Below are 61034 nucleotides of genomic sequence, written 5' to 3' on the forward strand. Positions count from 1 at the left end.
TCTGCAGCATGTTCGTGCAGTCTTGCTTGCTGCTATCTATCCCTGCTTCTTTTTTTTTTAAACTCCAAAGAGGGATCAATTTACCGTCTTAAAAGATGGCCTATTTTGGGTTCTGTTAATCCTTCCCTTTATATTTCCTTTCTGACAGGGTTGCGAATTGAACATAAGGCCTTGTGCACACTAGGCAAGCACTCTCTCGCTGAGCTTCAGCCCCGGTTCCCACCTTGTTTGTTTCTATTCTTGTCTTATAGTTTCCTTCCTCTACTTTCTTGGGGTTATTCCCAAGCAGACGACTTCGGAGTTTAGTTTGAAGCCTCTCTCTCACTTTGATCTAACCACTGAAGTTCATCAGTTTCCCCCACGGCCCTGTCTGCGCGGCGTTCCAGCAGCTTTGATGGCCTTTTCTTTCGTCACGCGTTAGTTCTAATATTTTGTGATCGTCATCATAGTTACTCATGCACTTAAGGCTTCTTTTTATCATTACCTTGGCTTGTTTTTCAATATTGGGTTTCTCTGGCTAGCCTAGACCTAACTCTGTGGACCAGGCTGGCCTAGGAACTCTCAGAGATTTACCTGTCTCTGTGTCCTGAGTGCTGGGATTAAAGGTGCCGGCCACCACTGCCTGGTTTAAGGCTTCAAGTCTGAAGGTATTTTCTTTTTACCTATTAATTAGATCTTACTCATTGTAATAACTGATGGAATTCGGGGTTTGTGTCTCAATTGGTGCTTTTTTTTATCTGTTTGTTTTCAATAGAGGTCTCACTATGAAAGCCTTAGATGGCACAGAACTCGCCATGTAGACCAGGCTGGCCTTGAACTCATAGAGTTCAAACTCACCCTCACTTTGCTGGGATTAGACGTGTGTAGTACCACACCCTAGCCTTCAATGTAGGCTTTTTACTCTCATTCTGGTTTCCCTCAGGTAGTTTGAAATTTATAAATTGTGTTTCTGTTTCTCAGAAACTACACCAGACATGCTCCTGTGTGCTTGAACTATGATATTTTAAGTTTGGCCGTGGGTACAGCGCATTTGGTAGAGTGTTTACCTAGTATGCAGGAGGCCCTGGGTGTGATCCCCAGCAATGCAGAAACAGGCAAGGTGCTGCAAGCCTTTAATCCCAGCATTTAGGAGCTGAAGGCAAGATGACAGAAATTCAGGGTCATCCTCTGCTGTATAGCACATGGGAAAGTGACCTTGGGCTACCTAAGACCCTGTCTCCAAAAGTTAGAATAAGGTCAGGTGTCACAGCACCTGCCTTTATTCCCAGAACTGGGGAGACAAAGTCAGACAGATCTTTGTGAGTTCGAGGCCAGCATGATTCACATAGTAAGACCCTGTTTCAAAGAATTAAAATAAAGTCAATACAAGGATTGAGGGACAATTCAGCTTTCCTCTTACCTTGTTATTTTCTACATTTAAATGCTGTGTACCTTTTCCTCACTCCTGTAAATCAGACATTACCAAACCTAATTGTATGTATTCAGTGTCATTTAGAGCTGGTGGCTATGTGGGCCTTTACGGCGTAGCTTTCCTCTAAGAAGCAGCAAAAGCCTTCTCCAGAGACTCCTGCCCTGTGCCTTGACTGACCTGGGTTTCCCTCAGAGCCGTCTGCTCACTCTCTCGGAGGACTAGCTGGACAGACTTTGACCACGTCCTCTGTCCTGGCTTCACTGTTGCCCAGGGGATCACTGTGTCCATCCCTCTGTGGGCTAATCCACTTTGTGCCCTTCTTCTTGGTAGCCCTGTGTTTATCAGTTTTCATAGGTTTTTTCTTTTACATTTTTATTTATTTTGTGTGCATGTGCCACGGTGAACAGGACATCCTGTAGAAAATAAGTTCTATCCGTCCACCATGTGGGTCCCAGGCATGCAAAACAGGTACCTTTACTTACAGCCATCTCTCTGGCCCTAGTTTGCCTTTATTTTTGCTTCTTATTCATCATATAGCGTATTTTTCTATTTTGAGACAAGGTCTCACTTTGTAGAGCAGGCTGGCTTTGAACAGAGATCTGCCTGCTTCTGCCTCCTGGGACTGGGACTGAAGGTGTGCTCCGCCACCTGGAATACATATTCCCACCACCACAAAGTGCCTGTTTCTGCTCCTTCACTTTCATGGTAAGATATACATATGTAAAGTTTGCAGGCCAGGCACTGTGGCACACACCATTAGTCCTAGCACTCTAGAGACAGAGGCAGGTCGATCTCTATGAGTTCTAGGCCAGCCTAGTCTACATCATGAGTTCCAGGACAATCAGGGCTCCATTGTGAGACCCTGTCTCGAAAAGACTAAAAATATAAAGAATGAAAATAATAAAGATTGCCATTCTTCCCATTTGTAGGCATCTGATCCAGTGTCATGAAACACAGTGGCAATGCTGTGTCATGGGCACAGCCCCTAGTACCTGCTGCTGCTCTCTCTGTTGCCATGGACTTGGCTATCCAAGGGCCTTGCGCAAGTGAAGCCGGGTGGCATTTGCCCTGAAAGTCTTGACTACAGATTGGTCCCAAGACTCCCTGCAGATGCCATAAATCGGCAGCCACTCAAGTCCCTTGCGCAAAAGGTAACCTGCCACTTCATCTCCTCCTTGGATGACTTACAGAACATACACATGATGCTGTGTCGTTAAGAAATCATGGTAGGACAAAGAGCTTTACAAGTTTAATATGGATTACTTCCCTCATAGGCCCACAGAGGATATGGGGACAGCTCCCACAGCCCTCCTCAAAGGGCTTGATGTAGGGCAAATTTAAGTTCTGGTTTCTGCAGCTTTCTGAAATGTTTAAAGAATGCTTTCAGTGTTCTTTGGGTTGAATCTACAGATGCAGGGCCTGTGGACATGGAGAGGTGATGATGTTGCCCAGCGTGTCTCCACGGTTCGTCCACATCCTGGCACGTGTCGAGTCTCCTTCCTTTTTAAGACTGAGTAATACTCCCTGTGTATTCAGACCATTTTCTGTTTATTGCTGTTGGTGGACACTTGTGTTGGTTCCCTCTTGTGGCGATTGTGGGTACTGCCGCTGTGAACATAAATTGTGGGCTGGTCTGCTTCTTTTCTGGGGCACACTGGGATCCTGCAATAGCTAGGTTCGATAGCAATTACATGTTCACCTTCTTGAGAAACGGCCACACTTCCCCCGGGGAACTCACCACCTGCTCCCTGTTTCTTAAACACTAGTCTTTGTTTATTTTGAGACAGGTTCTTGCTTTGTAACCCAGACTGCTCTCCAGCTTATATCAATCTTCCTGCCTCAGCTTCCCAGTGCTGGCAATACAGGCGTGTGCCACCACAGGCAGATGATTTACATTTCTCTAATGATAAATAATATTGAGTGTCTTTTTTTTTTCAAGACAGGGTTTCTCTGTGCTATGCTGGAACTCGATTTGTAGACCAGGTTGGCCTCAAACTCAGAGATCTGGCTGCCTCCTTCTCCCGACTGGTGGGATTAAAGGTGTGAGCCACCATCTCCCGGCATTTTTTTTCCATTTGTATATCTTCCTTGGACAAATATACTCTCAAGTCCTTTGTCTTTTTTAAACTGGGCAGGGCTGGAGAGATGGCTCAGAGGTTAAGAGCACTGCCTGCTCTTCCAAGGGTCCTGAGTTCAATTCCCAGCAACCACATGACGGCTCACAACCATCTGTAATAGGGTCTGGTGCCCTCTTCTGGCCTGCAGGCATAGACACAGACAGAATTTGTATACATAATAAATAAATAAATATAAAAAAAATAATCTGGGCAGTTTGCTCTTTCATTCTTGAATTGTTGAGGATGTTAATCCTGGACCAGATGTACGATGCAAATGTCTTCTATACTATGTGGTACATAGCTCTGTGGGGAGGGGATTGGGGGGGTTGAAATGACACAGGGTCTCTCATATAGCTGAGTTACTTGCTATGTAACTGAGAATGATCTTGAATTTCTAATCCTCCTGATCTAATTTGCTAGAATTACAGGGGTGGGCCAGCTGCAATATTGGGGTTCTGACCCATGACTGTCTACATGCTGGGCCATGTCTCCAGGCCCCTCTTCATTCCCTGGAAGGTGGCTTTTGATGCACAGGAGCTTCTGATTTTGATGGACTGTGGTTGGTCTGTCTTTCACTCGGTGTCATAGCCATGAATGTGCTGTCAAGTGCCGCGCACCAAGGGCCCCTGTGTTCCCTTCTAAGCATTTTGTAATTTCCACTCTGCGTCCTTGAGTTGGTCTCATATTCACTAAAGATCACCAAAGACTTTTAAAAAACGCTCTAAACACGGATATCCCATGTCCACCCTCCTCGTGGGTCGCACATGGCGCCTCATTGACACATACTGTGTCTGCTGTGGCCCCTCGTCTGGCTTCTGCAGCCCTCTTACATGGAACTTGTGGGTTTTGATAGCATCTTCGTTTCCGGGTGCAGTGAGATGTTCCTGCCTCATTCATTTTCTGCATTTCGACTCCAAAACCCGGAAGCAGCCATTCCTTCCCAAAGCCCTGCTTCATCTCAGACACTCCTTCCTGGCAGGTAGAGGTTCAGTCAGCTGCAGGAACATGTGTGGTGTTCCCAGGCCTCAGCAGTGGGCAGAGACCTCTTTGTTTAGAATGCAGTCCAGGGCTGGGGAGACTGCTCAGTTTGGTAGAGCACTTACTTGCCTTGCGTGGTGTGAAACCCTGGGTTTGATCCCTAGAGCCACACAAACCAAATATGGTGGTGCTCACTAGGAATCCCAGCACTAGAAAGAAAAGGGTCAGAAACCCAAGGTTATCTTCTGCTAGATAGCAAGTTGAGGCCAGCCGAGGCTACATGCTACCTGTCTTCAAAAACTTTTTTTTTTTGGTTTTTCGAGACAGGGTTTCTCTTTGGCTTTGGTGCCTGTCCCGGAACTAGCTTTTTTTTTTTTTTTTTTTTTTTGGTTTTTTCGAGACAGGGTTTCTCTGTGGTTTTGGAGCCTGTCCTGGAACTAGCTCTTGTAGACCAGGCTGGCCTTGAACTCCCAGAGATCCGCCTGCCTCTGCCTCCCGGGTGCTGGGATTAAAGGTGTGCGCTACCACCGCCCGGCTGTCTTCAAAAACTTAAAGTCAGACGTGGTGGCACAATATTTTAATCCCAAAACCCAGGAGACAAAGGCAAGTAGATCTCTGAATTCAAGGCCAGACTGATTTACATAGTGAATTATAGGCCAGAAGGAAAGACCCTGCCTCAAAAAACCAAAACTACCTAAATAAATAAAGATAGTGTACATCAATGCAATTTTCTATTAAGATTTGAAGCCAGGTGGTGTGGTGATAGCTCACGCTTTTAATCCCAGCACTTGGGAGGCAGAGGCAGGTGGATCTCTGTGAGTTGGAGGCCAGCCTGGTCTACAGAGTGAGTTCCAGGACAGTCAGGACTACTACACAGAGAAACCCTGTCTTGAAAAAACAAAAAAAATTTGAGCGTTTTTATGTAAAATTCTTAATTTTAATTCATATGCTCTTCCTCTTAGCTACAAACCCCACAAACCAGCCATACTCGGGCTGGAGAGATGGTTCAGCAGTTAAGAGCATCTGCTGCTCTTCTAGAGGACCTGGGTGTGACACTCAGCACCCACATGACAGCTCACAACCATCTGTAACTCCAGTTCCGGGGGATCCGACACGCGCCTCAGGTAGGAATGAGGTGCACATGCTGGCAAAGCATCTACATGCATGAAAAGGAAATAAATTTGAATCCTTAGTATCAAGGGGGAAAAAAGGAATCAAGCAAGATAACCCAATGGGTAAAGATGCTCACAGGCAAGCTTGACAGCCTTGATCCCCAGACCCACATGGTGGAAGATGCTAACTTCTCAAGTTACCCTTTGACCCCACACACACTTGTTCTTGGTATGTGTGCATGAATTTACACACACACACACACACACACACACACAAATTAAATGGTTTTATTTGTTTGTTTTGTCTTTTGGTTTTGTCTTTTTGGTTTTTTTTTTTTTTTTTTTTTTTTTGAGACAGGGTTTCTCTGTGTAACCGTCCTGGCTGTCCTAGAACTCGCTTTGTAGACCAGGCTGGCCTTAAACTCACTGAGATCTGCTTGTCTCTGCTTGCCAAGTACTGGGATTAAAGGTGTGTGCCACCACCGCCCAACTAATGTAATTCTTTTTAAAAAATTCAGAATTATGGGGGGTGGTGCATGCCTTTAACCCCAGCACTCGGGAGGCAGAGACAAGCAGAGGGATCTCTATGAGTAGTTCTACAGCCTGATCTACAGAACAAGTTCCAGGACAGCCAAGGCTACACAGGAAAACCCTGACTCAAAACAAACAAAACAAAATTTTCAGAATGGCAGCATCAGCACTGATCCAACACTGTGATATTTATGGGTTTGGGTTTTCTTTTAACTTTTTGTGGTGTGTGTGGTGTGAAGGGGTGTACTGTGCCACAGTCAGGCGTATGAAGGTCGGAGAATAATCCTGAATGTTGATCCTCACCACCACCTTGAGACAGGGTCTCTTTGTTGTTCACTGTTGAGTATGCTAGATTCGCTGGCTGGTGAGCATTTGGGAATTCTGTCTCCACTGGTCATCTAGGCACAGGAACACTGGGAAGCACAGCCTGGCTTTATCTGAGCTGTAGGGATTCAAACTCGGGTTCTCTCAAGTCCTTTATCCACTGAGCCATCGCTTCAGTACTTGTGGATATTGTTTTATCGTGTGTGTGTGTGTGTGTGTGTGTGTGTGTGTGTGTGTGCAGCGCGCCCGCGCACATGCATGCATGCACACACAGTGCATGTATGTAAAGTCCTGTGCCGCAGTGAGACATCAAAGGACAACTTTGTGGAGTTGGTTCTCTCCTTCCACCCGGGTATCAGAGAAGAAATTCAATTAGCCATACTTGGACAGCCAATGCCTTTGCCCTCTGAGCCATGTCACCCAAAGGTATTTTAAATATTTTTATCTGTAGCTTCCTTCCCTCAGTGAAGAATTTATTGTTTCTAACCTCTCAGAGTACTCTCCATTTCTCTCGCTGTTTTCTTCGGGATTTTAGAGGGTGCTTTTAAAGTTTAATTATCTTTGTACCTAAATAAAATGTTTACATTGTGCTTAAGTGTATCTGTAAAACATGGTGGGCTGTAGGCCCAGGACGCAGGGTCTGATGGCAGCAAGGCTTGACACCGGGTGACATGGGAGACAGCCGTGAGTGGGTGGGAAGGGGCAGTGGAGCCTCCTCACCCTGCTGGTCACAGTGGCTTCACAGATGGCCTGACGGGAGGGAAGGTTCATTAAGGTTCATTCTGACATCAGGGATGCCACACGGTCAGCAGAGAGCTGGGCCCTATTCCTGTCTAAGTCCATCTACCAGGGGACCTCAGCCCAGCCAGCATGCTCCTATCCCCAGTCCTTAGTCACTCTTCTTGTGGGACTGTTGTGAGTGAGGGATTGCCCATCCCTGGCAGACTTAGAGGGAGCCAGGGAAGATTCTGGGATACGTGTACCCCAGAACTCACTGGTCCTGTATTTGCATGTCTGCACCCCAGTTGGGGCTGGTCGCTGCCTCTGTAAACTGCACCCTCAAGGCCCAACAGCAAGCCAAAGACGTGCTCAGGCACTTCAACGCACAAGCCATTTGTGCAGGTGGCGTCAGCTGCAGCCAGGTGGGTCCCCCTAGGTGGGAAGCACCCTGGCAGGTCAGGAAGAACTATTGTGTCCCTGGAGGGTGATGGACATTAAGTGCTTTTGAGTTTCTGTCCACAGGAGCAGTGGCCACAGGTCATCTTCCATCCCTATCTGGACACCTCCACAAGACAGGGTAGTCACTGCAGCCTGGGCCAGTTTTTGTACGGGATCCCAACTAGGCCAACGTGACCAAGGTAGTGGCCCCAGTGACCACTGGTCTGGGGGATTTACTATGGCCCTTTAAGGGCTTCTGGGATGAACCAAGAAAATGTGGAGAAGCCGGCTTGCAGGGTCAGAGTCTTTTCAGGGCCTGGAGGACCTCAGGACACCCCACTGTGTGAAGTTTGCATCCTGGAGCATTCTTCCCACCTGTGAAGGAGAACCACGGGGAACATCTTCTGGATCCCTGCTGGTCTGGAATTAGGTTCTTGAATGTGAATGCTCCCTTGGGAGCAGTGAGGAGTTTGGAAGCCTTCCATGGGCACAGCGCGCTCTCTGTCCCTCTGGTGACCACTACCAGAGTCCTTACCCAGCTCCCTGGCTGGGCAGGGTGCAGCTCAGCCCCACCTCCCCAGACTTGGGCAGACCAGCTCACCTGGCTGGGGAGGGACCAGCCAGAACTGGTTCCTCTCCTCCTGGAGCCTGGTTTGTGTGTTTCTGCACTTGGCAGCCCTCCTCCTACAATGTTGAAAGGGTTGGGAAAGAGAAGCACTCTTCGGGCTGGCTCCTGGGCCTCCTGCCTCTGAAACACAGGGTTGCAGTCTGACTTGCAAGCTTCACTACCCCACAGGGACAGCGGCTTCCTCCATGGCACTCTGGTGCGGTGAGGAAGTGTGCCCCCGGCCTTTTCCTTCAGTGTGGAGCTCCAGGGGCGACAGGAACCACGTCTGTCCGCTGCCTCTCTTTGTCTGAGCTCTGCCGGGCAAGTGTTTTAAAGACCCCAGGATGTCCGGGACGCCTGGGGAGGCATTTTAATGAGCTTTTCAGAACCTCGGCTGCTGCTTTTTCTTGAGAAAACAGGAAGTTGGGTAGCTGGGAGGAAACCCCTACTCGATCCTGAGCCGCGTGCAGGCAACAGCTTGGTGTCTAGATCTGCCCAGAGATCTTCAGACTTGAAGAAGGTGCCTCTGCATACAGGCACGGACATTGTGTAGAGGCCCAGAATACGAGCAGAGAAGGAAATTTAAACTTGAGGACAGGTTCTGGGGGCAATGCTCCAACCAGAACAGGGACTAGCAAATATGTCGGCCAGAAGGGGCAGTTCCTGGCCGTTCCAGATGGAGACTAGGCATGGAGCAGAAAGCAGGGTTGAAAGCAGTCTGTGGGCTTTGGTTTCAGATGCTGCAGACATGAACGTTGGTGAGGAGCTCTCAGGGGTCTTGGAGGGGCCATTCTTCCAAGAGAGGCAGAGCAAGGAGAAGAGGCTCCCAGGCTGTCTTAGTCCTTGTCCGAATGCCCAGCTGGGGCTCTCACCCGCCACATCCCTGATACCATCCCCAGCTTCATGCATGCATCCCATAGGAGCTCATACAGCTGCTGCCCCCGGTCAGGGAGCAGAGTCCACAACGGGGCCATGCTAGAAGAGGGATAATAGGCTCAAGCGACTGTGTCTGAGGGCAGGACCCTTGCTAGTGGAAGACAGCCTTTGAAAGCATTCACCAGTGTACCCAGGGACTCAGGGGCCAACGTGAGGGGTCCAGCGAGTAAGAAAAAATGACTGAGCAGCAGCCATGGAGATACTGGGCAGAGAGGACAGGCAGCCCTTGCTTGGCCCAAGTGCATCTGCTACAGATGGTTTCATGTACCGGCTACCGTCAGAGGTCCCGTATGCAGGCCAATGTCTGGGTCTAGAATCCCCAGAGGTTCTGAGGGCATGGAGGAGCAGGGCTCTAGGCCACAAGGCTATGTTGAGTGTGTATCCCAGGGCATTCTTCCCAGCCCTGCACAGACCTTGGGCCACATTCACATCCTCTCTAGGAACCCCTCAGCTCCCAACCAACCTAGGAGCTTGACCCAGAGCAGGCAACTTGGAATGCCATGGACACCATACACTCGCATGCACCAGCTACCCCAGTACCCTGCCCAGCGGCCAAGGGAGACTTTGTCCTTAAGGCCAGTGAAGACCCTGGGAAAGCATCTCAAGGTGAATGAAGCAAGAGATCTGGATAGGGATTGTCCTTTTCCAAACGGGTGCAGACCCCTGCTTTGACCCCCCCCCCCAAGGTCTCAGCCATGGAGAACAGTACACACAAGTCTTGCCTAAGGTGATCCCCTAGAACACTCAGCCTGGCTCCTGGAGGTAAATGCCTTCCATCTTGGTCCCTTCCGACATGACCTGGACTCACAGCCTTAAGAGTCCTTGGATTGGTGAGAGCTGGCCACCTCCCTGGAGAGCTTCCACCAACTAAATCTTCTCTTTTTCTTTCTTCTGCTATTTTGGTGCTGTTCCCAGAGGGAAAACCCACTTGACAAGCAATATTCCCAGAGCAAAGTCGAGGCTGGGACAGGAGGCTGGAGGAGGACGTGAGGAGTGATGGCAGAGCTGGGGTCTGCAGGCACTGCTGTCATCAGGGCCTGCCTTCTGGGAGTGTCTGTATGTGACAGTCCTGTAGGACAGGAGGATCCACCACAAAGTGAGGACTGCCAGCCTGGAGTCCCGGGGAGCTGGGGGGAGAGGGGGCAGAGAGTCTCCCAGGGAAGTTATGGCCTTGGAAGCTGGACTCTGGGGAGAGCGGGCGTAGAGGCTGAGATTGTCCATTGGGAATGTCTATCCAAGGGACATTCCCAGTACTGTCCACCATGAGAAAATATTTTATCAAAGAAATTTGGGTTAAAAAAAAATAAAAAAACAAAAAAAAACCCTAAACATGAAACACTGAGATAGCTGGGTTCAATGTCTATTTTTACTGTCCCTTTGGTCCCGACCCATGGTTAGGGAATGGACTGTGGCCCCTGCGAGGGTATATTTTGAAAGAGTGACGTCAAGCCATCGGAAACGTGTGTCCCAAGAGGCCAGTGAACCCCCACCTCTGGGAGCTTTCAGGCAGAGCCAGCGGAGGGCTTTCCCCACCGCGGAAAGGAGCCACAGTCAGGGAAACAGGCTCCAAAGGTCTAAGTCCAGGCACTTTGAACAAGAGGGCATCCTCGTGCTGGAGAGATGGCTCAGAGGTTAAGAGCACTGGCTGCTCTTCCAGAGAGGTCCTGAGTTCAATTCCCACCAACCACATGGTGGCTCACAACCATCTGTAATGAGATCAGGCGCCCTCTTCTGGCCTGCAGGCATACATGCAAATACATGCAGGCAGAATACTGTACACATAATAAATAAGTAATCTTAAAAAAAAAGGGGGGGGGCATCCTCAATAGAGGGTACCAGAGGGAATATGCCCCAGCCTCCGTTCCCAGGCTCAGACTCCTGCCAGCTCTACCCTGTGGAGAACCTTAGGTCCCCTCTTGACTGCTCCTGTCCTAACAGATCTCCAGGAATGCACAGGAAGCAGAGTCAAGATAAAAGCTTCGCCAACCCCTAAGCCAAGGCAGTCCCTGAGGTGGCTGTGGGGCAGGAAACAGCCTCAGGGAGGCTAAGGTGCAGGATCCTACGGAGGATAAGACAGGGCTTCACCAGTGTTAATTCCTGGCCTGGCCCCCCAGGCTCTGAGTCCAAATGGAGCAAAGGCTTCAGCACTTCTGGAAAAGCCCTGAATCAGGCTGGGAGGCGGTGGTGATGCGCATCTTTGATCCTAGCACTCAGGAAGCAGAGAAAGGCAGATCTCTGAGTTTAAGGCCAGCCTGGTCTACAGAGTGAGTTCCAGGACAGAGAAGCCCTGTCTTGAAAGAAAGAAAGAGAGAGAGAGAGAGAGAGAGAGAGAGAGAGAGAGAGAGAGAGAGAGAGGAGGGAGGGCGGGTGGGCAGAGAGAAAGAGAAAGAAGGAAAGAAAGAGAGAGAAGAGAAGAGAAGAGAAGGAAATTCTGGACCTGGGGAGATAACTCAGCAGTTAAGAGCACTGACTGCTCTTCCAGAGGACATGGGTTCAATTAACAGCACTCACATGGTAGCTCACAACTGTCTGTAATTCCAGTTCCAAGGGACTGACACCCATGGCAAAACACCAATGCACATTTTTTTTAAAAAATCCTCAAGAAAATAGCCAAAATTCTCACCAGGTAGCCCCCCAAAAGACTGGACCTGAACTCTACCGTGCAAAGGCCTGGCTTCTGGTAGCTCAGAGCAGACCCCAGCCATTTCAGGAAGGCTCTTGGTACTGTTGGGCCCACTGTCCCTCTCCCTTTACATCGAAGCAAGTGTTCCTGCCCTCCACCACCCCAAACCTCAGCCTTCACAATGTGGGGCCGATCTTCCTGCATCTTAGCCCCGTCCCTGCAACGCCATGAGCAGTTCCCAGGCAGAAAAATATCAGAAGTAGAAGGCTTCTTTCTGAGTAAACACTGGCTCAGACCAGAGTGACTTCTCCCCCGACTAGCCCATGGCCAAGTAGAACTATTACACATAGCTGAAAACCATTCTCAGGCTGAGTTAAGATTCCGTTGATGCTGTGGAATTATCTTTTAGTACACTGTGTCAATGTGTTGCTCAGAATGGTTTAATAAGAAGCTAAATAGCCAATAGCGAAGCAGGATTTTGGGGGCACAAAGGACACTGGGAAGAAGTAGGGAGAAGACTCCAGGGGAAAGCCAAGAGAGGGAGAACAAGCAACATATGCAGAAGGAGAAGTGACAGTCACAAGTCACACGGTAGCACATAGATTAATAGAAATTGGTTAAGTTATAAGAGCTAGTTAGAACAAGTCTAAGCTACGGACTGAGCTTTCATAATTAGTCATAAGTCTCCGTGTCATGATTTGGTAGCTGGTTGGTGGGACAGAAAAAGACTCCCTGTAAGTGGGCAGTTGGGAGACAGAAGTAGGCAGATCTCTGTGAGTTCGAGGCCAGCCTGATCTACATAGTAAGTTCCAGGACAGCCAGGACAACGTAGAGAGACTCTGTCTCAAAACAAGTCGAGAGTAGTGGCGCACACCTTTAATCCCAGCACTCAGGAGGCAGAGGCAGGCGGATCTCTGAGTTCAAGACCAGCCTGGTGAAGAGAGCAAGTTCCAGGACAGTCAGAGCTATACAGAGAGATCCTGTGTTTTACACACACACACACACACACACACACACACACACACACACACACAAAGAAAGGTTCAGTGGCAGGGCAGGAGAGATGGCTCAGAGGTTAAGAGCACTGCTGTTCTTCCAGAGGACCCAGGTTCCATTCCTAGCACCCACATGGTGGCTCAACACCATCTGTAACTCCAATCCAAGGAACCTGATGCCTTCTTCTGGCCTCTATGGGCACCAGGCACATATATATACACTGCAGACAAAACACACATACACATAAAATTAAAAATAAAAAAAAATGAAAAATTTGGTAGGCAGCAAGCAGAAGACCTTATCAGTGCCCAAATAGCTACCATTGACCAGACAAGTCAAAAACCAGGTTTTAAAGGCCGCGCTCAGGCAGGGATCCGGACACTGGGCAAGAAGGAGCCTGGGGCCTCTCAGAACCCTTGACCAAGAGAACCTTTCCTCCTCATGGGTGACATGAGCCTTTCCCTCATGCCCACTGTGGCCAAACTGCTGAGATCCCCAAATCCAAGGCTCAGAGAACTTGTCCACCGCATAAGGCTCATTGCCCTTCACAGGGCGGCTGAGTTCTGCGCTCCCTGCTTGTGCCACTTTGACGACACGACAGTGGACCTGGTCTTCCATTTTTGCTGATAAATAAAGGAAGAACCCCTTGAGGTTGCAAAGAAAGGGGTGAGGTAGGTAGAGATAGGAAGAAAAGCCACAGGCGGTTCAGAAATGGGTTTGGGGAGAGCTGGGGCACATTCTGACAGGACCCAGAATCAACCCTGAGGAAGCACAGCTTACTGGCAGGTATATCTGGGGTCTCACCAACCTTCCCACGCCAGTTCTGTCCAGGAAAAGTCAAGGACCACTTTAGGGAGACCAGGGGAGCCCCTCTAGAACCTCAGGATACAGGTCGGTCAGATGTCCCCCTCTCTGAAGATCTCCACACCTGCTCAGCTAGGGCAGTGGGGGTTCCTGGAGTGGTCCAACTGGTTGCAGTCCTTCTGCCCCCCTGTGAATCAGTGCCCTCGCTGCTTGTGCCACTTTGACACCACGAGCCCCTTCACAATCCTCGCCCATTCGTGTGGGATGGGTAGATCTCTGCCTAAGTCCTGACTCCCAAGTCCTGAGACCCCCCCCCCCAGCCCACATTATTACCGGGCAAGGCTTGGATTATGGTCTACCACCTGCTGTGGGTGGTGCCCTGGTGTGGGGTCACCCCCTGACCCATAGTGGGCAATGCCCAAGCCCGTGGAAGGCACTGCAGCCCGCAGTAGGTACCCCTGTGCAACTGGGGCGGGAAGGCGGTGGCGGCCGTTTGCTTTTGAATCCCCGCCGGCGCCCTGAGTGGCCCTTTCAAAGGCGGTGACGGGGGCGGGGGCCGTTCCCAGGCGCGCCCCGCCCGCCCTGCGCCCCTCCTCCCGCTTTCCCACGCCGGCCGGTCCGGCGCGTTCTCACGGCCGCTGCCCATCCCCCGTCTGGGAACCTCCTGCTCCGTGCGGTGACTGGGGGGCGGGGGGGGGAGGTGCCCGGGAACACCGGGGAGAAATGAGTCGGGACCTGTGGGGAGAAGGGCACCCCGGGGCCTGGGGAGAGCAGCCCTTGTACCAGCGAGAAGGGCACCCTGGGATCTTGGGAGATAGGAGAGGAGGATCTGTGGGAGGCCAGAGCCCAGAGAGAATGGCGCTCCAGGGACTGGGGCGGGGCCTCAAGGGGGGGTGGTATTTCGTTTGTGAGCTGGGTGGAGAGGGGGGGAGCCCTTGCCAGCCCTCGGGGGAGACGTCCTGTGTGGCCCAGACCCTGTTTTATTTCTCTGACAAGAGTGGCCCCGGTCAGGAGAGCCACAGTCCTCAAAGGCCCAGTCCCCACCTTTGAGATGACCACTGACTGGGATGGGGCTCTTGAAGCCCGGCCAGTTTTAGCAAATGCAGATTTCTTCTAGATAAGAATTCCTGAAAACAAAGTTTCCCCCAGGGCTGGAGATGGTAGCTTAGTTGGCGGGAGTATTTTCCTAACGTGCTGGAAGGCCTCCCTGGGTTCAATCCCCAGCACTGTACAACCCCCCAGTGGCGCATTCCTGTAATCCCAACATTCTAGCTGAGACAGAAAGATCAAAACTTCAAGGTTATCCTCAACTAAATACCAAGGCTGGCCAATCAGGGCTACCTAAGACCCTGTTTTTTTGTTTTTGTTTTGTTTGTTTTTTAAGTATTCCACACTTTACTAGAATTCATGTTTAAGGGACAATGGCCTGCTCTTGGAGGGAGCTGAGGACCACTGTGGGATATGACCCATTGTCCAGACCAGGGGTCTCATCTAGCCACCCTATAACTTGATCCACGGAGGGGTCGAAGGCCCTATGAAGTGTACTGAATGTAGGTTCACACACTAACCAATATTAAATGATAGGCTACCAGATTTGGAACCTGTCGGCCAAATGGCACAGCTTGTTGGACAGCAGTGACTCCATGGGAACCTGACTCCCAGGGCTTAGGCCTAAGAACCCAGAGAAGACTGAGGAAAGGGTCCCGCCTGGCTGTGGCCCCAGGTGGTGGCTTGCCGGTGAGGTTAGGAGGACCTGGGCCCAGGGGGACCCCTGCTAGTAGCCAACTTTAATTCTGTCAGCAGGTGCAGGGTCAAGGCAGGAGGTCCAGCTACGACGCTGGCCTCTCCGGGTATAGGATGCTGGACAACAGACACCTGCAGTCACGCACGCTTCCACATGTGGCCCCGTCAGGCACTCACATGCAGACACGCTCAAACTGAGTGTGTTGTTGGAAGTCAAGTGCTTGCCTAGCACATGCTGGAGGCCCTGGTTTCCATCTGAGCGTCAAGAGAAAGGGGAAGAGCGACCTTGGACCACTGGGTGCTTTTGAGATTCTGAAGCATCCTTACCCCTTCACCCCATCCACCCCGCCTTCCTGAGAGATACTCCCGCCACTCCCTTCCTGACAGCCCTACAGCCCCGTCCGAGAGCACCAGAGTACAGATTGAACCCAGCTGTCCCTGATCCCTGAGGGGACCCTCACCGGGAAGACAGTCCCCAGGCGCATCCCCAAGGCCCATCCCCCACTTGTCTGTGGAGACATTGTCCCGGGTGCACAAAAGAACTGGGCAGCGAGTAGGTGGGGGAGGGGCCATACCCGTGGGAACTGCCCTTCCTTAGCAAAGGGGAGGGGCAGGGGCCAGAGGGCAAAGCCCCTGCCAAGGCCTGCCATCCTCACCCGCTCCAAACATATTCATGCGCTAACAGTGCAAGCCCCCACCCCCAGCAGAGGGCATAGCTCACCACATAAGGACAGTAAGACCTTATGACTTGACTTTAAATGAAACTTTCACAAATATAAGTAAACCTCCTCTCCATGTCCCCAGGGTCCTGGACCCAGACCCTTCTGCCTAAACACTTAGCTTGACACCAGTAGAAGATCAGAGCCACAACAGGGTAGTGGTGGCACACACCTTTAATCCCAGCACTCAGGAGGCAGAGGCAGGAAGATCTCTGTGAGTTCGAGGCCAGCCTGTTCTACAGCGTGAGTTCCAGGACAGCCAGGGAAACCCTGTCTTAAAAAACCAAAATAGAAAAAAAAGTCAGAGTGGTGCTACCAAAGTACCAGGCTAAAGAGACCTTTATTGTGCCCTCGTGTGTTTATCAAATGTGGCTCCACCAAGCAATTCATTTCTCTTTAAAAGAGCAGGGGACCTCCCCCCTAAGGACACATTTGGGGCAGTTAGTTCAGGGCCCCCAAAAGATGTTCCCAGGACATCCTGAGAAAGTGAGGTGTGAGGCAGAGCCAGGCCGTGACAGGCTAGCACCTCACTGCTTTTTCCTGGTCCCTGTCCCGCCCTGTCTAGCAAGGTGTTGGGCCATTTGTCCAAAAAGTCCCTCAAAACATGTCAGAAGGACAAGCAAAGCTACAATAAAAGCCCCTGGAGCTGAAGGGACCTGAGGGGCAGCAAGTGCTTGAGGACAGCAAGGCAGAGGTGCCCCTCACCCAGGAGCAGGATCTCTTGCCAGGGTGGGTGTGTCCAGGTATTGCATGTGTGATTGACTTCCTGCCAGACAGCAGGGTGTGATGTGTTCACTTCCTCTCTGCTCTTTTATGCGTTGCTTTTTTCAGTTTGTGGGAAATGAGCAGAAATGGCCTGTTACTTTGGAGTATGTTCCCAGAGTCTGAGTTCCAAGTATCTCTTGGCTGGGGGTTGGGAGAGAGAGCACCGCTAGGCCAAGGCTCTGTCTGGGCCTGCCTGTGGAACGGGGATGCCCAGGCCAGGGTATCCCTCAGAATGACCTCCCCCAGCCCCTTTGTGAAGCCAGATGGACAAAGGGCATAGAAGGCAGGCCTTAGTTAGAGCCCCAGAAATTTTAGCGGTTGACTGGGGAGGTTAGCAACAGATCTGGCCGAGTTTGCACACACCTGTCCCCTTGTTGAGAGACAGGAGATCCCAAGAAGTTCCCCCATTTCTGGGTCCCTTGCCCTATCTCCTTGATGGGTCAATACATAAACATGAAGAAAAAGCCCTTACAGGCCATCAGGTCATCCCTCTTGTCCCCAGCTAGGAGGTGGGGCATGGACCTCTTAGCTGTGCCAGGGACCTGCTGGGCAGGGAGAACAGGCTGTGGGAATCGCCGGGGCGGCCTGCCTGTGGGAGGCAAGCTCTGGTCACCTCTGCCTACCCCCACAGATGCCTGGATCCGTTCCCATTAGCAAAGGCTCCCAGCCTGGCAGGCCACCACTTGCTACCCTGCACCTTAGGGCACATGGCTTCTACAGGATCCCATCCTGGAAGGACGCAGGGTTTATGTCCCACTCTTTCCTGAGTCTCTGACTTGATGACAGGGAGGCGTGGACCCTCGGGAATGCCTGGGGCTGGAGGATGTTGGAGAGGCCAACGGCCTCTGCACCTCTGAACTCTGCTGCCTTTGGCCTAGGGAAGGCCTGGTAGACTCTGGGGAAAAGAGCAGGGCCAGACTGAAGCCGCCTTTCCAGCTCTGTTCCTGTACCCATTGCCCTGGCTAAGGCCTTTCCCTGAGTGCACTTCCTACGCTTGCCATACCTATGTGCCATCTGTCCACTTTTGGGGGATACAGGGCAAGCACACCTGTAGGCATACAAACCCCGCCTAACTTATGGCCCATTGTGGAGACCCAAAAATGTGAGCCAATTTCCACCTCGTCCGATTGTCAGAGAGTTTGGAGGTTGCTCAGAATTGTTGACAACGAGTGTAGCCACACATCCTGACTCAAGACGTGGTTGCTTGGTTTTTTGACATTATGATGGCTCAGACAAGGAGATCCATTCCATCCTGACAGATGGTTAGGATATGCAAACATACTTCTGCTCCTACTTTTTTTTTTCTTTCGAGACAGGGTTTCTCTGTGGCTTTGGAGCCTGTCCTGGAACTAGCTCTTGTAGACCAGGCTAGTCTCGAACTCACAGAGATCCACCTGCCTCTGCCTCCCAAGTGCTGGGATTAAAGGCGTGCGCCACCATCGCCCGGCATTGCTCCTACTTTTGTAATATGAGGTTACCTAGGGAATGGCTGCCTTCAGGATACTTGGTCTAGAGTAGCTTCACTACCTAACCAACAGATTGCCAATAACTTGATGTCTCAAATTATTAAAGCGATTAACTGTTCGAGCTGTCCTTTGTATCATGTTAAAGCAGTCTTTTGCCTTCTTCCCCTTTTGTATTGGGGTATAAAAGCATATGGAAAGTTAAACACAGGCAATTTCAGTATTCACTGGAAACTCCCTCCCAGTACTATTCTATATTCTTGTTTTATTATTATTATTTCTTTTTTGGGGGGTTTTTTCGAGACAGGGTTTCTCTGTGGTTTTGGAACCTGTCCTGGAACTAGCTCTTGTAGACCAGGCTGGTCTCGAACTCACAGAGATCCGCCTGCCTCTGCCTCCTGAGTGCTGGGATCAAAGGCGTGCGCCACCACCGCCCGGCTTGTTTTATTATTTTTAAACGCATCTTCGTATTCTTTGCTTACATTTCTGATCTCCATACCCCCCCTACCCTGGCAATAGGTGTTTTTGTCAAGGCTGGTCCCGTACAGCCTATATACCAAGTAGGCACAAGGACAAGTGGACACCCAGCCATTTGTGTTCTGGGGGCCATGCAAGACATCGTCTGCTGTGACCCTGACAGCTGATCAGCGCTGGTTCCTTCAGCCATGGTCACCCTTATGATAGTGGCTAACAGCGGGCCCACTTACACTGTGACCCTAGTCCCCTGGGAACAGGCCCTCACCCAACAACTCTCTGCTTTAGCTGGAGGAGCAGGCAGATGGTGGCCCAGACGGAGCTACAGGGTAGCCCTGTGTGCTTTGGCCTCTCTTTGCGGACCCTGGAGGCCGGAGGAGGGTCGGTGTGCACCTCTCTGGTTGCCATCTTGGACACACCTAAATTAGCTCTTTCCCTTATTCCTGCCTAGGTTTATCGAGACCGGAGTCAAATGAATGTTTGGCTGCAGACCCACCAGCTCCAGCTAGTGGCTAGTTCAACACGGCAGCACTGCCCATGGGGCTCACAGCTTGCCAGCAGCACTCCTGGGCAGAAGTACCCTGAGTCAGGGCTCAATGCACTGCTGGTACCTCACAGCTACCACGAGAATCAGGCACACAGGGACCCCTGGGACTGAGCAGGGACTTCCCAGCTCCTCTTGTCCCCACCTCCCACACCCTCTAGGTGCTCTTCCCTGCAGTCAGACTGGCCTGCTGACCAGGCACACAGCTGGGCTGATCTAGGTTTGAACCTTGGCCTTTCTTCAGCGCACCCCCAACCCCCAGATCCAGGGACACCCCAAAACTGGAGTCACCCAGCCTCCCACTAATGGAGAGGCGATATAAAGATCCTGTCCAAGGCCTTGAACAGTTTGAGAGAGTCAGCTGCTACAAGTCTCCTCTCTGCACAAAGGGAGAAGTCGAGCCCCTGGGTGCCAGGATCACTCAGCATTAGGCTAAATACTTCAGATATGGTCACTCTCCTAATGTCCTAGTGAGCACTTGGCCACGATGGCCCCAGTGGCTGGCCCTCAGATGGACGACGACTACAAGCCTGGAGGTGGAGGGCGGGTGCTGTGAACGGTGTAGAACTGGCTTTTCCAGCCCAGGCGGGTGCAGGGTTCCCTGGGCCCCACAAGGGTGACAGCAAGGCCCAAGAGCGGGCAACGGACCGTGGGAAAACCAGCACCCATGGTTCCCGAAGGTGGGGCCAGGTCCTTGTGGACAGTACCAGGCGTTTGCATGGTGGTGACTCAGCATGAGCAGCGGCCTCACCCAGACTGCACACCGGGCCAGATCCTAGGAGGGCTCGAAACCCTACCTGAGGACATGCAGCCCTTAGCCCTGCTGAGCTGTTCTGTTGCCCCACCTACAAAAGGAGGGGGGGCGAGGGGGGGAGCAGGACCCGGACCACTATGGCGGTAGCCTTGGGCACTTGGTAGAGACTCAAGTGCCTCCACCCTTCCCCAGCTAGACCAGGCAGTGGCCTCAGGCAAATGCATGGTTCTCTGCTTGCACACCTGCCCCAAGGAAGTCCTTGCACTCAGAGCCATCCCCAAAATCAGGCTGGGTGATGGGACTGGAAACACAGGGAGTATCCCTCTATGAGGAAGGGGACTTCACAGTGGGAAAGAGGGGAGCTGGAGCAAAGGAAGGGCAGGTCCTAGCTCCTTTCCAGCCCCAGCCCAGGCCCCTGGCCAGCGGGGGCTGCAGAGCTGAAGTGGCAGCAAAGCCACAGGTAATGCAACCTTGTGGTGTCGAAAGGCCCGTGGGAAAAGGATGTGTGGGTGAGGCAGGTGCCGCCCAACGTGGCACACCCTGAGGCTCCAACTGTGTTATTCCAGGGCACCTGCCTGGCTCACCCAAAGCCCCCAAGTGGGGAGGGGGCCCAGCACGATCACCGGAGAGCAAGTTCTCAGTCACCTTCTCCCTCCTGACCTTCTTGGTGGCTCGGAGACCCTACCTCCTTTCAGTGGCTCGGACACCCAGAGGTGCAGACTTCCATGTGCACATCCATGTCTGCCCAGGACTCCCACCCCAGCTTATCCTGACATCCAAACTCCTTTATTTGTGCAGGTAGCCACCAGCTGGAAGTCATGACCAGGTTACTTGAGATTAAGTCCTAACTTCTTCGTCCTGGTCAATGGCGGCACGCAGGTTAACAGGACCTACCTGGACCCTCACGCTCACAGACCACTCAGATGCCCTACAAGTCCATTGCATGTCCAGGAACAAGGACTCCAGAAAGTCCAAAGTGGAGTTTGTTCCTGACCTACTATGGACTTCGAGGCCACACCAGACGCTGTGGCTTTGGCAACTATCCCAGATGTTGTTATAAAATGGAGACCCAGATAGGCTAGAGGATCCAAGGAAGCCTACAGCTGGTCACAGTGACCCTTCATCTCACACCTGAGCCTGGCTCCTCCCTAAAGGGTCTGGGTCTAGAGGGGAGCCAAGCAGAGTTTACAAGGCCTTGGGAAATGAACAAGGCAACTCATGGCCCAGGAGAGGCCAGAAGTCAAGGAGGGTTCCTGAGGGCCGGACAGTACATAGAATAGAGAAAACCCACGACTCCATGGGCTTGGGCTGGGGTATACCAAGGAAGTCCTGACTCAATACCCCTTTTGGTACCCCAGGCCTGTATGTGACCTTAAGATCTCTGAAGAGCTGGGGAAGCAACAGATACGGCCCAGCGGTCAGCAGGAGAACCTCAGCAGAATAGATGAGGGGATCTCCGAAGCAGATGGGGGGCAGGTCTGGGGTGAATCTCAAGGGGATTGGGGAAGTGTCTAGGGCCCCCTCTAACCCTGAGCTTCCTGGGTGATGGCACATAGAAGGTGCATAAGGAAAGGGTTGAGGCCTAGTAGCCTGTTCCCCATGCAGTTGAACCTGCAGACCAGGAAGCAGAGACACTCAGCACCCCTCTGGGGTCACACCAACCATTCCCTCCATCTCTGTGGGCCGGCAGTCTGCTGGTTGCTTGGCACACAGACCAGTCACTTTCCCTGTAAGTTTAGGGCACAGAGTCTGTCCCACCTACAGTGGACAGGTTGAGTTTGTCTAGGTTAGCTCTCCGTTCTCCACAAGTCAGCCTTAATGCCCCCGGAGGTAGGTGGAGTGAAGTTTTCCCCTCTTAGGGTTCAATGGCTGCAGTCCTCCTGAGCTGCCCCTGGGTAGATGGCCTCACCCGGAAACCTCATCCATTTCCTTATGAGACTCCAACTACACAGATTAGCTGGTGCCCCAGAGGGCTGGAGTAAAAGTGAGGCTCAACAGGCTGGATGGAGGCAGAAAGACCAGAGAGAGGTCATGACCTCCTAGACTTCTAGGAAGAAGTCCCTCCTCCACCCATCCATGTCCTACCTATGGTCAATCTGGACCGTCTGTAAATAAATGTTTGACAAAGAAATTAAGGGGTCCAACGGAGGGAGGCTGCCCTTCCCATCGGCTCCCAGACTCCCTTTAGCTGCTCCCAGTCCCGCAGGAGTTTCCTCGGCTGGTCATTGGCCCCCGTGCCTTCTGTTCACAGTGGGCCAGCAGAAACCATCCCCAACGTTTTCTGAGGCCCCGGGGGCCCCGCCCTGGTACTGGCTGATTTCGAAATGGGCTCTTTGGCAGTGGGCTTATCTCTTCATCACTACAAAAGGTCCGCCCCACCCCCACCCACTGGTTCTCAGGCCCCTGGATACCTAATCACCAGATCTCATGCCCAGGACTTGTTTCCCAGGGACCTTTGAGCCCTAAGAACGTCCCTAAGTTTGAGTTCCCGAGGGAGGAACCCAGAAGCACCAAGACTTCTCAGCTTCTGCTCTTTGACCTCTCCATTGTGCCGGGGTGGGGGTGGGAGACAAGCCAGGCACTGGAACAGAGCTGCAGCTCACAGTGGCCTTGTGGGCACAAGTGGCTCTGTGACACTTAGGACAGTTCCATCATGCCCTATCATCTCTTATTAACAGGTCGTCACAAAGCTATCAGGAGCAAAGACTCAAGGGAACCAAGTGAGTTCCACGACTGCCCACCAAGGACACAGCCAGCTCTCCATAGGGCCCTAGTGTAGTGATCAGCCCCAAGACAGGAGTGTCTTGGTCCTGGAAGAGGACGGCCTAGAAGCTCTAAGAAAGTGGTCAAAGGGCACTGAGAACGCAGAGCCAAGGGTCCCTATTTAAGAGGAAGCATGGGACTAGAGTGGGCAGAAACAGGGGCTGCTGGAGCCAGACCTTGGGCACAGCTAGTGGATGTCCTGAGTCGCTGAGCAATACACTGGGCTGCAGCTGTGGGGGTCCTGTGTGGCATGCTAAGGAAGCCTTGGCTGCAGCATTTTCTACTGTTTGAAGCAATGTGGCAAGATCTTCTGCGATGGCTCCCACCTGAGCCACATCTTCACACACTTCCATGATGTCCTAGTCAGTCATCCCACCCTGCTCCCCACCCCCAGCCCCTGTGGGCCAAGCCAAGCCCTCAGCCCAACCAGTAACCCTTTCAGAGGGCAAGGCAGCCAGAAACAGCCAAACAATAAACCTGAAAAATGTTCGATCTATGTGGTTCAGGCTGGAGCCTTGGATGTCTGCTTAATCTTTCCCCTCTGCCTGTCCCGAGCCCCTCCATATATGCCTTCTAGATGCCAGAGACACCAAAGACAATTGGGTTTCCAGATGGCCAGGGTTCTTAGACCCAAGGTCGAGGTGCGACCCGCAAGGTCTCTGTCACTCTGGGTCAGGCAAGGGTGGCTCTCCAGGGAGAGAGAAAGGCAGCCACTGTGACCCAGTGGGAGGCTGGAGGCAACTGGCTACCTCCTAATGCGGTAGGACTCTTGCCCATCTCATGGATCCAAGCCTGGTCACAACTGCCCAAAAGTAGATGCTGCTTTCTCTGCTCTCTGAGGGAGCTGAGGTCCACACAACAACAGCTACTCACCCTGGAGGGGCTGAGGATGCTGATGCCAGGGATCCCAGAGGTGGGAGGGCAAACGGGAACTAAAGGAAGGGAGGAAAGGAAGCAAGAAAAGAAAAACCAGGGTGGAGGCTCCTACATACAGCCTGCTTGCAACCAACACACTTGGTGTTATGGTAGCCTGCCTCCTCCTTTCTCACTCCCCAAGAATGTGCCACCTCCACCCCCTTGCTCACATCCCTTTCCTTTTTTGCTTCCTGCCTCAAGCGGAAACCAGCTCAGATTTGGCTGAAGAACCTAGCAGATGCCTCCAGGCAACAAGGTCCCGAGTGCTATTTCTGCCTAGTACAGGGAATAACTACAGACCAGACCGAGGCGTGTGGTGTGAGAATCATGTCTGCTCACCCTCCTCGGACCAGCTCACCTGGGGACTAGGGCATGCCGCTGTCCCAGATATGCCTGGGACCATTCAGCCCCCAGAAACCTAGCTGACATTTCATAAATGAGGAGAGCTGGGTAGGGACTGCAGCAATTCCCCATGTCCCTCTGGGCCACCTCCAGTCCAGACCCTCCACTCAACCTGCTGGAGTCTGGGCTGAGCATCAGACAGTATCAGGGCGTGCTAGCTCTAGAAGTGAGAGTGCTGGCTCTCTGTCCTGTCCTGGGAAGAGTTCCTAACTGCACTCTTCCCCACTCTGGGATGACAAGTGAGCACCGAGGGATACTTGATTGCTTCCCAGCCCATCTGGGTCCTGGGCAGCTGCGGGACCAAAGGTGACAGGGGAGGAGAAAAAGACAGCACCATCCGCTTTGATCAGGTCAAGCCAGGTCCTGCCCTCAGCCCATCCTCAGGATTACTGCCCCACGGGTTTCACTTGCTCTTGCCTCTAACCACAAGGCTTACTTGTTGTGAAGCACCTCCACCCTAGCCATGGCAAAGGGTAGGAGACTGTTTGTTCCATGCAGGTTCAGGCACTGGAAGCAAGCTCCAACCATAGGGGGCTAGTTGCAATGTCCCTTCTTCAGCTGCAGGGACAGATTGCCTCAAGGACTGGGGGACAGTCACAGTGCTGACAGGGCAGCTAGGATGCCCAGTGTTGGCCTACCATGCTGAGTGGCCTGGGCAGGAGCCCTGGTCACAGCGATTGTCTGCTGCAGTTCCTGCCCGGCCTCCTTCCTCTGCTCTGCCGGCTGGCTGGAGCTGAGTGTTTGTTATTTGATTCCGATCCTCTCTCTTCTACCAGGTGTCTGGGCTGCTGGGAAGAAACACTCTCCTCTTTCCCACGCTCCCCAACACATTTTAATGAATTAGCTGGAAGCCCCGCCCCCCACTGCCCACTGGCCTCCCTCCCCTGCTCAGTGCCTTTAAGGTGGCTGCAGGCCTGGCCCAGCTTTGGCCAGCTGCCCCGTCTGTGCTGTCCTCTTATGGCCTCTCAGATTGCCTGGACTACCCCACCCAGATTTCCCCAGCAGGGGTTCCAGAATGTGGTATCCCCTTCACAGCACTTGCCTTCACAGCTGCCAATTGCTAAGCACCCATCGAAGGAAGAACCCGAGAGGGGCATCTGGAGGGAAAAGGGTGCCCTGCCCACTCTTGCCTTCTAGGAGTGAGCAGAGGGTGGTGAGGATGTTCCTGGACCAACATTCTTAGGATCATGCAGGGAAGAAGGGTCAGGGTCCAGCATCACGGCCAGAATGAGGTCTCCTTAAATCCCAAGCAAGCATCACAAACACTGGAGCTCAATACTGGGTCCCCTCAGACTCTCTGTGAGTCCCCTCCCTCCCATCAATAACGTGGAACAAATGTCCACCTTTTGGAAGTGTCCTCCAGCAAACACTTGGGCGGCGCTTACTAGAAACCAAGGGCCCCACAGGCTTCCCCCAAGCCCATCCTCCTATGAGGCAGCGACAGGAAGACATGGGTGTGGGCCAGGGCACAGCAATGGTGAGGGAGCATGAGCCAGGAGGGGATTCTGTAGCCATCACCTAAGTCCCTCATAAAGCTGCACAGAGGTAGCAGACCAAGCACATCTGTCTGCCCTTCGAGTCAGACACGGGGAAGGGGTTCCTCAGGATAAGCTTCTATCGTGATAGGACCGCCACCGCAGCCGCGCTATTCTGCCAGAACTAGCTGAGCCGTCCAGCTCTCACCAGGGCTGCCGCTGATTTCACAGCCCCTGTGGTGGCGGCCTTGCGTTCCCACACTGAGCTCACACAGGGCCCCTTTGTCTGCCGCCTGCTGCGGATGTCAACAGGACTTTTCTCCCAGGCTCTGCACTGGGCAAGCATCTCGGATGCCCTTCCTCAGACCAAGCTGGAGCCCACCTAGGTAGGGGCCCATCTGGGGACCCATTCACCTTCATAGGACAGCCCTGGATTTGGTGAGAGGAAGGGCTGGGTTCACCCCCAGGTGTGGCCTCTGCCTCCTGCCTGTCTAATGCCCCCAAGCCCTATGCAGACACATGCAACCATGGGTCAACCAGGGAGCAGATCCTGCCCTCCTGACTGTTCCCAGAACTCCCTCTTCTCCATGCCCACCTTGTTCTGGATTAGGACACAGCCAGCATCAAGACCAGTCAGTATCCCTAGAGGAGCCTCAGTCTACCTGCACAGCAGCAAGAACCTAGCGAGAACCTTGAGGTCTTGGGAAAGTGAAGCATGAGATGGGTATAGGGACCAAATGGACAGAATCCAATAGACCGTGGACCTCTGGAAGACTAGAGAGATCTCCAAGCTGCATATACAAGGGATTCAGGCTACCAGAAGGAGAGAGTGGCCCTTAAACAAGTCAGCCAGGGTCAGGCCTGAAGGTAACTGGCCAAGGATGGACAGTCCTGGGGAGGGAGCATTTACCTACTATTCCCGTTTAGTTAGCTATAGTTCCTCCCAGAGCACTAAGCAGGGTTGGGGGCATGCCCTGGTAATTACGAGACAGTTCTGGATCCAGGGGTAGAAGCATCCACCAAAAGAAGCTTCCCTAGATGAAGCCTGGCAGGGTGGTCTCCTCAGTTGAGGCCTACAGTCGCCTGCTTGGAATTCCCAGCTCGGCTTCAGAAGAAATCAAGCCCTGGCGTGCCCTGCCTCCTGCTCCGTCAAGTCTTAAGATCATACCTCCTTAATTTTCAGCAACCACAGCGAAGCTGTAAGCTGTAAAACATAATGAGGAAATGTGGAGCCTTGCCTCCCCAGCCAGCCAGCACCTCCTGCCTCCTGGTCAGTTGTTAAGAGTGGTCAATAAAAACGTGGAGCTTACGGTTTGGGGATGACTCATTTCAGAACTCCCTTACGGGGCAGCGCTGTGGTCTCACTAGCCAGGCCTAGGCACATGCCAACAGGGGCTGAGCAGCAGAAACACACATCTGGGAGTAGTGACTGCCCATCATAACGAGCGTGTGTGCGTGCGCGCACGCACACGCGCACAGAGAGAGAGACAGAGACAGAGACAGAGACAGAGACAGAGACAGAGAGAGAGAGCCTGTCCCAGCCTTCTGGAGAGGAAAATGGAACCTCTACACTGGGGTGACTTGGGGAAGGAGTTCCTTTCATCAGTGTGAATGGGGCCAAACGAAAGAACTGCCTGGGCTGACCTGCCTGGGAAGTTACACTGGAGTAGAAAGGACCAATGTGGTGGTGGGCTATGCAACCGAGAGGGTCCTGGCACTGCCATCCGTGAACGCCAGGTCCCGGAGTGGCTGCGCGACGAACTCGCATTTCCCGAGCTCTATGAAGAAAGAGGAAGACTGCGAGGGAATTTATACACCCGGGGCAAGCGGACCCAGGATGCGGCAGCAGCGCTGGAAAAACCCTGTGGTCGGTTGCCTGACCACCCCGTCTGGGGTTGACCAACACCAGCGCCCCCTGTCGTAGAACGGGTAGCCGCACGACTCCGCCTCCGCCCCGCCCCCACGTGGGCACGAGCCAATTGAAAGTGCCCTAGTGTGCACGTCAAGAGCGTCCATTGTTATGCAAATATAAGGCCCGTAAAAGACGCCGGGAAGCGGCGGGCGAATTAGAACTGCTTAGCAAAGGAACGGGAGTGGAGTTCGGGAGGAACGCAGCCTAACACCGAAGGCACCACGATTGCTAGCGTCGCGGCCTCCGCCTGCTCCAGGCCCTGCGAACCAGCACCCAGCCCTGTCGCCCGCCCGCTTGGGCGTGGCTGGATGCAGCAGGGGTCCCGCGCGGGCGGCCCTCGGCCCCGAGTGCCCGGAGCGCGCAGGAGCGGCGTGCGGGGCCCGGGGGCGCAGCGCCCTCCATGCGCCGAGGCGTGCCTCGAGACACGCCCCGAGACAGCCCGGGGCCCGCATTGCAGCCGCCGCCCGCGCTGAGCCGGGGCGCGGCCCGCCGCCCTAGCTCTGCGGCAGCATGAGCCAAGCCGAGCTGTCCACCTGCTCGGCGCCGCAGACGCAGCGCATCTTCCAGGAAGCGGTGCGCAAGGGCAACACGCAGGAGCTGCAGTCTCTGCTGCAGAACATGACTAACTGTGAGTTCAATGTGAACTCGTTCGGGCCGGAGGGCCAGACAGCGCTACACCAGTCAGTCATAGATGGCAACCTGGAGCTGGTGAAGCTGTTGGTCAAGTTCGGCGCGGACATCCGCCTAGCCAACCGTGACGGCTGGAGCGCGCTGCACATCGCCGCTTTCGGGGGCCACCAGGACATCGTGCTCTATCTCATCACCAAGGCCAAGTACGCAGCCAGCGGCCGGTGATACCCACCCCGAACCCAGACTCTGACCTTCGCCCGCGTCTTCTCTGCTGTACCTTCCCGCCATCTACCTCGGTGTGCGCCAGGTTTGCTGGCCCGCGTGGAAATCGGGCTAGGTTTCCACGTCCGTGGCCCCCAGGGTTCGGGTCTCTGCCAGAGAGCGCCTCCCCTCGGCAGTCCTCGGAGCCTCGCGGGGCCCCAGAGCCTTCCCACGGCCCCCGACCGCCGCGAGGGTGGGGGCGGGGCGCAGGCTCCAGCCCATTTTGAAATTTGAGTCTCACACCGGGAGACTTCGGAATCCCGAGATACCGGATCCTCCGCTTGAAATGTTTTCTCCGGAAGGTGAAAGGCGCGGGCGGACTCGCGCTCTCGCCGCCGCCCGTGGGACCCGCCCGCCCGCAGTGCGGCTCCTGCCGCTGGCGTCCGCCAAGCAGCCACTACCCAAATCCACCATCTGCGCGCCCCGGCGCGAGGAAGGAGACGCTCCCGGTTCCTGATGTCCTAAACTATTTATCACGTGTGTGTATATTTGTGGGTGAAGTTTGTGCGCCTGAGTTTTTTTGTTTGGAAATATTGTGCGTGGTTATGGGAGAAAGATGCATTTTTTTTCCTTAAAACTAAAAACTTGAGTCTACCGTATTTCTTGGTTGCACTGAAAATACCGCCTAGCCCTATCGTTTTCCCATTGCTAGTCCGTCCCCCCACCAACTCCCTGCCCTTCCACACCTCTCCTTGGTTCCTCTCCCTGGATTCTGAGTGAGTTTAGGGAACCCAAGATCTGCCTCCCTTCCCCCTCCCATGAGAGGCCACCATCCCCCCCCACACCCGCTAGTTTAGCGAAGTTCCACTGGGAGCTTGAAGCCCGCGTGGCTGGAACGTGGGGATTTTGAGAGGATATTACCCTTTCCTAGTGACTTCTATTATAGTTAATAGTCGGTTGCACACTTTTTTAAAAAAGTAAATGAATTTGCCACGATTAAATAAATGTCATAACATTTATGACAGAATATAAAATGTTAACATATTTTAAGCCAAGTTTTAGGTGTATTTTTTGAATCTTGGTTATAAACCCAATTTTAAAGGGCGTTGTATCCAGCGTTGTGAAGGCTGTCGTGTACCCATATTTATATTTTTATAAAATTCCTATAAAGACTGTGAATCTCTCATGCTATTGCTGAGTGAGTGGAAGGGCTGCTGTGCCCTTTCTCGGGCCCCGGCTCCAGGACCCCTTTATGATCTGTGGATCCTGTTCTGAGGGAGGGGCTGCGCCAAGGACCGGGACTGGAGGAGGTGCCGGAGCGTCACTTGCTGTCCCTGAAAGGAGACTTCCTGGTTTCTGTGGTTCCAATTTTCTATGCAACCCCACACCCCTTGTTGTTTTGATCCTGGGAAATAAAAGGGAGGCTGAATTATTCAAATTTAAATGAGGTTTCCCCTTCGTAGAAGTGCTGCTGACCCTGCGTGCAAAAATGGGGAGCACTTGAGGACACAGGTGGGCGGAGGCCTTTTGTGCCGCCCGGTCATATTCTTTGGTCCTTCTGCAGCTTTTATGAACCAGTGTGGGAAGAATAGTGATAATGTCGTGACACTGGCAGACACTGAGACAAGCAGAGATTACTTCAAAAGGAGTTCTGTATGTTTTTTCTACATGCAAATGCCTTTTTAATTATGTTAATTAATGTTAAGACTTCCTAGGCCTATGTTGCAGCTTCAAATGGGTCCTGGTTTAGTCTCTTCTGTCTGTATGAAGTCTGTGGCACACTCCTGAGCGTACGATATAGACTTGTAGCCCAGCGTGAAAAATTTATAAATAAATTTTTCATTGGTCTTTTTATATTAAAATATATATATATGTATATTGGTTCTTAGTTTTGGCCCAAGTCATGGATACCCTCTATGCGGATAAAGATGGGGCCACAGCATGCCATCTTCGACTAATGGATAATGGATGCTTAGCTTGTGGGTGTAAAGGCAGAGCTGGGTAAAATGGGAGCTCATCCTAACAAGTCAACTGCAGGGTCTGATGGGAACCCAGATGCCAGACTGTGCCTGGTGCTAGGAGCCCTGACCACCTCCCGAGTTCCTGGAGCTGGTGTCTCAACCATTTCTAGTGGCTGAGACCTCCCCAGGGAAATACCTGCTTGTGGCTCTTAGTGATTCCCACCCAGCCTGAGCGTTGAAGTCCTGGAGGAACTTCTGCACAGATGGGGTCGTTTTAGATTTGGGGGAACGCTTCAAGTCCCTCCTGGGCAAGCAAAAGGCCTGTGGAGATTTTAGTTCATGCCCACAGTCACTCAGGAGAAAGCAGCTCTGAGTCATGGCCAGGGTTCCCACGCATGTGACTTTAGAAAGTGCATAGAACCTGATCGCCCTGCTCCTGGGATCCTGAGTGGGACCGGGGAGGTGTCTGACAGGCCAAGACAGCAATAGCAGCCCCCAGAAGAGCTCTGTAGGGGCCGTGATGTAAGTGGATGTTCCGCTGATACAAACTCCAGGCAGCCATCAATCCCTCCCTCCCTGTACCTCTCAGGTTCCTACTCTTGAGGGCTTGGCATTTTCTCCCCAGCAACAGTAAGGTCACTAAACTTCCCAGGAGGGAGCAGAGGGGGACACTGATGCTCTTCCTCAGGAAGTCCTGCCCTAGAATCATTGTTCCCACCCAGGAGAAGCCACGTCTCCTTCAGCTCTGTGCTGTTCTGCACGGGAATGAGACAGGTCCAGAGCTCTCTCGTTGCTGGTGTCCATTTCCCTGGAGGACAGTGGCCCAATGTGGGATTCCCCGGTGGTTCTTCCAGCTCAGCAAACTGCCCACTGCAGTGGAGACAGAAGGAACTGACCCGCCAAATCTCTTAAGTTTCCACATTCCTTAGACTGGTCTAAGTATTAACTTAGAGTGTGTAAATGGGGAGGGGGGGCTCAACAAGAATGCCTTTGTAGCACCCTTAAAATTCTCCCACCTAAGAGACGCTCTAGGGGTGTCTAGGCTGCCACTGTGCAAACATGCAACTCCCTGAAATTTTCATTGGGAGTTACAGGCTGTGTGTCGCCCATGGAATGGAACCAAGCTAAGAAAAGATGGCCATGCCGGGTATGGTGGCATAGATCTTTAATCCCGAAACCGGGGAGGCAGAGGCAGGCAGATCTCTGTTTGAAGAAGTCAACCTGGTTTACAAAGAGAGTTCCAGGCCAGCCAGGGCTACAGAGAAACAACCCTGTCTTATGGTCAAGGGGGGAGCCCTAGTGGAACCCATTGTCTTTGCCCTTATCCTCAAAAGAAGGCACTGTTGTCTGGGCGGTGCAGAAGATGCAAGGCTCCTTCACGATGCAGTACTCCAAAAGGCAGGCAGACACACTCTAAAATAGGCCTTCCCTCTTGGGGGAGCCAGAACTACAGAGAGGATCCCAGCTAGTAAGTCCCAAGAGTTCACAAAATGCAGGACCACATAGCTGGTCATCTTGCCTTAAAGGGAGCCTTGGGCAGCACTTTGAGTGATGTGCAGCGCTAACAATCTACAGTGTGGTGGGTACTGCACAGAGCCAGGTGGGGTTTAGCTCAAGTCTTTAGGTCAGGAAGGACCAGGAAGGCTCAGCAAGAGGAAGGGCATGGCTCCCATGACAGAGACAAAGAAGTCTCTGCTCCCTAGACATGACCAATTCAAAGTTGCCACGTCTCTGGTGCCCGTTTCTCTGGACTGTAATCGCCGGAGATCCTTTCAGCTCAACAGTGAGCCCACTGCAGTGAAACTGGCTAGCCAAGTCTCCCCAAGCTGGTCCAGGTTAGGGCAGTTGAAAAGAAGCCACAGGTGACCCAGGTCCTCCTCTGCCCTGGCTTTCAGAGCTGTGCGTGTGCTTGTCACTAGGTGAGGGTGCAGGCCAAGAGGCATTCAGAGGACCTGGAGAGCTGTACACCAGAAGCCCTGGGAAACCCTACAGGAAGGAGACACCCAGAATGGTAAAGTCAAGTCCCGCCCACTCCTGTTCTCAGGAGGGGGCTTGGTTCCTATCCATCTCTGATCTGACTCATTACATAGAAGACATTTACTGCCAGAAATGCAGAAATATCATCAGCTTATATGAGTGGTGCCCAAACCCACAGGTAGGAACTGGGACATATAGACCAGTAAGGGGAAAGAAAAGGTGTTTGTCTGTCCCCAGTCCCCAAAGGCCTGAACTCATCTCAAAAAAGGACAGAGGAGGCAGAGGCATGCACCACAGATGAAGGGACCGCCACCCTTTGACCTGAGAAGGCCAGCTGTCTCCGGGTGCTCCCACAAAACCTGAGGGGAAGAGGCGACATCCACAGGCCTTGAAGGACTGGAAGGGAGGCCTTGTTCTTGGCTGGGACTGCTGGGGAACAAAGCCCAAGACCTCAGTATAAGGGCTTAGACCATAGGAGGGGCCGTCGAAGGTCTGGGAACCTCAGCAACTGCTCCTTCTGAGGTCTTGGCAGACCCTCCTGGGGCTCTAGGGTCCCTGGAGGCCGCCCTCCCCCACCGCCTCACCCCCGCCCCCGTGCGGCGCATTCTTCTGGTTGGCTGTCCTTCCGACAGTCCCCTGCGCGTCCGTCTGTCGGTCTTTCTTCTCTCGCCTGCACCAAAGCCGAGGCCCTATTCATTGCCGAGGCCTCTGCCCTCTCCTGAGCTGGTCCCCGCTCGGCAAGCAGCTGCTATGCTAATGAGGGCGGCGGCGGGTGGGGCGGGCAGGCACTCACAAAGGCAGAGTCTTTACATTCAAAGCCAGCGGGGCCGTTCCTGCGAGAGCGCCTGGCGAGGCGGCGGGGAGCGGCGCCCTCGGGCGCACCGGCTGCCCCGGCACCCACTGCCGAGCGCGGTGTGAGTGCAGAGACCAGCTGTCGTCTGCTCGAGGTCACAGCCTGGGACCCGCAGCTCCTTAGATGGCCCTGCCTGCGCCCTCCAGACGCCCCTTAGTGGCTCGGGGACGCTCGGCGCACGTGTGCCTGGCTAGTAGACACCAATGGTGACACTGCCGTCCTCCCCGGGACAAGGAGGTTGGATAAGACCCAAGTCGAGTCTGAGAACCCTGGTTCAAACAGAAGCAGAGATCTCCGGTCACCTCACGCGAGACGGCGGGGTTCCCCTTCGGCCCAGAGGGACAGGGTTGGGGGAGGGTGTGGGAGGAGGGACTTTGGCACCAGCCTGGCTCTCTGGATTTCGGACGCGTCTTGTCCAGCCGGGACCTCCCCATCCTCTGATGACCACGGTCCTTTCCGTCGGACGACTTTGTACAGGAGTTCGGGAGCGAAATGAGGGGTAGGGGGAAAGGGTGGAAGCTGGGGAGGGGGCGGTTGAGGCTGGCCTGCGGGACTATGCTGCCGCCCTGTGGCCACGGCCCGCAGTGCGGTCCCCGCCAAGAGCGCTAGGTGAATGGCCGTAATAGCTGGCTGTGTCTGAGCCGCTTGTTACCTAGGACTCCGACCTCCATCCATGGGAGGCAGGCAGAGAAGGTTGTGTGAAGTGCTTACGTCACGAAGGAGCAAGAGCTGTCATGGCACAGGTCAGAAAGGCCTGAGCATCTGGGGCCCTGCCAGATGCTGGGAACCGACGAGGCAGGTTATGGGACAGAGGGCAAGTTCTCAGGAACTGATGACCCCAGACCCAGACAACAGGCCAACTGACTAGGCAGCCTGGGCTACAGCAATGGAAGATGGCTTTAGTGTATGACAGCACAGCAGGCCTCGGCAGTGTTGCTGAAGTTAGACTGATCGTTTGTGGGATGATCAGGTAAGCAAATGGATCCGAAGGCGGTGCACTTGGTGGGAGAGCAGCCCCGGAAGATCAAGGCCACCTACCCAGCTGGGATCCCCGGACCACTCCTACAGTCCCTAGGATACCCAAACAAGCCTGGAGTGGTGACCCCGTCACCAGGCTAAGAGCCTGTGTTGTCTTGAGCAAATGGGAAAAAGGCTATTCCAAGGCCCAAGACCTCAAAGCTGGTTAGCAGAACACCGTTGTAGCCCTGCACACAGGGGCCACACTTCTAGCGGCCTACAGGACACTTGAAATGATCATCAGGAGAGGTTAGAAAGTCTAGAGCCCGGGGCCTTGGCAGGGAGCCATGTGGGCAAGACCCCCGGGTGCTGAGTGGCGGCTGGCACTTGTGTGCTGACTGCTCCTTGCTACCATTATAAACTCTAAACCTCTGAAACCATAAGTCAAGTACATGTTTTCTTCCTTTCTTCCTTCCTTCCTTTCTTTCTTTCTTTCTTTCTTCTTTTTGTTTTCTTTTTTTTTTTCAACAGGGTTTCTCAATGTAGCCCTGGCTGCCCTGAAACTCACTTTGTAGTCCTTATAGGCCCCAAACTCACAGAGATCCACCTGCCTCTGCCTCTCAAGTGCTGGATTAAAGGCGTGCGTCACTACCACCCGACTGAAACAGCCTTTTTAAAAATTTTTTAAAAGAAAGAGAATAGGGGCTGGAGAGATGGCTCAGAGGTTAAGAGCATTGCCTGCTCTTCCAAAGGTCCTGAGTTCAATTCCCAGCAACCACATGGTGGCTCACAACCATCTGTAATGAGGTCTGGTGCCCTCTTCTGGCCTGCAGGCATACACACAGACAGAATATTGTATTCATAATAAATAAATAAATATTTTAAAAAAAAGAAAAGAAAGAGAATAAAAACTGATTTTACAGGGCCAGAGAGATGACTTTGTGGCTAAGAACAAACCCTGCTCTTGCAAAGGACCCTGGTTCATTTCCCAGCACCTGTGTCTGGCCACTCACAGGGCCTGTAATTCCAGCTCTAAGAGATCCAGAATCCTCTTCTGGCCTATGAGGGCACCAACACTTACATAAGCATAATTTAAAATGATCTTTTAAAAAATAGGGATTGGGTTGGAGCTGGAGAGATGGCACAGAGGTTAAGAGCACTGGCTGCTCTTCCAGAGGACCTGGGTTCAATTCCCAGCAACCACATGGTGGCTCCCAACCATCTTTTTGGGGTTTTTTTTGGTTTTTCGAGACAGGGTTTCTCTGTGGTTTTGGAGCCTGTCCTGGAACTAGCTCTTGTAGACCAGGCTGGTCTCGAACTCACAGAGATCCGCCTGCCTCTGCCTCCTGAGTGCTGGGATTAAAGGCGTGAGCCACCACCGCCCGGCACTCCCAAAATCTTTAATGAGATCTGGCGCCCCCTTCTGGCCTGCAGTCATACACACAGACAGAACACTGTATACATAATAAATAAATACATCTTTTAAAAAATTAAGGGTTGGACTGGGGGGGGGTGGCACAGGCCTTTAATCCTAGCACTCAGAGGCAGAGCTAGGGAAGGTCTCTATGAGTTTGAGGCTAGCCTGGTCTACAAAGTGAGTTCCAGGACAGCCAGAGCTGTTACACAGACAAAAAAAAAAAAAAACCACACAAAAAGGGAGCTGGGAGGTTGGAGAGATGATTGATTGGTTAAGAACACTGGCTTCTCTTGCAGAAAACCAGAGTTCAATTTCTAGCACCTACATGGAGGTTCACAGCTATCTGTAACTCCAGTTCCTGAGAATCTGATTCCCTCTTCTGGCATCCCCATACACCAGGCATGCATGTAGACATATATCCAGGAAAAACACCCATAGACATAAAATAAATAGATAAAACTTTAAAATAATGATAGTAAACCTTTAAAATGATTTTACAAAACTATGAATGTTTTACCAGAAAGAAGTAGCCTTCCCTTGATGGACCTCGTCAGAACCCTGCTACCTCCACCTTCGCCCCTTTTGTCTATAGCTAGCCTGGTGTCACGAGCATGCCGTGTCAGAAACACAGATGGCCACATTTGTGCATTCTACAGTGTCAGAGTTTATTGGATAAAAACGAACTCATAATCTAGGTCAGCTGCTGTAGCTGCAGTTGGCCAAGTCGTCCTGATTCCTCTGGATAGTTGGCCATTGACAGACAGGGTTTTCTGTTCGTGTCTGAGTTACCAATATTAATCTCAGATCACAGATTATACAGCACACGGTAATTATATCTAGGCACAACTAAGTTATAGAACGGCTGCAGGAGGGATAAAAGAGGCTGCATCCGAGTTCAGGGAGTTCAGAGATGTCTTACTGGAGGAAGAGGCAGAAAGCTGGTAAGAAGGCAAAGAGAATCTCTAAGTCAGAGGGCAGTGGGTGAAGAGCATTAGAGGCTGCTGGGGGCACCACCAAGGCCAGGGTGACACTTGAACCCAGCCCTGGGTTGAGCAGACCTGCGGAGGCAAGGTGCAGGGCCAGGTTGAATCTATGATAGGCAGATCTATCTGAGTCAGCAATGGGGACCGCACTGCACAGGGACACTTCAGAGTTGCTTGCTGGATGGTTCCCCGACCCACGGGGAGTCCAAATGATGGGTCAAGTGGGGCTCTTGTCATTGTGGTGATTTCTGCATGTGAGCCAGAGGAAGGTGTGCCGCCGTTCCTTAATCCGGTGTTTTCGCTAATGTGGGGCCTCATTTTTCTGATAAGGATCTAAAACATCTGTGTGTTCATATGGCACCTTCGTACTTGAGAGGCGTGTGTATCAGTGTGTGCTTCATGGGTACTGCTGGGCAGGTAGGGGCATCTACCTGCACAGGGAAGTGCTCAAAATGGAGACAAATTCTGATTTGTAAAATCAGAACTCAAGGCAAGGCACAGCCTAGAAGTCTTAGAATTGTGGAGTGACTTGGAACTGCCTGATAGCAAAACCTTCCCTGTCATTTCAGAGTCTCATGAGGCTAGTTGTGACGTGTCCCCTTTCCTTTAACTACCATTGTTTACACTTATTTTTTATATTTATTTATTATGTATACAACAGTCAGTCTACATGTATGTCTGCAGGCCAGAAGATGGCACCAAACCATCTGTAAAGATGGTTGTGAGCCACCATGTGGTTGCTGGGAATTGAACTCAGGACCTTTGGAAGAACAGGAGATGCTCTTAACAGCTGAGCCACCTCTCCAGCCCCCTGTTTACACTTCTAAAATGAAGGTGTTACCAAGGACAAAAGAGGTGACACCTAAATCTGATAAGGCAAGTTTCCACCCTTCAGGTTTGTAGGCCAAGAGGTCAAAGAACTTGTTTTGAAGACAAAGACTTTTGCCTAGTGCTGGAATTGTCCACCCAGCACAACCACCAATGCTCAGAGACCTTTCTGTTTTAGAAAATGGGACTTCTTTTTTTTTTAATGTTTTTTTGGTTTGTTTGTTTGTTTGTTTTTGTTTTTGTTTTTTTTTCGAGACAGGGTTTCTCTGTAGCTTTGGAGCCTGTCCTGGAACTAGCTCTTGTAGACCAGGTTGGCTTCGAACTCACAGCCTGCCTCTGTTGGGATTAAAGGCGTCGCTACTACTGCCCGGCTGAAAATGGGAGTTCTTATCCTTTGCGATGGATATGCTTCCTCCACTTTCCCAAACCTAGAGTTGAATAAAACTATTCCCTCCTCCAACATCCGTTGTCTCCACAGGTTTGTGAATGCCAATGGCCCCCAAAGAATCACACATTTGAATACTGATCCCCAGCAGGTGTAACTCTTTGGGAAGGATTAGCTGTGACCTTGTTGAAGGGGTGTCACCAGGGTTTTTAGGTTTCTAAAGACTGAGACTGACACCACGGGAGCTAATTAATTCTCTCGGCTTGGCTTCCTGCTTGTGGATCAGGGAGGACAGATGCAAATGGAGAGCCAGAGACCAGCCTGGGCTACAAAGAGTTCAAGGCTAGCCTGGGCTATACAGCCAGATCCTGTCACAGAAACAAAACAAAAAGAGAAAACAGATGAAGAAGTGTGAGTTCTAGGTCAACTAGGTTCTCATAGAAAGTCTGGCTCCAAAGAATAGGAACATTAACACTAGTTATTTATGGACTTCCTGCACAGTTCTGCTGGCTGCACTACGAAGCCCAGCTTCCTATCACACTTCCCTCTTCGGAATTTCTCAAACACCGACGTGTAGGGAAGTCATTTGGCCAGCATGGTGGAATCCCAGCATTTAGGTGGCTCACAGGTTCAAAGTGAGCCTGGGCTACAAGTGTGAAAGCCTGTCTGAAAACAAGAATTATCATTTGCTTTGGGTATTTGGGGGGAGAGAGAGTTTCTCAGTGTAGCCCTGGGTGTCCTGGAACTTGACCTGTAGACCAGGCTGGCCTTGAACTCAGAGATCTGCCTGCCTCTGCCTCTCAAGTGCTGGGACTAACCCTACCACGTCCATCTCCAAACGCAGGAATTATCAAATAGAGCCTTTAAAGAAAGAAGTTGGTGGATTTCCCCTTGACAGATTGCAGTATGCCTTTCTCAACCCATAGGCGAAGCAAATAGAAAGCCAAAAGAAGACAGTAGAGCCGGGTGGTGGTGACACAGGCCTTTAATCCCAGCACTCAGGAGACAGGGGAAGGTGATCTCTGTGAGTTCAAAGCCAGCCTGGTCCACAGAGCGAGTAACAGGACAGCCAGGGTGAGCTGCAGTTCACTCATAAAAACAATGCAACCAGTTCAGCGTTGGGTGTGCAGGCCTCTAAGACCAGAAATTGGCCTCGATGCCGTTATTTTATAAATGTATTGTTCTATAAATAAATAAAAAATTCTGCATGGGTTTGGATCTTCACTAAATCGATGCTCTGCAGATGTTGTGAGCGAAAACAAGCTGCCTTGGCTGGGTAGGAAACACCTTTAGGTGGTTTTTCAGATGACAACCCTGGGGGCCTTCTCCGGGAGTGCTGAGGACCCCCGCATCATTCTGCAAGGACTGGCTAGCTCCCCCACTCAGCAGGTCACACACACACACCTTGAAATATCAACACAGAGGCTTGAGGCAGAGCAAGAGCCTCTACCTTCGCTGTGGCTAAGCAGGAGAACAAAGGTGGATGGTGAACCTCTCGGATTCCCTACCTCTGCATCCCGTTGTAGCCCTGGTCCAACCTTCCAACCTCAGAGCAGAAGCCCTGGAAGGATGGAAGGGTGTGCTGGTCACCTCCCAGGCGTAAGATCTGGGTAAGATCTGTGTGCCGGGCTCCACAGACGGGGGCGTCCATCTGCAGAGTCCTTCTCCCGATCCTGCATCACACAGATCCTCAGAGAACAGCTGGAGGCAATGAGGGACATGCAGGACCTGCTCAGGGAGCCGGCTAGTGATCTAGGGAAACTGGAGCTCGGGTGGTTTCCTAGCAGGTCTCCTCAGGGTAGGGGAGGATACACCACCCCCTGGAGGGGCTCCTCCTCTCTAACCTCTTCTAGTGTCATCCCTTACGGCGCCCTCAAGCCCCACTTTCGGATATGCCTTTTCCTAACCCACAGTGATGAGCGTTCGCAGGCAAGAGCTGGGTGCAGCCACCAGGGGGCAGCGCAGAAGTTGCCAGAACTCTAAGGAGCCTCACACCAAGAAAATTCCACAGCTCTTGAGCATGTGATGGGGTTGAGAGGGTTGAACCTGGGACACCGAAGGCTACAGGGACCTCACCCACGTGTACCTGTGAGACCCTGACAGCTCCACTCTCAAGGAAAGGGCACAGGCAGACAGAGGCCGGCCTCGATACCTTTGGCCATCCCCTGGGTCCGCTGAGAGCCTGAGCTGCTCCCCACCTCACCCCACTTTGCCTCTGGTGTTTCCGGCAAACAGAAGCCTCAAGGCCCCGTTCACTTTCACTGCTGCCATTGTTTGACTCAGGGGCTGTCACTCCAGAGCTGTGACAGGAAGGGGCCAGGTGGAAGGAGTGGGTCCCTCAGCACTAGGGCAGACTCTACTGACCCTTTCTAGGGAAGCCTGAGCTTGGGTGGTTTTCCAGCAGGTCTCCCCAAGGTGGGTGGGGGACACATCACCCCCCTGGAGACGTTTCTCCTCTCTGACTTCTGGTGAGTACGACCCTGAACCCTGTAGCTGATTGATCCCAAGGTCATTCAGAATGCCCCTCTGGAGCAAACAAAACTGGGTCTCCACTTAATCCACATTCAACCAAGTTCTTTTTTTTTTTTTAACGGAGTTCTTGATCCACAACATTTTTAAAAAGTTTTATTTATTTGTTTGTTTGTTTGGTGGTTGGTTGGTTGGTTCCTCTGTGTAGCTTTGGAGCCAATCCTGGAACTCACTCTGTAGACCAGGCTGACCTCAAACTCACAGAGATCTACCTGCCTCTGCCTCCCGAGTGCTGGGATTAAAGGCATGCACCACCACTGCCCAGAGATCTGCAACATTTGAGGGGTCCCACTGGATCCACTCACTGGCTTGTAGACATCTATCCACCCCACTGGCTTCTCAGAAGGGCCTGGACAAGCATTCCCCGCCTTGGGGCCTCTAAGTTAAAGAGGCATTCAAGGGATAACGGGGTGTTTGCGAGAAACGTGGGGACCAGGTTCCCGCTACAGCCACTCACCCTCTGAGATAATCTGTACCGCGAGTGCACTCGTCCACTTCCCCGGATTATGGGAGGTCCTATCACATGTTCTGGAACAAGAAGGACACAGTGGGAGCTGAAGAGGGGGCACCAGACTACAGGTAGGAAGGTGGCTGCTTTCCTGGTGACCCTAGGGAATCTCAAGGCTCAGGGGTGGAAGAGGCAATGGGGGGCTCAGAGCTCAACCTCCCTAGCTTCGGAAGTGAAACAGCTTGAAGGCCACAAATCACCTGACATTCTTCCTGTTTTCTTCAACAGTTCAAATACCTGGGGCCACTGGCTAGGGTTCATTCAGCCTTTGCAGGCTTGTGCTGCAAGAGGTTGACCTTAGCTACGACCTGCTTGCAGCCAGTGATGGCGAATTCATGTCCAGCGACTTGGTAGTAGCTGAGCTGCTCTGCCAGCTGCTCTGCCAGCGCTTGCTCGGGAAAAAAGCCCTCCCCTGCCATCTCCTCTCGGAAGCAGTTGACCACATCTGGCTTGTCTAGTAGTAGGAAGGGCACGATGGCGGCAGTGTTCCACAGAGGGTGTTCCCGGGCCAGGAGCTCCCGGAGACTGGAGTGTAACTCCTCCTCAGTCTGAGTGTTGCCTGCACTGTGGAGGTGTGGGGGCAACATACGTGATGCGTTCCGCAGCACAAACTGTGTGATCTCTACACCACCAGCGCCACTTAGGAGTACATAGATAGCGTTGTGGAAATGGTGCGAGCGCTGTGGCTGCAGGAGACCGTGCAGCTCATCCAGCAGCCCAGGTGGCAAGAGTTCAGCCTCATCCAGGACCAAGAGAGGGGTCTTCTCCTCTGCCTCAGCCTGCGCCACCACATCCGCCACACGCTGTGCCAGCTCCTTCCGGCAGTCCTGAACCGGGCGCAGCTCTGGACAGTGATGTCGTGCAAGGTACTGCAGCACCAAAGCGCCATCCTCCAGCACTGCCTGGAAGTGGCGTGCCAGCAGGCGTCCCACGTGACTCTTGCCTACACCACTGGGCCCATGCAGAGCCAGGAGCAAGGGATGACTGTGAACGTGTGTAGCCAGGTAGTCCCGCAGCAGGGCCATGATGCGGCCCACAGCAGCTGGCTGACCAAACACAGAACGCCGCAGCGCCTTCTCCAGTCCATCGAGGTCATAACGTTGTGCGTTATCGTCCAGATTCTCGATGGCGTTAAGAACCTGGAATCCCACGATGGCTACAAGCAGCAGCAGACAACGCTGTGCACGACTCTGGCGCTCTGTGCGGGGTCGGTACTTCCGTGAGGTTTCGGGGTAGAGCACTACCCGACTACGCCGCCTACGCTTCTTGCGGGGTGTCCTGGAAGACAACTCCGTCAGGCTGTCGAACGTGAAGAATTTAGGTTGGTCTAGGTCCGCACGCAGAGCCCCGGAGCTGCCGCTGGACCCGAGTGCCCCTGTCCCAGTGTCCGGTTCGGTGCCTAGCTGCAACAGGCGCCTCTTGCGCAGGACGCAGACGCGGCGGCGCAGACGGAGCACAGCGCGCACCGGCGCGATCACGCAGGGGCCCTTGGCCTGGGGCTCTAGGCTAGTTTGGCCGCGATCCATGGCGTAGGAGCTGTACTGGGCATGCAGGTCCCCTCCCTGCAATAGGAAAATGGGAGGATCTTCTGAGTCCCTGATCTTAGCCTCTGGGGGTCGCTTAAGGTACTTTACCGCCAAGATACTACCTCCGGTCTCGCCTCGCCCGGGTGACCAGGAAGCCACTGCTCAGCAGGAGGGCCCCAATGCATGCAAATCTCTTGAGTCCTCCCAGAAAAGGCCCAGGCCTTGAGGAAGTGAGGGGGTGGGGTAGGGGTGTTGTATACTTTATCAGGCTGCTGACTTCCCTCTAGAAGGAAGAAGCAGAAAATTCGTGGTCACACCGCCAACGATTAGGGGTGTAGACCGGTCAAAGTGGGCCCTGCACCACCCCCCAGACACCTATGAGACTGTCAAAGACCTTCTAGGTCCCAAGTAGGCCCCTTGGACCAGAGGACTCAGTATCTCGATGAGCTGAGACTGTCCCCATACTCAGGGACAGTTGGTGGAAAGGAAAGTGCAGAGCAAACTTCATATTTTTGAAAATGGGACCCTAGCACTGCCCCCAGTCACAACCTAAGCCTTTCGACCCCACTCCCACCCCCAACCCCCATTCGTGCTCAAATCTGAGGTTCCTCAACATCCTCCCAGTAAACACAACAGAGCAGAAAAATGAAGAGAAAAAAAAAGCCGGCGAAAGGTTACAGCCCTGACAATGAGGAGGCTGGCCTGAACCTCTTCTTCTCAGCCCCTACCTGCGGCTGCTCAGACTCCCCAGCTCAGTCACTCCCTTCCAAGGCCAGGAAGCAGGAAATGCTAGTCTTCCCCACAAAAGGTGAGGTGGGTGGGTCAGGGTTCGCCTGGCCCAGCTCAAGCTTAAAAGGGGCAGTGACTCCTACAGGTCCCCAGGGACCGAAGCAGAGGAAGCTCTGGGGAGGTTTCCGCTGAGAGGCAAAGGAAGTGAGTCAGGGGTGCTGGCAGGCGGAGCGTGAGCTGAGTGGAGGAGCCGGTGGGGGAGGCCTGACTGACCAGCCTAGAACCCCTAATCTGCTGTTCATCCTCTCTTTGTCCTTGTGGCTCTGCCAGGGAACATAGGGAGGGAGGGGCCCTTCCAATAACTTCCCCTGGGCATTCAGTCTGCCCTGGCAAAACTAAGGGACCCTAGAGACCCTAGGGAGGCTCTCAGCTGACGGTGAGCAAGTAGAAGCAGGCCATTCGCTCAGCTGGGTGCCTCCTAATCCTTTTTCTGCTTTTCCTCTCTGCTTGGATTCCTTCCCCTACCCTACCACCTCCCTACCACCCCTTTGCCTATTCGGCTGGACCTCTCATAAGACAAGACAGGAGAAAGAGTTCTGGAACTAAGGCTAGAACCCCACTCGTGGCTCAGGGCCCTTGTGAGGGGGGGCACATTTAGAAATGTCCTTAGACCAAGAGTTGGAAGAGAAACTCTAGACTTCCATAGCAACCTGCTTGCCTGTGGCCCTGCCCACCTTCGTGCCCATTTCTGCAGGAAGGGGCCTGCCTGCCTGGATGGCCCCAGACTCCTCCCATTCTGGTTGTTTCCTTGGCCAGCTTGGAATTCCTGATCTTTCCAGAACTTTCACAAAGTTCCAAGAGTGGCCAGGGTGGACAAGTGTGTGTCCAGACCCCTCTAGACAATTCAGCCTCACCCATGATCCACACCCATCTGCATTTCACAGACCGCGTGAAATAGCCCTGCAGGCGGCTGACTGCCCAGGCCCTGGAGGAGGGACTCTTAGAAACCTCCCCTCCTCTCCTGTCTGTAACTTTTCTGACTCAGAAAGGACACTGGGCCCTAAGGCAGATGGCCAGGCCCTGAGAGAAACAGACAAGGTAATCTCCAAGTGGGCCTAACGCTGGCCAGTCACTTTTGCAAGAGGCTGATGTGTCAAACTCTCCCGGGTGGAGTCCCGTTCTGGGGTAAGGAAAAGACCTGCTAAAGAGAAGTGGCTGTCCAGGTAACTCATGTCCAGGGGTGATCTTTGCAAGGGTAAGGCCTTCACATACAGAAGATCTGCAAGCTCGACTGCCCACTCCCTTGTCCAACCCAATTATAAGCCTAGCGGTGGTGGCGCACGCCTTTAATCCCAGCACTCAGGAGGCAAAGGCAGGAGGATCTCTGTGAGTTCGAGGCCAGCCTGGGCAACAAAAGCTAGTTCCAGGACAGTCTCCAAAGCTACAGAGAAATCCTGTTTCAAAACACCCCCACGTACAAAAAAAGTAACAACCCACCCAATTGTAAAGTTCAACCTCACAGTCCCAACCCAGACCCCCTTCCCCTCCACAGCTCTTTTTGTTGTTGTTGTTGTTGTTGGGGTTTTTGAGATAGGGTTTCTCTGTGTAGCCCTGGCTACCCTGGAACTCTCTCTGTAGACCAGGCTGGTCTCAAACTTAGAGATCGCCTTCCTCCGTGCTGGGATTAAAGGTGTATGTCTTCCCCCCACCTCCAGGCCCCCCACTAGCCACGCTGACCATCTTGCCTGTCCTGAACCTCAGTCTCTAGCAGGCTCTGCCCAATGACCTTACTAAGCACACAATCCACTATCAGCTTCTCTGTCCATGGCCCCGCCCTTTCCTGCTTACGCCCTTGTGTCTGGAAATACAGCCGGCCCTTTCTGAAATGTCTGTGCTATGTAAGGAACAGCTATCTGGATACAACACCCCATTAACCCCAGTACCATAAGCATTTTACCGCTGGATCATCACCGTTACCCCATCACCCCAGAGCCATGTTTTCCCACGTTTAAAATAATGGAGCAGGCTGGGTCCAGGGGAGCTCATCTTTCATCTCAGTGCTTGGGGAACAGAGGTGGCTGGCTCTGAGTACGAGGCCAGCCTGGTCTACACTGCAAGTTCCAGGACAGTCTGGGCTATAGAGAGACCCTGACTCAAAAAACCAAATGAGCCAGGTGGTGATGGAAGCAGTGCACACCTTTAATCCCAGCACTTGGGGAGGCAGCGGCAAGAGGATCTCTGTGAGTTCGAGGCCAGCCTGGTATAGAGAGTGACAGCCGGGGCTACGTGGAGAAATCTTGCCTAGAGGAAAAAAAGAACATAACGACAAAAACTAATAATAAAGTAAAGAATCCAGCAGCACTTTTCCCAACTGAAGGCCTGCATCTATGACTCATGATCTCTACTAAGCTGGAAACTTAGCAGTGTTCCTGTGGTCCCACAGCGATGTGGCTCTGGTGTGTGTCATGTGTTGAACCCTCCCCAGACCCCCAGAGGTGGTGGAACGCTGAAAATTCAATCAGCTGTGGTGTACCTCCAAGATAGGTGGTTAGGATCAAATGAGGTTATAGGACTGGCACCCTCAGTCAGTCCCATGACTTTAAACACACACACCCTCTCCCTGTTGCTATGGGGTACCCTTTGCCTCAGGCGTCTGCCAGGATGGCTATCGTCAAGTGCACTCTGGACACACACAAACACACACACAATCACTATGAAGTACCCTCTCTCACACACATACACAATCACTATGAGGTACCCTCTCACACACACATACACAATCACTGTGAGGTACCCTTTGCCTCAGGCCTCTGCCGGAAGGATGGCTATCATCAAATGCACCCTGGACTTTGAACCAAGTCCTTGAGTCAAAATAAACATACTCTCTTTATGACTCATACAGCCTATAGTGTTACAACAGAAAACTGAACTAATACAATCCCATCCCCCATCGCTCAGCTTCAGGGATATACGTGATTGCCTGTCCCCTCCTCCACCTGGTGACAAACCAGCCAGGAAACATACCACTCATTCACAACTGGGAAAAGCTAGGCATAGACTGGGCGCCTTGCAGCCACCTGCACCTGTCTGACCCCATCACAGCCAGGAGCTTTCATTATGCCTCAGATAGCTGCCCTGTTCAGCCATCATCTGGTGTCTCATGTCCTGTGGGAGCAGTGATGCCCAGTACCCGCTGGACTTTTCCTAGCCACCCAGGGATAACTAAGCTGCACATGGTTGTGTACAGTCTGATGTTCAGGATCACTCCATGACCTAGGGCTGGTGCTTGATCCTCCTAGGGATTTCTATCACCCCTTTAGAAAGGAGTGAAAAACTGCACACCTAGACTGGGGCAGAGATCAAGGCACTCTGGGAGGCTGAGATCATCCAGCAGCTGGGCCCTAAACAAGGTCTCTCAGGGCAGGGTTGCCAGGCACAGAAGTCAAAGAACTGACTTTCCAGAAGAATGTTACACCCTCTAGGTGTGGTGGCACACACACCTTTAGTCCCAAGCAGGCGGATCTCTGTGAGTTCGAGACCAGCCTGATCTACAGAGCTAGTTCCAGAACAGGCTCCAAAGCCACAGAGAAACCCTGTCTCAAAAAAAAAAAAAAAAAAAAAAAAAAGCCAGCCTAGATCTGTAAGTTCCAGAACAGTCAGAGACACCCTATCTCAAACAAGGAAAAAAGAATGTTACATCCACGCCTGCCCTCAGTCCCAGGACAAACAGAATCCTCTCACCACGGTTTATCAAAATGTGTTTTATTTACATAAGTGGAAACTTCACTGTGTACACCCAGTCCCCTACTCAAGGGCCAAAACACATAGCTGGGCAAGGACTTATTTTCTGTTACAAAGGTCTGTACACTGAGGTGGGCAGCTGCAGGGAAGGGCTCTGCTACAGATCTCAATCAGCAGGGACTGTGCACAGATACTAGCAGGCTCCGGCCTCTGCCTGCTGCAGACTTCCCACCTGGCTTCTGTTGGGGGTACCACCCCTGTGCTTGACATATCAGGCCCAGCAAATCTGCTTTGGCAAACCCAGTACACCTTTCTCCTTGGGCTTTGTCCAGACTAAATATCAGGTCAGTCAGGCCTCTGCCATTGCCCTTGGAAAATAAACTGACCATCCATCTCTGCCAGGATCAAGCAGGGGCCAAGCCCCACCAAGCCATTATGGCCCCTCCCCTTGGTGTGCGAGTAGACCACCGAGGACCTCTTGGGACCAGCTCCAGACAGCAGCTCAGAGGAGGGAGTATCTTGCCAAGGAACAGCCCTCAGCTCACCCTGCACTCCTAGCTGACTAGGGCCTCCTTCCATAGAGCACTGCCACTAAATAGTTCCAGAGAGCTTCACAGTGGAGCTGGAGCAGGCACATTGGGAAGGGGCAGCTCCAGGGCTGGTGTCTCTGTAGCTTGGGTAGGACTGGGTTTCCGATGGTCCAACTGCTCCAACTTCTCACCAAGCTGGGAGTAGAGCTCCTTCACGGCCTCCCCACTCTGCGAAAATCAGACGTGTAGTGGTTTGAAAGAAAATGGCTCCCTGAGGGAGTGGCACTATTAGGAAGTGTGGCTTTGTTGGAGTAAGTGTGTCACCGTGGGGGTGGGATTTGAGGGCTCACATACTCAAACCACACCCAGTGAGACAGACTACCTCCTGATGCCAGCAGGTAGGACACCTGGTTAATTCTCCAGCACCGCGTCTGACAGACACCACCATATTGCACCATAATGATAATAGACTAAACCTCTGAAAATGTACCAGACGGTGGTGGCGCACACCTTTAATCCCAGCACTCGGGAGGCAGAGGCAGGTGGATCTCTGTGAGTTTGAGGTCAGCCTGGTCTACAGAGTGAGTTCCAGGATAGTCAGGACTGCTATACAGAAAACCCCTGTCTTGGAAAACAAAACAAAAAAATAAAACCTCTGAAAATGATGTAAGCCACCCCAATTAAATATTTTTCCTTTTAAGAGTTGCCATGGTCATGGAGTCTTTTACCACAACAGAAGCCCTAAGACAGCCATGCAAGGGGGCTGAAGAGATGAATGGCTCAGAGGTTAAGAGCACTAACTGCTCTCCAGAGGATCAGGGTTCAATTCCCAGCACCCATATGGCAGCTCACAACTATCTGCACTCCAATTCCGGGAGACTTGACAGCCATGGCAAAACACTTATGCACATAAAAAAGAAAAAAAGAAAAAAAAAAAGGAAGGCATGCAATAGGGCAGGTAGTCTGAGCCTACTTGGAGGAGTGAACCTATAGGCAAGATTAAGAACACCAAGGTGGGCTGGGCGGTGGTGGCGCACGCCTTTAATCACAGCACTTGGGAGGCAGAGACAGGTGGATCTCTGTGAGTTCGAGACCAGCCTGGTCTACAAGAGCTAGTTCCAGGACAGGCTCCAAAACCACGGAGAAACCCTGTCTCGAAAAACCAAAAAAAAAAAAAAAAAAAGAAAGAAAGAAAGAACACCAAGGTGGGCTGGAGAGATGGTTCAGTGGTTAAGAGCTCTTCCAAAGGTCCTGAGTTCAATTCCCAGCAACCACATGGTATACATACATACATACATACATACATACATACATACATACATACATAAATAGAGCGCCAAGGTAAATCCAGGCAGTTGTGGTTTGGGAGGCAGAGGCAGGCAGATCTCTGTGAGTTCGAGACCAGCCTGGTCTACAAAAGCTAGTTCCAGGACAGGCTCCAAAGCTACAGAGAAACCCTGTCTCAAAAAGTGTCTTCCCCCCACCCCACCCCACCCCCCCAAAAAAACACCAGGGAAAACACTAAGGACATGCATGCACAGCTGGACCAGCCAGGCACATCCATGAAGCAAGGCTCTATAAAAACGGGAACTAACAGGAACTAAGGCTGGGCGGTGGTGGCAGAGGCTGGCAGATCTCTGTGAGTTCAAGGCCAGCCTGGTCTACTAGAGCTAGTTCCAGGACAGGCACCAAAGCTACACAGAGAAACCTTGTCTTGGGATAAGATAAATCATATAAATAAATAAATAAATAAATAAATAAATAAATAAATAAATAAATAAATAAAAAGAAATAAAAAACCATTTTTAATAAATAAATAAAATAAAAACGGGAATTGAGGCTACCTACCTGGCCTGTGGGCTCCAGAGCCTTCTGCAGCGCCTCCAGCTTGGAAGGGGCCACTCTGGGGTGCAAGTGCAGGAGAAGCCTCAGCACATGACGATGCACATTTTCCTTCCTGGAAAGACCAGTGGGGCTCGAGGCGCCAGAACTTCCCTCCAAGGCACAGCCCACGTGGGGTTCCCATGTGCCTTCGGCAGAGCAGAACTGACCCCTGGGTCAACCCCATGCTACACCCAGGAGTTACTCTAGCACAGGTCCAGGGCTCAGAGACCCAGCTGTGGTCCTTCAGCAGGATGGAGCCTCAACTCCCCTGCCACACTGTGGAATGTAAGAACTGGTGGGGTGGGTGGGGTGTCCTACCTGGGAGAGGCAGTGAGGAAGAAGCCATCAAAGAGGCTGCTGCAGAAATCCTCCAGGGCAAATTCATCAGCCAGCAGGGCCAGGCTCCCAGTGAGCAGGTGGAGAAAGATGTCACTGAAGGCCAGGTCACCAAAGGTTTCCACTGTAAACACAACAGGGGGGCTCAGCCTCTGCCCTCAGGGACTATCTACTGCCCCAGCTCTGAACAGGGCTCTGGGTGAGCCAAGGGGTGACCAGGTGAAGCAGATAAGTGGTCAGTGGCTCTCAGCAGGGAAGCGAGACCATAGCTAGAGCAGGTGAAAGGAAGATGCTCTGCCCAAGAGCCAGGGGCTCTGATCTGAAGTGGCCTCCACACAGAGAAAGGTCACAGACAAGCAACCACAGACATGCAGAAGCATTCGAGTACCCAGGGGATTCTGCCAAACCCTCCTGGTGACTCCTCAATTAAGACCGCAGCCACTCGACAAGAGATGCCAGGATCCCACAGTCGGGCCTTGCCTAAGGAAGGACACAGTGTAGACAGCCTTGGGGTCCACCACCATTCCTGACAGTTGGGAGCAGGAGCTGTTTTGATGGCAGACCCAGCTGATACCACCTGAACCTAAGGAAAAGCTAGAGAACTTTAAGGAGACTCAGGTGTTCTGGGGGACTACTGAAAGCAGATTGGATCACTCTCAGCCACTTCATGCCCTGCCTGGCCATGTGCGTGATCACGACCAAGAGGTTGAGAGGCTTGTATTCTCCCACCTGCAAATAACCGTGACCTCAAATACCCATAACAAGCCAGCAAGCACAGTGCAAAGGGGCCTTAACTCCTGACTGAGCCCATACAACCCTGCTGAGACAGGAACTCAGCCACCATCCATCCAAGGACACAGTTTACAGTAGGTTTGTTCAGAGGAGGCTTAGTTCTCAAAATCATTTTTTTTGGTAGGGATGTCTACTGAACTGATCAGACAAGTGCTTCGGTCTGACTCCAAGACATCTCTACAGGCTCGTGGCTTGAACATTTGATCTCCCCTGATGGTGCTATTTTTTTTTTAATGTAATAGACTGAATTAAGTTCTTCCTCTTTTTTTTTTAAATTAATTTATTTATTATATATACAGTGTTCTGCCTGCATGTATGCCTGCAGGCCAGAAGAGGGCAACAGATCTCATTACAGATGGTGGTGAGTTACTATGTGGGTGCTGGGGGAATTGAACTCAGGACCTCTGAAAGAGCTGTCAGTGCTCTTAACAATTGAGCCATCTCTCCAGCCCGATGGTGCTATTTTGAAGGAACTTCTGGAGATGAGGCTTGGCTGCTGGAAGGGGGCCACTAAGAGCAGGCATTTAAGGGTTGTACCTGGTCCTGATTCCTGGTTTGCTGTGCTGTGAACTGAGCCGCTCTTCTTTGTCTCCCCCACCAACATGAACTGAAACCCTCTAAAACCGGGACTAGAGATGGTTCGCTGGTTAGAAGTCCTGACGCTCTTGCAGAGGACCCAGATTCAATCACCCACATGGTAGCTCACAGCAGTCTAACTCCAGAGCCTGAAGCCTCTCTGGACTCTGTGCACTGCAGACACCTGTGCATTTATATACCCTCAGGCAAAACACTCATAAACTAAAAATAAAGTCTTAGCTGGGGCTTGGTGCACCACACCTTTAGTCCCTGCACTCAGGAGGTGGAGACAGGCCAATCTGTGACTGTGAGACCAGTATGAGCTCCAGGATACCCAGAGATAAATATTGAGATCCTGTCTCAAAAAAAGAAAGAAAGAAAGAAAGAAAGAAAGAAAGAAAGAAAGAAAGAGAAAAAAATCAATAAAAATAAAAAATAGACTCTTTTCTGTTGTTTGTTGGGGTCACAGCTATACAAAGAACCTAACATAGCTGTGGGAGGGTACATCTGTAAAGTCAGCAGACAGGAGGAAAAAGCCAAGATCAGGTATAGTCCATACTAGGGGCCAGGCATGGTGGCACAAGACTTTAATATAGCACTCAGAAAGCTGGGTGTGGTGGTGCACGCCTTTAATCCCAGGACACAGAAGGCAGAGGCAGGTGGATCTCTGTGAGTTTAAGGCCAGCCTGTTCTACATGGGTTCCAGGTCAGATAGGACTACACAGAAAGATCCTGTCTCAAAAAACCAATATAAATAAATGGTGAGTAAAGACAACACAAGCCTGGAGACCTGCGCTGATCTCCTGGAACCCACAGGAAGGTGGAAGGGGAGAGCTGATGCCACAAAGTCATCCTCTGACCTATACATGAGCCGGGGCAGCACAGCTACACATGCAGAATGATAGACAAACAGAATTCAAGAAACTGACTCCACTTTTATTAGAACTCATTCAAATGTAAGATCAAGCAAGATCTTTTATTTTAATTTTATTTTATGTGTATGGGTGGTTTGCCTGATGTATGTTTGTATGTCATGGGTGTGACTACAAGAGGGCATTGGATCCCCTAGAACTGGAGTTACAGACAGTTGGATGCTAGGAATCAAATGGGAGCCATCTCTCCAGCCTTCAGATTCCCTAAACATGATGGTGCACCACAGGAGCAGTCCAAGTAGAGAAGCCCCAGCCAGGAGGGACAAGCCACACTGCCAGTTTATTGTTACCATACCAGACGACAGGAAGAAAAAACAGACTGAAATGCATGGACAAGGCAAATCAAAGTTACCCCGTGTGTTCCTAAGGTCTTAAACAAGCAAGCTAACTCTGTGCCAGCAGAATGTCCTGACGCCCCTAAAGCTGGAGAGGGCACAGACTATAGAAACAGAGTCAGTATGGCCATACAACTTTAGCTCATCAAAGCCCGCTTCAAATTTCCTGCTTCTAGAACAACAGACAGTAAGTCTGAGCTGTTTCAAGCTTCTAAGTCTGTGGCAATTTGTTGAAAAGAAAACTAAAGGCCAGACACAAAAATCCCGTGAGATGGAAGCTGCATAAACCAATATGCACACAGCAAGCAGGGAACAGGTACACCAATGACTTACAATATATTTAGAGAAGAAGCCGGCGGTGGTACCCAACACTGGAGGGGTAAGAGGGGGAGGCAGAGGCAGGCAGATCTCTGAGTTCAAGGCCAGTCTGGTCTACAGAGTGACTTCCATGACAGCCAAGGCTACATAGTGACACTTTGTCTTAAACTCCCCTCCCCTCAAAACAAATGAGAAAAGAAAAGAGCCTCCATCTTTATGATAATCCTCTAAACTCCAGAAAAAGGACGAGCCAGCGAGCACAGGGTGCCACTGTGGCAACTCTCCCCAACAACTCTCCCCAACAACTCTCCCCTGCAGCTTCAGGCGGTTGTTTTGGTTTTGTTGGGAGCAGAATCCACCTACGCACGCCAGATAAGTGCTGTCATCGCTGAGCCACACCACAGCTTTACCCTGAAGAGCCCACTCAGAACTCCCATTTTGGTGTGTGACACCCCAAGCGGCTAGGGGAAAGTAGGTCCCTTGGATAACACCCAAGGAGTTCTGTTTTTTACCAATTAGAACAAAATAAGGGTGTTTTGTTTTGAGACAGGGTCTCTCTATGTAGCCTTGGTTTCCTAGACAACCTAAAAAGAAGGGCTGGCGAGATGGCTCAGTGGGAAAAAAAAAAAAAGAAAGAAAGAAAACAAAACAAAACAAAAAAACACGCGTAGACCAGGTTAGCCTTGAACTCATAGATGTCTGCAGAACTCTGCCTCTGAAGTGCTGAAATTAAGGGTGCCTGGCTTTAAAGCTAGGAATCCCTTCTGCAGGAAGTAACAAGACCCACAGGCACCTCTGAAACAGCTAAGTCCTGCCTCCAAACACACACACAAGAGTGCCCACTGACATAGACCAAGCTATGGAAGTTGGAGGTGGAAAGATGAAAGGTGAAGGCCCTGGCAGAGGTCAGGTCAAGGTGGCAGGCGAGTAGAGCCACCAGGACTCACCAAGTCCAGGCAGCAGGCGCAGGAGTGCATTCTTGTTTCTCTGCTTGGTGATGTGCAGGACGTAGTACAGCCCCACCTCACAAGCCATGCGCTGCTCCTGCAGAAACCTGCGTGCAAGAAGCCATGGGCTCTGATCAGCCCACCGAGCAGAGCCTTCACCTGCAGCCCCTCTCTCCGGCCTCCCCCAAGCACTGCCCTGGAGTCCTACTTGGTGAAACTTTCAGGAAGCGTGTTGGGGTACGTGACTGGGGCTTTCTCCTCAGCCGGAAGCTTCTGATCTACGTTGAAAGTGTAGTCATCCACCACGAAGGACATGAGCATCGGCAGGAACTTGGTGATGAGCTCTGCCTCCTGGCAGAAGGAGTGTCTGAGCCCTCTAAGGGCCCACTGATCTGGCTGCTCTCAGCATACACCCTAACCCACAATGCCCAGTGCACACCTTGCCCTTACCCACCCAGTACACTTTCCTCAAATCCAGCTTTCTTGCCCACTGGTCCCTAGAATCCCTCCTTCCTGTTTCCTGAGACGCATGTCCAGTGCTATGTTCTTGAACCTTTCATCTGGCATGATCATGGCTGAACCTGTAAAACCCCTTCTGGGTCCCAGTCCCCAAGGAACAGTTACCACCCTGAGGCCGGTCTATCAAGACACCCAAACATCTTTAATGGATGTTCACCGATAGACTCTAGGAGTAGAGTTTTGCTGCCAAAGGGCCCCACCCTGCTACTCCCCACAATTTGTTAAAAAAAAAAAAGGAAACTATAGACCCCATACCATCTTGGGCTCCTTGAAGACCTGGCTGTCTATTAAGTCCCAGGCACCTTGGCCCAGCGCCAGCAGCCTAAGTAGGAGGAGGAGGTCGGGGCTATCCTGTAAGAAGACAGAGACCTCAGCCAGAGCTTACAGGGACTGTGCCATTCTCTGCTCTCACTGAAGAGAGCAGGGCCTCTGCTTTCCAGGGAAAGGACCTTAGGAGAGTAATCATAAGGCACCCATTGAGCAAAACCCAATATCCCAAGTGGACGGACAGTATGCCCTCTGCACAGCCACCAGCCATGCCTATGCTCACCCTGGGCAGTGTCTCCTGGCTAACCAGCTCCTGCAAGTGCCTGATGGTGCTCAGGGACAGTGTGTTGATGGCAAAGGGGTCGCACAGGATCATGGACAAATCTCTGGAAGGAATCAGACCTTCGTATGAATTGAAAAACCTGGTTATTCTGTTTTTAACAGCTGTAGTGTCAGACCTACTGAAGGAACAGCCAAAGTCCCTGGGAGGCAAATGCTTGGGGACTGACCCCAGGGAGGGAGCCTCTCTCTGTATTGAATTCATAATTTATCCACAATTTACTTAAAGATCTTCTTTAACTATAGAGTAAAAAAAAAAAAATTACCCTTCTCCCCCAAAAAACTAAATTCATACTTTGTTTCAAAAACCCTGACTGAGAGCTGAAGAGATGACTCAGAGGTTAAGAGCATTGCCTGTTCTTCCAAAGGTCCTGAGTTCAATTCCCAGCAACCACATGGTGGCTCACAGCCTGTGATGGGGTCTGGTGCCCTCTTCTGGCCTGCAGGCATACACACAGACAGAATATTGTATACATAATAAATAAATAAATAAATAAGAAAGAAAGAAAAGAAAACCCAAAACCTCAGCTCAGACTCTAGGTTTAGTGGAAGAATATAATAAAGAAATGAGGCAGGGCTGTACCAGCAGTATCTTCATGCCAGGCAGAGGATGCTGGAAATCAGGTTGGAGTGTCTAATCCAGCCCTCAGCCCTGACAGCACACACTCACTTGTCACAGGCAGCAGTGCCCTCCTGCCTAAGCTCTCTAAGTTGGCTCCCCTGGGAAGGGCAGGCCCCAAACCCCATGCCTCCCAGGTATGGATCCTTTTGCTACTGAGACTCATTCCAAGTAATGAGTTACCATGTTAGCAATAGGCCTGGTACCCAGCATGTCCTTCGCAAAACAGACTGGAATGGGTCCCAACTACCAACAGTAAACAGCAACCCACACTAGATGCCTGTTTAGGCATCCCAAGGCTAGGCCTCTCACCCCAAAACTTGTTCCTGTCCCTTCTTCACACCATCAAGAAATCCCTGCAGCTCCCGGGCTCTTTTGCTGTCCACAAACCGCTCGCGGATACAGGCATCCAGGCACCAAGTGAACTACAGGAAGAAAGTATACAATCTCGGTACACCCAGCCTCTCACCTCTCAGTTCAACTCTGCCACAGCCCAAGTGGCTGTGGAAATTGCAAGGTCAGAGCAAAGATAAACACAAGCCAAGGCCCATGACCCCATCCTAGGCCAAGCCCAGGATAGAAAGGGGTCCCTGGAGAGGACAGAGAAAATGGCAATTAGAAGTGGGGTATGCGGAAGGCTGGGCAGCAGGGGTCTAGTCAAGACCACCATTACGTTGTCACTCAACCACTAGGTGTTAACAGAGAAAGAAAAACACAGTACTCGTTCCCCAGTGTCCAGAGGAAACATGGCATGGGCTGAGATGCCAGGGGCCTACAGGGAGCAGGAGGCCTCCTCAGGCCCCAAAGCAGCAGGAATCAGGACAGCACATAGAGGAGGCCTGTCTGTTTTCCCAGGGCTGGCAACTTGGGCGGACATGTTATGGCAGTTTTGTGGTGGTGCTCAGGGCTTAGCAATAAGCAACACCACACAGAATGCAGGAGGTGGTCTCAGATGCCCTGTGCTCTTGGTGGGGGATGGAGCGAAGTACAGAGAACCCCATTCCTAGATTACCTTGGTGCTGGCCAGCAATAAGCCCTGAGGGCTCTGGGGCAGAAGAAGCCAGGAGCCCAATAGAAAGAAGGCCATAGAGCTTGCCACTTACAGCTATCAAGTGGAGGCTGGAGGACCAGCAAGAGAGGCAGCTGAAGCCAGGCAGTGGTGGCGCACACCTTTAATCCCAGCACTTGTGAGGCAGAGACAGGCAGATCTCTATGAGTTCAAGGACAGGCTCTAAAGCTACAGAGAAACCCTGTCTCAGGGGGGAAATAAAAAGAGGCAGCTGAACAGCCAGGTCTCTGCAGGACCTGCTCACCCCGGCAGTGCTGGGGTACAGAAGCTGGCAGTCTGAGAAGCAAGCTTCGATGCAGTCAGCAGGTCACTCCTAGATAATGAATTCAGAGGAGGAGGACACAGGGGACGTGCACAGACGGGCACACAGCACTACCTTATGGCAGGGATCCACAGTACAGATGTCACTGACGTCCAAGTCATGCAGGGACATGAGCAGCTCAGCTCGTAGTGTGCAGTAGTGCACATTCCTGGTCCGCAGGAACAGTGTGCGCAGAAACTGCAGCACCATGTCATACAGCTTCACATTCTTCCCTACCATCTGCGTCAGCTTCTGGACCACCTAGGAGCAAGACAGGCAAGTGGAGTCCAAAATCCCCACCCTAGGACAGGGAAAGGAGACGCACACCTTTAATCTCAGCTCTCAGGAGGCAGAGGCAGGTGGATCTGGCACTGTATTCCAGGGGGCCAATTTCTGCTACCCAAGGTGGTAGTTCCACATCCATCCCAGTGATACCTTGGTCTGTGATCTACTGTGACTTCAAGCACCTGCCTGTCAGGAAAAGGGGCAGGTAGCTCATCCTAGAAGCAGTGCCGAGAGCCCATCTAAAGATAGGGGTCCAACACAGGAAGCTCAGGCTATCCTGCCACTGCCTAAGTTAAGGTCTATGAGGCCACACTGGGCTCTCTGCTTCCCTATCTCCTTCCTAAGCTTATGGCTGTGACCATCCTTGTCCCAACACTGGCACCAGGGCCACAGAACAAGGGCCAGGCGCCTGGTGTCAAACCACAAACACTAACAGGCAGCTTCACCTTGCACTCTAGGCAAAGGCCATTCAGGGACACAGTGCCTTCTACCTGGGCAGGTGTCACCTACCCTACCTCTACCCAGCAAAGGCAAACCGCACCGTCCTGCTCAATATAAAGGCTTCAGCCAACACAAAGAAGTTTCGCTCCGTTGCTAACTGGCCATGGTCTCAGACCTATGGTACAAGGGAACATTTGGGATTAGCCCAGGATGGAGTTATCACAGCAAGTTCAAAGGCATCAGGCTAGACTCAGCAAGTAATAAGGTCAGTGGGAGGAAACGAGGGTGGCAAGAGCCAGAGGCTGGTCTGGTAGTTCACTCTCCAAGACCCTTGCCAAGAACTCTTGGACTGACCTGGATCTTTATCTCTGGAACAAAATCTTCACTGTTGACATCACTCGAGCCATGTAGATGGCCCAAGGTTCCCTCACTCACTAAGTACAGACCACAGAGACAATACAGCCCTGTCATAGAGTATGCCTGCTTCACACATGACCAGCTGGAGACCACCTGTTCATAGGCAAGACAGCTGTCCTACAGCCAAGACTGAAAGGATAACCCACTAGCCTGATACCGCCAGTGCTATAAAATCACAGAGCACTTAGAAAAGTCTACAAAGTTTCCAAGGGGAAAAACAGGCCAGCATCAAAGGGTCACGGATCAGACTCATCTGCAGAAACTAACAACACAGACTGTCACGAAAGGTCTTTGGTATTGAGGACTGCAATTCCAAACCAGCCACTTGGCCTACAAGTCCAAACAATGTCTGATGTGTCAGCCCTGGAAGCCTACAGCAAGAGTAATGCACTCCAACGAAGCAGGAAGGAAATGCAGGAAGGGAGAGGAAACTTGCAGAAGAGAATAATCAAATCAACACAGGTCGCTGGGCTAAATCAGACCTGGTGTGGCCCCACACGGCAAAGGAGGAGAGTCAAGAGGGTCAGGGGATTGGAGAGCCAGGGGAACCATAGAAGAAGCCAGCATACCACTGGGCAGCTAGACAACTGGAAAGTGTATACACCTGAGCCCACACTTGCAAAAACCTGTTCTACCATCTCCACCTTTTACACTTAAGACAGAATCCCTCACTGAGCTTGCAGCTCAACAGATCTTATTTGTTTCTGCCTACACTGGCAGGTCAGCAAGCCCCAGTGATTTCTCCTGTCTCTGCCTCGTCCCTTCCAGCACCAGGGTCACAGGAACCTGTGGCCACATTGAACTTCTTTGTGAGTGTTAGAGATTCAAACTCAGGTCTTCATGCAAATAATCTTACCTAGAAAGCCACCTTTCCATTCCTTCCCTGCATACTTTTCTGCTCCTCTGTACATTTTTCCATTTGTGTATGTAAGTGTGTGTGTGTGTGTGTATATATGTATACACACACACATATATATATACATATATATATATGAATGGAACTTTTAAAAAATCAGCCCAAGACAAGGCCAGTCAAGCAAATCCTCTGACAGTCAGAAATCAGTGCTGTCTGTGATCGACCACCAGAAGAAACATGCTTGTAGAAACACACTAACCTACACACTCACAGGAAAGAGGGAAGGGGCTGACCACATACCCCTAGGAGTTATCAGCCTCAGGCTGACTTCCTCACCTCTCCCTGGCGCCTGGTCTTGGGGGAAGGGCTGAAGAAGTTGTGTAGGACAGAGAGCTCTGTGCTGAAGAGCGCACTCTCTTTCTCCAGGATATACTGCTTCAGCAGTGGTGAGACTTCATCACCAAACAGTGCTTGGTTGTCTTGCCAGATCTGCCTCTTCACTTCCACCGCACACGCTCGGTACAATTCCTTGTCAGCCATCACCAGCTTCAGCTTCTTCTCAGGAACCTACACAGCAAACACCACAGCTCCCTGCAAGTGGTGCCTGTGTCCCCAAGTCTCTCTCAGGATAGGCCAAGAGGGCTCAGCTGCCCACAGAACCTGCTGAGCCCAGCCACACAACAAAGGCACCTGTGATGGACCGCCAAGTCTTGGCAGGTGAACTCAGACATTCAGAATCCCTATCGCCCTCTCCCAGGAAAGACCTACCCTCCAACTCAAGGGATAAATGTGTTTCCACTTGACTCATGCAGAAGAAGTCTGTGATACATAGAAGAAGGTGCTCAGAGCTTGCTGGAGGGCCAGTTCATAAAAGTTTCCAGGAGCTAAGCAACTGCCTGCACCAAGCCGCCAGTCTGACCTCAACCAACCAAGGGCATGGGGCAGGCTAGCCAAGCAGTAGTATGTTAGCACAGGCTCTCTGACCTACCCTGGGAGGGCTGGCTCCACAGCTCTCACCTTGGGCAAGTGCTTCATAACACACATCACCACTGGTTGTAGGGATGGCATCTTGACCAGAGAAAAGCTCTTTTCCAGAAGGTCTTCCAGCTTCTTGTACCTGGGCAGATTTGTACAGCTGAAAATGCAGGTCTCCACATGCAGGACCTACAGAGACATCTCCTCAAACATATTTCAGGTCGTATCTACAAGTATGACTGTGCAGCCATGCGGGGGAGGGGGGCGTAAATGCTACCCACAAAGATAAACGCTTCCCGGTAGAGACCCACCTCTCCTCTGCCTTTCCCTCAGAGGCGATAGCTGACACTCGTTCCAGCAGTTTGTCGCGTAGCTCATCAAACACTGACTGATGGAACTCCAGCCGCGGTGTCCCATGTAGGTCCAAGAAGGGCAGGGCAGACTGCAGGGATGGCAGCAGCACGCCATTCTCTGTCTGGAAAAGCAGAGGGTCAACGCGTATGCATTTTGCTTGGCCGCAGTTAAGTCAGCACGGACACCATGGATGCTCTGAGTTCACAGGTCCGCGGTGATAACCGCGAAAATGGAAAAAAACAACAACAACTCGGTTAATCAATGGGTTCCTCGCTCAGGACCTCCAGTGCCTCTCTCCAAGCGTCGGGAGACCGTACAATTATGACCGGCTTCCCCAGAGGCCCGGCTCCCTCCTGCCCACCTGAAATTGCTCAATGGCTTTGAGCGGTTCTGTGCAGTTGGTCAGGGTCTCTTTCAGGTCCTCGCCATTGGCCACGCCCAGGTCCTGGAGCCCCGCGAACATGGCCGAGGCTCCGGCTGCCGCCCGACTGTGCACCCCATCCCCGCCGCGCTCCCCTGAGGCCGTCGAGGACGCTGAAGGAGCGCCAGAAGCCCTCTCCACGGTGCCACCACGGGGACCCCCCGAACCCCGCTCGCCCGCAGCCTCCAGCGTGGCCAGATCGCCCCAGCAGAGCCGCTTACACCGGCCCACACCTCCCACTTCCGCCCTTCGCTGCGGTCCAGCAGCCAATAGGTCCCGGGAAAACGCCGCCGCCACGCTCAGGTTCCGGGCAGCGACTCGCTACACATTAAGAGACAGTGAGCAAGGGGGAGGTGTCGAGATGACGCAACCACCCCTCGAGAGGCCTTGGCCACTCTAGCCGCCGCCGCCAGGGCCAGGAAATCTTCCGCCTTTCACCTCGTCCGCTCTCCGGAAACCAGAACCCATACTCTGAGCCAGCAGAGAAGGGTGGAGTAGTAGCAGCTTCTGGACCTTATGAATTTCAAATCTGACTCAAGTACATTTTTATATGACTATATAGCACTCTTTTGCTGCTAATTTGTCTTCTTGTGCCCACAGGTGTAAGGCATAGTACGTGATCTTCACACAAAGTTCCCACCATTGCCTTCTTTTGGACTAAAATCTGAATATATGCCTCTAGTGTCACCAGAAGTGCTTTCCAAGAGCTCTGGGTATGCTGAAGATTGAGATTTGAGCTAGATTCCAGGTTGCGCAGCGTCCCGTGTCCT

At 52.2% G+C, this 61034-nt stretch overlaps 3 protein-coding genes across 4 annotated transcripts; 1 reads left to right on the forward strand and 2 right to left on the reverse strand.

Annotated features, from left to right (window-relative positions):
* Window positions 1-27675: 27675 nt before the first annotated feature.
* Window positions 27676-30219, forward strand: Nrarp (NOTCH regulated ankyrin repeat protein). Its single transcript, XM_075985366.1, has one exon. It carries the CDS (start codon window positions 28037-28039, stop codon window positions 28379-28381), a length of 345 nt encoding a protein of 114 aa, XP_075841481.1. The 5' UTR covers window positions 27676-28036; the 3' UTR covers window positions 28382-30219.
* A 10107-nt stretch (window positions 30220-40326) lies between these two features.
* Tor4a (torsin family 4 member A) lies at window positions 40327-43175 on the reverse strand. Of its 2 annotated transcripts, XM_075985367.1 has the most exons (3): window positions 43010-43175; window positions 42404-42564; window positions 40327-42317 (listed from the first exon to the last, which is right to left on the reverse strand). In XM_075985367.1, exons 2-3 carry the CDS (start codon window positions 42464-42466, stop codon window positions 41013-41015), a joined length of 1368 nt encoding a protein of 455 aa, XP_075841482.1. In that variant the 5' UTR covers window positions 42467-42564; window positions 43010-43175; the 3' UTR covers window positions 40327-41012. The 2 variants fall into 2 exon arrangements, with proteins under 2 accessions (XP_075841482.1, XP_075841483.1); XM_075985368.1 differs by lacking the exon at window positions 42404-42564.
* A 3578-nt stretch (window positions 43176-46753) lies between these two features.
* On the reverse strand, window positions 46754-60555 carry Nelfb (negative elongation factor complex member B). The gene is made up of 13 exons (XM_075985369.1): window positions 60205-60555; window positions 59801-59964; window positions 59532-59631; window positions 58851-59081; window positions 56591-56776; window positions 55458-55570; window positions 54471-54573; window positions 54176-54271; window positions 53610-53752; window positions 53402-53508; window positions 49484-49625; window positions 49130-49238; window positions 46754-47509 (listed from the first exon to the last, which is right to left on the reverse strand). The coding sequence occupies exons 1-13, from the start codon at window positions 60304-60306 to the stop codon at window positions 47363-47365; spliced, it is 1743 nt and encodes a 580-aa protein (XP_075841484.1). The 5' UTR covers window positions 60307-60555; the 3' UTR covers window positions 46754-47362.
* Between the last annotated feature and the right edge of the window lie 479 nt (window positions 60556-61034).

The sequence above is a fragment of the Microtus pennsylvanicus genome, chromosome 9 (genome assembly GCF_037038515.1).
Source record: "Microtus pennsylvanicus isolate mMicPen1 chromosome 9, mMicPen1.hap1, whole genome shotgun sequence".
Taxonomy (NCBI): domain Eukaryota; kingdom Metazoa; phylum Chordata; class Mammalia; order Rodentia; family Cricetidae; genus Microtus; species Microtus pennsylvanicus.

Bases quoted from the DNA above. Each gene is read 5' to 3' on its own strand.
- Nrarp (XM_075985366.1), top strand. From the start codon at position 28,037: ATGAGCCAAGCCGAGCTGTCCACCTGCTCGGCGCCGCAGACGCAGCGC.
- Nelfb (XM_075985369.1), bottom strand. From the start codon at position 60,306: ATGTTCGCGGGGCTCCAGGACCTGGGCGTGGCCAATGGCGAGGACCTG. The intron at 53,753-54,175 runs GTATGGGGTCTA...TCCTTCTGCCAG, and splicing joins TCTTCAAGGAGCCCAAGATG to GAGGCAGAGCTCATCACCAA. The intron at 49,239-49,483 runs GTAGGACACCCC...TGGTCTTTCCAG, and splicing joins TTCCTCACTGCCTCTCCCAG to GAAGGAAAATGTGCATCGTC.
- Tor4a (XM_075985367.1), bottom strand. From the start codon at position 42,466: ATGCATTGGGGCCCTCCTGCTGAGCAGTGGCTTCCTGGTCACCCGGGC. The intron at 42,318-42,403 runs GTAGTATCTTGG...TTCCTATTGCAG, and splicing joins CGGGCGAGGCGAGACCGGAG to GGAGGGGACCTGCATGCCCA.